At 44.4% G+C, this 72,089-nt stretch overlaps 1 protein-coding gene and 2 non-coding genes across 4 annotated transcripts; 1 reads left to right on the top strand and 2 right to left on the bottom strand.

Annotated features, from left to right (window-relative positions):
- Positions 1–30,973: 30,973 nt before the first annotated feature.
- On the top strand, positions 30,974–53,624 carry oprm1 (opioid receptor, mu 1). Of its 2 annotated transcripts, XM_059985515.1 has the most exons (4): positions 31,319–31,440; positions 36,677–36,741; positions 40,613–40,965; positions 42,982–53,624. In XM_059985515.1, the coding sequence occupies exons 3-4, from the start codon at positions 40,623–40,625 to the stop codon at positions 43,506–43,508; spliced, it is 870 nt and encodes a 289-aa protein (XP_059841498.1). In that variant the 5' UTR covers positions 31,319–31,440; positions 36,677–36,741; positions 40,613–40,622; the 3' UTR covers positions 43,509–53,624. The 2 variants fall into 2 exon arrangements, with proteins under 2 accessions (XP_059841497.1, XP_059841498.1); XM_059985514.1 differs by lacking the exon at positions 36,677–36,741 and having other exon boundaries at positions 30,974–31,440.
- Positions 53,625–60,307: 6,683 nt separating this feature from the next.
- Positions 60,308–60,526, bottom strand: LOC132403333 (small nucleolar RNA U3). Its single transcript, XR_009515240.1, has one exon. It is a non-coding gene; the product is annotated as a small nucleolar RNA U3 (small nucleolar RNA).
- Positions 60,527–70,967: 10,441 nt separating this feature from the next.
- On the bottom strand, positions 70,968–71,186 carry LOC132403330 (small nucleolar RNA U3). Its single transcript, XR_009515237.1, has one exon. It is a non-coding gene; the product is annotated as a small nucleolar RNA U3 (small nucleolar RNA).
- Between the last annotated feature and the right edge of the window lie 903 nt (positions 71,187–72,089).

Genomic DNA, 72,089 nt, shown 5'->3' with positions numbered 1-72,089 from the left:
TTATTACCACAGGCCACTGTGGAGGCCGGGTTGTTGGGTGTATTTAAGGCAGAGCTTGATTGGTTCTTGATTGGACACAGCACCAAAAATGGTTACAGGGAGAAGCTGGGGAGTGGGGCTGAGGAGGGGGAGAAAGGATCAGACATGATTGAATGACAGAGCAGGCTCGATGGGCCAAATGGCCTAACTCTGCTGCTATGTCTTATGATGTTATGGTCTTATAAAGGGTTCAAATTTACACACAATACTCCGAGTGAGGTCTCACCAGTGCTTTATTCAGTTTCAATATTACATCCTTGCTTGTATTTTCTACTCCTTTTGAAATGTATGTTAACATTGCATTTGCCTTCCTCAACCTGCAAAGTAACCTTTAGGGAATCTTGCACGAGGACTCCCAAGTTCCTCTGCATCTCAGTTTTTTTGTGTTTTCTCTCCATTTAGAAAATAGTCAACCCTTTCATTTCCTCTACCAAAGTGCACAACCATACACTTCCCGCCACTGTATTCCCTGCCATTTCATTGCCCATTCTCCTAATCTGTCTAATTCCTTCTGTAGCTTCTCTACTTCCTCAAAACTACCTGACCCTCCACCTATCTTCATACCATTTGCAAACTTTGCAGCAAAGTAATCAATTCCATCATCTAAATCATTAACATATAATCTGAGTGAATCCCTCACTGTAGAACTCACTAGTTTCTGGCAGCCAGACAGAAAAGGCTCTCTTTCTTCCCACTATTTGCCTCCTGCCAACCAGCCACTGCTTTATCCATGCTAGTATCTTTCCTGTAATACCATGGTCTCGTAGCTTGTAAAGCAGCCTCACGTTTGGAACCTTGTCAAAGGCCTTCTGAAAATCCAAGTACATAACACCAAGTGATCCCACTCAGTCTATCATGCTTGTTACTTCTGCAAAGAATTCCAGTAAATTTTTGAAGCAAGATTTTCCCTTGAGGAAACCATGCTGAACATTGCATATTTTATCAATTATTTACAAGTACCCTGAGACCTCATCCTTAATAATTGACTCCAACATCTTCCCAAACACTGAGGTCAGACTAATTGGCCTATAGTTTCCTTTCTTCTGCCTCTCTTGAAGAGTGGAGTGTCATTTGCAATTTTCCAGTCTTCCAGAATGATCCCAGAACATGGTGATTGTTGAAAGATCATTACTAATGCCTCTCTGATCTCTTCAGCTACCTCCTTCAGAACCCTGGGGTGTATACCATCTGGTCCGGGTGATTTATCTACTGTCATATCTTTCATTTTCCCAATAAGCTTCTCCCTAGTGATGGTAACTTCACACATTTCTGACCCCTGACACTTGGAACTCCTGCTATACTGTTAGTGTCTTCCCCGGTGAAGATTGATGTAAAATATTTATTCAGATTGTCCACTATTTCATTGTCCCCTATTACGACCTCTCCAGCATCATTTTCCAGTGGTCTGATATCCACTCTCATCTCTCTTTTTCACATTATGTATCTGAAGAATCTTTTGGTATCCTCTTTAATATTGTTGGCTAGCTTACTTTTGTATTCCATCTTTACCTTCTTAATGACTTTTTTAGTTGCCTTCTGAGGGTTTTTAAAAGCTTCCCAATCCTCTCACTTCCCACTAATTTTTGCTCTATTATATTCCCTCTCTTTGGATTTTTAGTTGGCTTTGACTTCTCTTATTAGCCATAGTTGTGTCATTTTTCCTTTAGAATCCTTCTTACTCTTTGGGATGTATTTATCCTTTCCCTTCCAAATTACTTCCAGAAATTCCAGTCGTTGTTGTTCTGCAGTCATCCCTGTCAGTGTTCTTTTCCAATCAATTCTAGCCAGCTCCTCTCTCATGCCTCTGCAATTCCCTTCACCCCACTGTAACCTAATACATCTGACTTCAGCTTCTCACTCTCAGATTTCAGAATCAGAATCAGGTTTATTATCACCGGCATGTGACATCAAATTTGTTAACTTAGCAGCAGCAGTTCAATGCAACACAACACAGAATAGAGAAAATAAATAAATAAATACATACATACGTACATACATACATACATAAGTCAATTACAGTATATGTATATTGAATAGATTTTTTAAAATGTTCAAAAAACAGAAATAGTATATATTAAAAAGTGAGGTAGTTTCCAAGGGTTTAGGAATCAGATGGCAGAGGGGAAGAAGAAGAAGAAGAAGAAGAAGAAGAAGAAGAAGAAGAAGAAGAAGAAGAAGAAGAAGAAGAAGAAGAAGAAGAAGAAGAAGAAGAAGAAGAAGAAGAAGAGCAAAAAGAAGAGGAAGAAGAAGAAGAAGAGGAAGAGGAAGAAGAAGAAGAAGAAGAAGAAGAAGAAGAAGAAGAAGAAGAAGAGCAAAAAGAAGAGGAAGAAGAAGAAGAGGAAAAAGAAGAGGAAGAGGAAGAAGAAGAGGAAGAAGAAGAAGAGGAAAAAGAAGAGGAAGAAGAAGAAGAAGAAGAAGAAGAAGAAGAAGAAGAAGAAGAAGAAGAAGAAGAAGAAGAAGAAGCTGAGTGTGTGTGCGTGTGTGCCTTCAGGCTTCTGTACCTCCTATCTGATGGTAACAGTGAGAAAAGGGCATACCCTGGGTGCTGGAGGTCCTTAATAATGGGTGTTGCCTCTCTGAGACACCGCTCCTTGAAGATGTCCCGGGTACTTTGTAGGCTAGTACCCAAGATGTAGCTGACTAGATTTACAACCTTCTGCAACTTCTTTCAGTCCTGTGCAGCAGCCACCCCCTCCCCGGCCCCCACGGTGATGCAGCCTGTCAGAATGCTTTCCATGGTACATCTATAGAAATTTTTGAGTATATTTGTTGACATGCCAAATCTCTTCAAACTCCCGATGAAGTATAGTCACTGTCTTGCCTTCTTTATAATTACATCGATATGTTGAGACCAGGTTAGATCCTCAGAGCTCTTGACAACCAGGAACTTGAAACTGCTCACTCTTTCCACTTCTGATCCCCCTATAAGGATTGGTATGTGTTCCTTCATCTTACCCTTACTGAAGTCCACAATCAGCTCTTTCATCTTACTGATGTTGAGTGCCAGGTTGTTGCTGCAGCACCACTCCACTAGTTGGCATATCTCACTCCAGTATGCCCTCTCATCACCACCTGAGATTCTACCAACAATGGTTGTATCGTCAGCAAATTTGTAGATGGTATTTGAGCCATGCCTAGCCACACAGTCATGTGTATACAGACAGTAGAGCAGTGGGCTAAGCACACACCCCTGAGGTGCGCCAGTGTTGATCATCAACGAGGAGGATATGTTATCACTAATTCGCACAGATTGTGGTCTTCTGGTTAGGATGTCGAGGATCCAAATGCAGATGGAGGTTGTGAGGCCCAGGATGAATTTGATCATATTATGATTACTTTCCCCTAAGGGTTCTTTTACCTTAAGCTCTCTAATCAATTCCAGTTCACTGCACAACACCTAATCCAGAATAGCTGATCCCCTAGTGGGCTCAACTACAAGTTGCTCTAAAAAGCCGTCTCATAGGCACTCTAGAAACTCCCCCCCTCCTGAAATCCGGCACCAACCTGATTTTCCAAATCTACCTGCATATTGAAGTCTCCCATAATTATTGTAACATTGCCCTTTTGACAAGCATTTTCTATCTTCCTGTTGTAATTTGTAAGCTACATCCTTACTGCTGTTTGGGGGTCTGTAGACAACTTCCATCAGGGTATTTTTACTCTTTCAGTTCTTTAGTTCTATACACAGTGATTCAACACTTTCCAACCCTATGTTACCTCTTTCTAATAATTTGATTTCATTTTTTTACCAACAGAGCAACACCACCTCCTTTTGATACAGTGTGTATCCTTGGACATTAAGCTCCCAGATGTAATCCTCTTTTAGCCATGATGCCTACAACATCCTATCTGCCAATCTGAAACTGTGCTACAAGTATACTGTGTCCTGAATACTGTGCACTTTCAGATACAACGCCTTCAGTCCAGTACTCGCCCTTCTTGATTATATTGCACCATACTCAACCTTTTGATTCCTAACTTTGTCTGAGGTCTGACCAACATCTGCCTTCACAGCCTCTCCACTAACTGCTCTGGCACTCTAGTTCCTACCCCCACTCCCACAACTCTGCTTTAAACCCCACCGTGTAGCATTAACAAACCTTCCTGCTGGGATATTAGTCCCTCTCCAGTTCAGGTGCAAACTGTCCCTTCTGTACAGGTCCCACCTTCCCTGGAAGAGAGACCAATGATAAACATCCTTCCTGTCGTGAGGTGACCAGAACCGAACACAGTACTTCAAGTGGGGTCTGACCAAGGTCTTGTATAGCTAAAACATTACCTCACAGCTCTTGAACTCAATCCCATGGTTGATAAAGACCAACATATGCCTTCTTAACAACACTGTCAACCTGCACAGCAGCTTTGAGTGTCCTATGGACACAGATCCAAATTTCTCTCAGATCCTCCACATTGCCAAGTGCCTTACCATTAAAACTATATTCTGTCTTTAAATTTGACTTACCAAAATAAACCACCTCACGTTTATCTGGGTTGAACTCCATCTGCCTCTTCTCAACCCAGTTCTGCATCCTATTGATGTCCCTCTGTAACTTCTGACAACCCACCAGACGATCCACAATAATCACAAACTTCATCCAGGTCATTTATAAAAATCACAAAGAGGAGGGGTCCCAGAACAGATCCCTGCAGAACACCAGCGGTCACTGACCTCAATGCAGAATACAAACCATCTACAACCACCCTTTGCTTTCTGTGGGCAAGCCAATTCAGGAACAACAAAGCAAGGTCTCCTAGGATCCCATGCCTCCTTACTTTCTGAATGAGCCTTGCATAAGGAACCTTATTAAAATCCATATACACAACATCAACTCTCTGCCTTCATCAATGTATCTACTTACATCCTCAAAGAATTCAATCAGGTTCGTAAGGCATGACCTGCCCTTGACAAAGCCATGCTGACTATCCCTAATCAGATTATGTCTCCAAATGCTCATAGATCCTGCCTCTGAGGATCTTCTCCAACAACTTGCCCACCACTGAAGTAAGACTCACTGGTCTATAATTTCCCAGGTAATTTCTACTCCCTTTCTTGAACAAAGGAAACACATTTGCAACCCTCCAATCCTCTGGTACTTCTCTTGTCCCTATTGATGATGCAAAGATCATTACCAAAGGCTCATCAATCTCTTCCCTCGCTTCCCACAGTATTTGCGGTATATCTTGTCTGGTCCTGGCAACTTACCGAACTTAATGCTTTTCAAAAGCTCCAGCACATCCTCTTTCTTATTGTCTATTGTCCTAATCCTCTTGTCCTAGACTCCCCCACCACGGGAAACATCCTTTCCACATCTACTCTATCTAGGCCTTTCAAGGTTTCAATGAGATCCCCTCCTCATCCTTCTAAATTCCAATAGGTCCAGACCCAGAGCAAAGTCAAACGTTCCTCGTATGAAATCCCTTTCATTCCCGGAATCATCCTTGTGAACCTCTTCTGAACCCTTTCCAAAGCCAACACATCTTTTCTTAGATGAGTGGCCCAAATATGTTCACAATACACAAGCTGAAGTCTCAGCAGTGCCTTATAAAGCCTCAGTATCACATCCCTACTCTTGTATTCTAGACCTCTTGAAATGAATGCTCACATTGCATTTGCCTTCCTCACCACCGACTCAACCTGCAAGTTAGCCTTTAAGGTGTTCTGCATAAGGACTCCCAAGTTCCTCTGCATCTCAGATTTTTGGGTTTTCTCCACATTTAGAAAATAGTCTGCACATTTATTTCTACTACCAAACTCCATGAACATGCATTTTCCAAAATTGTATTTCATTTGCCACTTACTTGCCCATTCTCCTAATCTTTCTATGCCTTTCTGCAGTCTACCAAACAAGAAACACCTCAACACTACCTGCCCCTCCACTAGGCAACAAAGCTATCTACTCCATCATCTAAATCATTTATATACAGCATAAAAATAAGTGGTCCCAACACCGACTCCTGTGGAACACCACTAGACCCTGGCAACCAACCAGAAAAGGATCCTCTTATTCCCACTCACTGCCTCCTACCAATCAGCCAACACTCTAACCATCCCCGTGATTCCCATGTAATACCATGGGCTCTTAACTTGGTAAGCAGCCTCACGTGTGGCACCTTGTCAAGGGCCTTATGAAAGTCCAAATATACGACATCCAGTTCATCTGCTCTTTCAGCTTTTTGAGCACCTTCTCTCATTTAATAGTAACTGCACTCACTTCTTTTCCCTCACACCCTTCAACATCAGGCACACTGCTAGCATCTTCCACAGTGAAGACTGATGCAAACTACTCATTTTGTTCATCTGCCACCCCTTTGACCCCATTATTATTCCACTAGCCTCATTTTCTAGTGGCCCTATATCCACTCTCATCTCTCTTTTATCTTTTACATACTTGAAAAAGCTTTTGCAATCCACTTTGATTTTGTTTGCTCGCTTGCTTTTATATCTCAACTTCTCCCTCTAATGATTTTTTCATTGCTCTCTGTAGGATTTCAAAAGCTTCCCAATCTTCTGCCTTCCCACTAATTTTTGCTTTGTTGTATGCCCACACTTTTGATTTTACCTGAGCTTTGACTTCCCTCGTCAGCGAAGGTTGTACTATTTTCCCATTTGAGTATTTCTTCATTTTTGGAATATATCTATCCTGCACCTTTCTCATTTTTCCAAGAAACTCGTGCCATTGCTGCTCTACTATCATTCCTACCAGCATCACCTCCCAATTTACTTTGGCCAACTCCTCTCTCATACCACTGTAATTTCCCTCACTCCACTGAAATACTGCTATGTCAGACTTTACTTTCTCCTTATCAAATGTCAAATTGAACATCATATTGTGATCTCTTCCTCCGAAGGGTTCTTTCACCTTAAGCTCTCTAATCACTTCCGGTATAGATGATCCCTTAAGCTCAACAACAAACTGCTCTAAAAAGCCATCTTGTACGCATTCAACAAACTCACTCTCTTGAGACCAATTTCCAAAGTGATTTTCCGAATCGACCTGTATGTTGAAATCTCCCATGACTACCACAACATTGCCCTTTTGACATGCCTTTTCTACTTCCTGTTGTAATCTGTGGTCCACCTCCCAGCCATGGTTGGGAGGCCTATATATTAATGCAATCGGAGTCCTTTTACCCTTGGAGTTTCTTAACTGAACCCACAAGGACTGAACATCTTCTGATCCTATGTCACATCTTTCTACTAATTTGCTGCCATTCATTACCAGCGGAGCCATGCCATCCCCTCTGCCTACCTTCCTATCCCTCCGATACAACGTGTAACCTTGGATATTCAGCTCCCAATTACAACCACCCTTCAGCCACGATTCAGTGATGGCCACAACATCACACTTGACAATCTGTAACAGAATAACAAGATCATCCACCTTATTTCTTATACTCCATGCATTGAGATACAACTCTTCAAATACTGTATTTGCTACCCTTTTTGATTCTACATCCCTAATGCATTGATACTCACCCTGCTGGCTGCAATTTTGTCCTATCATCTGCCTCCCTTTCCTAACAGTCTGACTGCAGGCTATCTTTGCTTTTTTACCATTCGTCCTACCCTAAGTCCCTTCACGCCAGTTCCAACCCCACAGATAAATTCATTTAAACTCTCCCAAAACAGCTCTAACAAACCTGCCCACGAGAATATTGGACCTTCTTGGGTTCAGATGCAACCTGTCACTTTTGTACAAGTCATACCCCACCCCCCCCCCCAGAAGAGATCCCAATGATTAAAGAAACTGGAAGCACTGCTTCTTGCACCAGCTTCTCAGCCACACATTAATCTGCCAAAACATCCTGTTTCTACCCTCACTGGCTTGAGGGCCTGCTTCTCGGCTTTCTACCTAGCTCTCTAAATTCTCACTTCAGCTCCTCTTTGCTTTTCCTTCTTAAGTCACTGGTACCAATATGTACCAAGACATCTGGTTGCTGTCCCTCCCTCTCCAGACTGTTGTGGACATGATCCGAGATGTCCCTGACCCTGGCACCTGGGAGATGACATACCATTCAGTTCATGTCCACAGAATCTCCTGTCTGTTCCCCTGACTATTGAGCCCTTATCACTACCGTTCCCTTCTTCCTCCTCTTTCCCTCCTACATTATGGACCTATGCTCAGTGTCAGTAACCAAGTCTCAGTGGCATTCCCCAGGAAGGTCATCATCTTAAAAAGCATGTGCTGAAACTGGAGAGTGTTCAAAGGAAGTTCACAAAAATGATTCCAGGATTGAATGGCTTGTCGTGTGAAGAGCATTTGATGGCTCTGGGCCCGTATTCACTAGAATTCAGAAGAATGAGGGGTGACCTCATTGACGCCTCATTCATTCCTTACTCTTTGAGAAGGACCTGCCACTTCTCAAGCCCATGCCTGGCCCATAAACACCACACCGCAACCACACACCTTCAGGATTTCAGCTCACACCACAAAAATACCAACTCGTACAAGCATTTCAAAAGCTCAGCTCTGAAAGAGAAATTACGGGTTATTCATAGCAGTGATAGTATACCAGAAAAAGGGTGATTAAATAAATAGTTGGTAGTTTCATTCGTTTTGTTTGCTCCCACCAAGCTGTCATTGTGCTTCACCAGCACCTTCTTCATCTGGACTCTATACATCAGAACCAGGTTTAATATCCCCAGCAAACATTGTGAAATCTGTTAACTTGGGCCCGAGCCCAAGAGCGTACATCTGCTTTCTAGACAAGGATTCCAGGTGTGACTTACAGAAGGTCAAAAAGAGAATGAACAAACAATTCTGATTGAAGTTAGAGATGGAATCAGATACACATCAGGTCAGTCAAGGTTTGCAGGCCAATACGTCCTTCAAGGCGAAATGTAACGTAACGTGAACATAAATGTCATGGCTGTGATGCTTCACTCCTAGACGTTCTCAACCCCCTTTATGTCAGTATTGGGACCACTACTTTTCACATTGTTTGTCAGTGATTTGGATAATGGAATTAGTATCTTTGTGGCAAAGTTTGCGGATGATATGAAGAATGGGCAAAAAAGTGACAGATGGAATACAGTGTTGGGAAATGTATGATCGTGCATTTTGGTAAAAGGAACAACAGTGTGGACCATTATCTAAATGGGTAGAAGGTTCAAACATCAGGGATGCAGAGAGGCTTAGGAGTCCTTGTCCAAGTCTCCCAGACAGGTTGAGTCTGTAGTAACGAAGACAAATTCAATGTTGGCATTTATTTCAAGGGGAAGAGAATATAAAAGCGAGGAGATAATGTTGAGCCTTTATAAGACACTAGTCAGGCTGCACTTGGAGTATTGTCAACGATTTTGGGCCCCATGTCTCAGAAAGGATGTGTTGTCATTGGAGAGAGTCCAGAGGAGGTTCACAAGGATGATTCCAGGAATGAAGGGCTTAACATATGAGGAATGCAGTGGGTGGGGGGGGGGGGGGTCTCATTGAAACCTGCAGAATGTTGAAAGGATGAGAAAAGGTAGATGTGGAGAGGATGTTTCTTATGGTGGAGATACCCAGAACTAAAGTGCACTGCCTCAAATTTGAGGGATGACCTTTAGAACAGGGGTAAGGAGGATTTCTTTAGCCAGAGAGTAGTAAATCTGTAGAATGCTCTGACACAGACTGCAGTGGAGACCAGGTAGGTGGGTATATTTGAGACAGAAATTGATAGTGTCCTGATCGGTTAGCAGGGCATCAAAGGATATGCTAAGAAGGCAGGTGTATAGCATTGAGTGGGATCTGGGATCCGCCGTGATGGAATGGTGGAACAGACTCGATGGGCTGAATGGCCTAATTCTGTTCCTATGCCTTATGGTCTTATGCTTGCTTTGAAAGGGAGAATAAAACTATGGCTATCAGGATCCCTGCAGTACCCAGTGACCCTGTGATCTCTGTCTCAGAGATCAACGTCAGAACACCTTTCGAGACTGCATGGTGGCCACTGATGGAGGAACAGCTCTCTACTGTGGCTCCTAATTTACTTACTTTTCTCTCCAACCTTTTGAAATACTATTGTTAGGCGGGATATTATTTTAATATGGCCACTAAAGCAGCTTTGGAAGCTATTATGAGTTCAATTCAAAAGCTTACGAGGAGTTTCAACAGTTTAGAAAAGAAATCAGCACTGAAGTTAAACAAATAGGTACAAAATTAGAAGATATTCAAGCAATTCTGACCAAACATGATAAGAAGGTAAAGGAACATGAAGATGTTATTACTTTACTGGATGGGAGAATGGATGATATGCAAAGGCCAAATGAAAAACAATTTAATGATGAGACAAAATGATGAGACAGAAGATTATTGATTTGGAAAACAGAAGTAGGAGGAACAACTCACAAATCTTGGGACTTAAAGAACAAATGGAAGGAGATAATCCTAAAGAATTCTTTGCAAATCTTCTGATGGAACTATTCCCTGATATTATAAAGTCTCTGCCTTTAATTGATCATGCTCACAGGTCACCTATCCATGGATTGGCTTCAAAATCTAAACCAAGATCAGTCATTATATGCTTCCATGAATTTCAAATAAAGGATCATTTGATTCGAGCTGCCCATGGAAAAGGTATGATTGACTATCAAGATCAAAAGATACGTATTGTTCAAGACATTTCATCAGAAGTTATGGCAGAATGTGCTAAGTTCAAAAAAGTTATGACAGAGTTATACAGTCAAAATTTTAAACCCTCTCTTCATTCTCTGGCTCAACTGAGGATTACATTGGAAGACGGATCATTTAAATGGTTTCATATGAAGGAACATGTGCAAGAATTTTTAGACTGACCAACATGTTATTGTGTTTGTTACATTGATAGCTAGGAGGGCCATTTTGTTGAAGTGGAAGGATATGTCGGCTCCCACTCTGTCACAATGGTTCTCTCAAGTGATGTTATGTCTTAGTTTGGAGAAAATTAGAAGTCGAACCTTCAAACCTATGTTTGATTTTGAGAAAAGATAGGGTTCATTTGCTCGTTACTACCATTTGAGATAATTGATGGATTTTCTCCCTGGTCTAATTGTAAATTTTGGTATAATTTTTTTTGCTGGCGGTTTGATGTTTATCTTTAGAAGCTTTTTGTGTGACACACGGCTCTGGGGTTGAACACCTAATGGGTTCTTTTTTTTCTCACATTTTTCTTGCTTTAGTAGGGAATTTTTCTTTTCTTTTTTTGTGTCACCATATTTTTCAATCCTTAATATTGTTTTCTTTTTCTCTTTTGAGACATTGTAGTGTTACTTACTTTGATGTACTCCTGTATTCTGGATAATAATAATAACAATAATAATAATAAAAAGATTTGAAAAGAAAGAAAGAATTTTTAGACTTTAAAAAAATGAATGACTATATATATCGAATGGACAAAAAATCTTGCAAAAGCAGAAATACCACATTTTTAAAAATGGCTGTTTAATATTTTTAGTATGAATAATTGTTATTTCTGTTTGATAAACCTGTCTAAGCTTGTTTGTCACTGTATTTTATTTAGTCTTGGTTGGAATACTAAATAACCTTGAATTATTGGAGCGGTTCCAACAGGCTTTCGAAGGGAGTGTGTTTAGGGGAAGTAGATATCAGTTGCTCTATGACCCAGTTTCTCTCTTTGGGTGGGGGAGGACGGATGAGGAGTCTTTTTTTCTTGAAGCTTATTTGGGAATCTAGCCAATTCTGTTGCTTAGTTAATATATTTCAAGGTTTATTATTTGGGTTTGATATACATTTTTCTGATTGCTATTTCAATCTTTCTTATAAAAGGGCCTTAAAATGGATCAAAGTATTAACTTACTTAGTTTTAAGATAAAAGGACTAAAACACCCCATGAAAAGAAATAAGATTTTTGCATATTTTAAAAAACTTAAGGTACCCATTGCTTTCCGTCAAGAAACACAGGTACGTAAGTGTGACAATTCACACTTTTTTTATTGATGGAGAAGATCTCATTTTCATTCTTCACTTCAGGCCAAAGCAAGAGGGGTTTCGATCCTCATAGATAATAAAGTTCCCTTTGTTCAATATAAAGTAACTTCTGATACTAATGGGTGTTTTGTTATAGTATCAGGGAAGCTAAATAACAAAGTAATGGTATTTGCCAATGTATATGCTTCGAATATAGATGACCCAGGTTTCTCTGAGTGTTTTTTTTTCATTTTTGCCAGATCTAAGTCTGTACTTATTGGTGATGGGTGGAGACTTCAATTGTTGCTTAGATCCAGTTTTAGATCGCTCACCTTTTAAACCAATGATTCCAAATAAATCAGCTGTGTTTATTAAATCTTTTTTAATGAAATGTGGCATTGTTGACATCTGGTGTTTTTTTCATCCAGTAGATAAGCAATATTCGTTTTTTTTTCTCATGTTCATCATACATATTCCAGGATTGATTATTTTTGTACTGATAGTCAAATGATTCCATTAGTTCAATCTTGTGAATATAAAGAGATTGCTGTTTCAGATCACACTTCTGTGTTTCTATCTTTAAATCTTCCTGGTCTTCTTCAAACGAATAGATTTTGGCAATTTAATCTAACTTTGTTATCTGATAAAGATATTTCAAAGTTTATGGAGAGACAAATTACCTTTTTTCTTGAAGAAAATACATTAGAAGAGATTCTAGTCTTATCAGATGGGATGACTTTAAGGCATATATTAGAGGACAAATTATTTCTTATACTGCAAGTATTAAGAGGAAAGTTAATAATGAGAGAAGTGATTTAGGTAATCAGCTGAAACAGTTAGACCAAGAGTATGCCTTGGCTCCAGAACCTGCTTTATATAAAAGACGTCTTGAAACTAAAACTAAATATGATCTCCTTTTAACTTATCCAATTGAAACCCAACTCCTAAAAGATAAAAGTCAATTTTATATTCATGGAGATAAAACAGGTAAGCTATTGGCTGATCAGATTAAAACCTTTAGAGCTAAACACCAGATTAAAGAAATATGCAAAGCTAATGGTGATAGGACAGCTGATTATTTTGAAATAAATGATACTTCCAGAGAATTTTACTCTATAGTTCTGAATCTTCTAAGGATGACACTGTAATGAACAATATTTTAGATCAACTAAATAGTCCTATAATTTCTGACAACAACAGAAAATTGTTGGAACAGCCTATTCCGTTTGAGGAAATTGTTGAGGAAAGTTCCGAGTCCAGATGGATTTTCTGGAGAATTTTACAAGACTGTTTCCTCACTGCTTATACCTCATTTATATTCAGTTTTTTCAGATTCATTTAAGTCGGGCAGACTTCCTCAATCTTTTTATGAGGCCTCCATTTTGCTCATTCTTAAAAAGAATAAGGATCCAACTGAATGCTCTTCTTATAGACCAATTTCTTTACTTAATGTTGATGCTAAGATCTTATCTAAAGTTTTGGTCCATAGGATTGAAAATATTTTACTATCTGTCATTTCTGATAACCAAACCAGATTTATCAAAAATCCATAGTCTCACTTTAATATTCGCTGGATAGTAAATGTTATTCATTCTTCTTCTAACATGGTATTGGAATGTGTGGTATCCCTAGATGCTGAAAAAACTGTCAACAGATTTGAATGGAATTATTTATTTAAAACTTTAGAAAAATTTAATTTTGGACCTGTTTTCACTCAGTGGATTAAATTACATAATTTAGCCCCTTCTGCTAGGGTTATCACTAATTTTCATAACTCCAAACCTTCATAACTTCAACGTGGCACTAGACAAGGTTGTCCATTGAGCCTTTTGCTTTTTGATCTGGCCTTAGAACCTTTAGCCATTGCTGTTCGAGAATCTAATGATATCACCGGTATTTTAAGGAGAGACACTATTCATAAAGTCTTGTTCATTGTATGCTGATGATTTGTTGCTATTTATTTCTAACGTTGAGACCTCATTACCCCTTGTGCTTTCTTTACTCTCCTGTTTTAGCCAGATTTCAGGTTATAAACTAAACCTACATAAAAGTGAACTTTTCCCTTTGAACAATTTGATACCAATAAATTCTAACTTTCCTTTGAAAATTGTAAGAAACCAATTTACCTATTTAGGAGTAACAATCACTAAAAATTATAAGTGTCTATTTAAAGAAAAAATTTCTTACTCTATTGAATCATGTAAAAAGAATACTATCAAATTGGTCGCCTCTTTCATTATTGTTAATTGGTCAAATTAACTCTATCAAAATGAATATATTACCTAAATTTATACATCTTTTTCAGGCATTGCTGGTTTTCATTCCTAAATCCTTTTTTGATTCTCTTGACTCTATTATATCTTCTTAAATATGGAAGAATAAGCATTCTAGATTAAATAGAATTCATCTTCAGAAAGATAAAAAGAATGGAGGATTAGTCTTACCAAACTTTAGATTTTATTATTGGGCAGTTAATATAAGAAATCTTACATTTTGGTTATATTATGTAAATCATAAGGATTGCCCGATGTGGGTTTTTTTTAGAAGCTAATTCTGTTAATAAAGTCTCTATTATTTTCTTTTCTTGGATCCTCACTTCCTTTGTCTCTAAGTAAGTTAACTGATAATCTGGTAGTTAAACACACTATGAGAGTTTGGATACAATTCCAAAAATATTTTGGCTTATTGAGATTTTCTCTTTCGAGTCCCATTTTTTCTAATTATTTTTTAAACCCTCTATGATTGATGCGGCTTTTAAAGAATGGGATAGATTAGGTATTAAATGCTTTAGGACTTGTTTGTAGAGGGAAGTCTTTTTTTGTTTGAACAATTGTCAACTAAATATAGTATACCCAAAATGCATTTTTTTTCAATATCTACAAATAAGAGATTTTTTATGGTCTCAAATAAGTACATTTCCTAAAAGCCCTGATAAGAATCTACTAGATGTAATCCTTAATCTGAAACCTTTTTATAATGGACCTATATCTAATATTTATAATATGCTGTTGGGAATGAGAAGTGTCCCTTTAGATAAAATTAAAAATCTTTGGGAACAAGATTTACAGACTTCAATTTCTGAGGAAACTTGGAATCAAATTTTTAAATTGATTAACACTTCATCATTATGTGCCCGTCACTTTCTCCTTCAATTTAAAGTGGTCCATAGGGCCCATATGACCAAGGATAAGTTGTCTCGTTTTTATTTAGATATATCTCTGTATTGCGATAACTGTAATAATGGAGAAGCTTCATTCATTCATATGTTTTGGACACATCCGAGTCTTGGAAAATATTGGAAAGAAGTATTTCAAACCTTTTCAATACTTTTTAAAGTAAATTTCAAGTCTAAGCCTTTGACTGCTTTATTTGGTATCGTTGGAGGAAAGGAATGGATTATGGGCTGGGTGCGGGTCAGTGGGATTAGGTGAGAGTAAGCATTTGGCACGGACTAAAAGGGCCGAGATGGCCTGTTTCCATGCTGTAATTGTTATATGGTTATATGATATTATTTTGGAGCCATCTGATTTGCACATTTTGGCTTTTATGTCTCTTATGGCCAGAAGGACACTTTTGCTTAAGTGGAAAGAATTGGTCCCTCCTAATCACGCCCAATGGATATGTGATGTGATGTCATGTTTAAATTTAGAGAAGGTTCGATATTCAATCTTTGAATCTTATCAAGACTTTCAAACATTGTGGGGACCTTTCCTGAATTATTTTCAAAACCTTTGATTTGCTGTTTAAGCACAAATGATGACTAATAATCTTTTTTCTTTTTTTTCTACTAATCAGCTTCGGTCTTGGTAGTGGGTTAGATTTTTTAATATAATAAAATTATTATTTTTCAATGTTATGAACTAATTAGATGAATATAGGGTAAGGAGTCTTCATGTGCAATTTAGTTTAATGTATTGATGTATATACATTTTTTCCTGTACTCTGTATTCTTATATATATAAATTAATAAAAATATTGGAAAGAACACCTTTCAAGATGGCAAACCCTTGCAAGGCATCAGGCCCTGAAGATGTGCCTGCTAGGACACTAAAAATCTATGTCAACTAACTGGTGGGGGTGTTCAAGGATGACAATCACACCAGTGCCCAAGCAGAGTGTGGTGAGCTGCCTCAACAACTATTGCCCAGGTGCACTCACATCTAAGGTGATTAAGTGCTTTGAAAGGTTGATCATGGCCAGAATCAACTCCTACCTAAGCAAGGACCTGGACCCGCTACAATTTGCCTTTCACCACAAAAGGTTCATGGCAGATGCAATCACAATGCCTCTCTACTGGTCAATTTTTCTGGCAGCTCATTAGAATCGACAGAGGAGGCTCCACAACAGTAAGAACAAGCCATTTCAAAATTAGCATCCATGGTCTTTTTTCCTTTTTTGGGCAGACCAATCCAATCACAATTCATTAGCAAGGGCAAATAAAAATAAGGTGGATCGGTCATTGTTGGAGTGGACCAGTGTTAGAGTTGGAGTGGGAAGGCCTTTGGTTCAACAGGCTTGGGTGAGGTAAGTTTCAGGTAAGCTAGAGCATGGTGAGTGGAATTAACATGGCTCCAGGGGCAGTGTTGTGCTCTTTGTGTGAGATGCAAGACTTCTGGGAACCCTTCAGACTCCCAGATAACCACACCTGCACCAGGTGCACCGAGCAGCAGCTCCTCAGAGAATGTGTTAAAGAAATGGTGCTACAACTCAATGACCTTCGGCTCATACGAAAGATCGGAGTTACAGGAAAATTGTCAGCCTTGAATTGCATGAGGCAGGTAACTGGGCGACTTTCAGGAGAGGGAAAGGAAATGGGCAGACAGTGCAGAGTAACCCTGTGGCCATTCCCCTCAATAATATGTATACCACTTTAGATACTGTTGAGAGGGATGACCTACCAGGGGGAGCCACGGCGACCAGGTCTCTGGCACTGAGTCTGTACTGTGGCTGAGGGGAAAGGTGAGAGGATGACTGCAGTGATGATAGAGACACCCAGGTGATAGGTTTCCTCCCAGGTGTCAGAGTTAGGGACATCTCAGATTGGGTCCACAGCATTCTAAAGGGGGGGGGGGGGTGAGCAGCCAGAACTCTTGGTACATATTGACACCAATGACATAGGCAGGAAAAGGGAGGAGGTCTTGAAAAGAGAATATAGGGAGTTAGGTAGAAAGCTGAAAAGCGGGATCACCTGGGCAGTAATGTCTGGATTGCTACCTGTGCCACATGCCAGTGAAGGTAAGAATAGAATGATTTGGCAGGTGAATGTGTGGCTGAGGAACTGGTGCAGGGGTCAGGAGTTCAGTTTCATGTAATATTGGGATCTCTGCTGGGGAAGGTATGACCTGTGCAAAAGGGATGGGTTACACCTGAACCCAAAAGGGACCAATATCCTTGGGCACAGGTTTGCTGGAGCTGTTGGGGAGGGTTTAAACTAATTTGGTTGGGGGTGGGAATTGGAGTGATAGGGCTGTGGATGGGGCAGTTGGTATACAAGCAGAGGCCGTGTGTAGTGAGATTGTGAGGAGGGTCAAGCATGTGATAGGGCAAAATTGCAGTCAATTGAATGGGTTGCAGTGTAACATGGGAAGAAAATTGAAAATGGGGACAAATACGGGACTGTAGGTGTTAAATTTGAATGACCTTGTAGCACAGTTAGGGATTGGCAGGTATGACATCATGGGCATCACTGAGTCCTGACTGAAAGAAGATTATAGTTTGGAGCTTAACATTCAAGGATACACGTTGCATTGAAAGGACAGGCAGGTAGGCAGTCATGTGGAACTGTGGTTAAAAAATCAAATCAAATCCTCAGAAAGAGATCAAATAGGATTGGAAGATGTCAAATTAAAATGCAGAATTAGATGTGGAGTTAAAAACTGCCAAGGTAAAAGCCTTGATGGGAATTATATATAGACCTTCAAACAGAGCTGTAGCAACCTTTTGACTGTTGAAAGGCCTAGACAGAGTAGATGTGGAAAGAATGTTTCCCATGATGGGAGAGGCTAGGAGAAGAGGGTACAACCTCAGGATAGAGGGGAGCCCTTTCAAAACAGAGATACGGAGAAATTTCTTTAGCCAAAGGGTGGTGAATTTGTAGAATTTGATGCCACATGCAGCTGTGGATGCCAAGTCATCGGGTATATTTAAGGCAGAGATTGATAGGTTCTTGATTGGACATGGCATCAAAGGTTACGGGAAAAGGCCAGGAACTGAGGTTGAGGAGGAGATAGAAAAAAAAAGGATCAGCCATGATTGAATGGTGGAGCAGACTCGATGAGCCAGATCACCTAATTCTGCTCCGATGTCTTGTGGTCTTATTGTAGCCAGGATGTGGGAATCAAATTACAATGGCGTATAGAAATTTAGATGTCAAAACTGCAATGTTACGACAGTCATGGGAGATTTCTGTATGTAAGTATTATGGGAAAATCAGTTTGGTACTGGATCCCAAGAGAGAGAGTTTGCAGAATGCCTTCAAGATGGCTTTTGAGAGCAGCTTGTGTTTGAGCCCATTAGGGGGATGTCTATTCTGGATTGGGTGTTGTGCAATGAACCAGTTTTGATTAAAGAGGTTAAGGTAAAGGAATCCTTAATATGCAGTGATCATAATATGGTAGAATTGACTGCCAAATGAGGGAGGGAGAAGTCAAATGTATCAGTATTACAGAGGGTTAAGGGAAATTACAGAGGCATGAGAGAGGAGCTGGCCAAAGTTGACTGCAAGGGGACAATGGCAGAACAGCAATGTCTGGAGTTTCTGCAAACAATTCAGAAGGCACAGGAGAAGTATTCTAAAGGCAGGATGTCACCACTATGGCTGACAAGGGAAGTGAAAGCCACCATAAAAGCCAAAGAGAGGGTATATAATGCAACTAAAAATTACTGGGAAGTTAAAGGATTGGGAAGCATATAAAAACCAACAGAAGACAACTAAAAGTCATTAAGTAAGAAAAGATGGATTACAAAGGTAAGCTAGACAATAATATTAAAGATCATAAAAAAAGTTTCTCCAGATATATAAAGTGTAAAAGAGAGATAAGAATAGATATAGATATTGGACTGCTGGAGAATGACACTGGAGAGGTATAAATGGGGACAAGGAAATGGTGGAAGAACTGAATAAGCATTTTGCATCAGTCTCCATTGTAGAAAACACCAGCAGTATGGTGGAAGTGCCAGGAGTCAGGGGTCATGAAGTGTGTGAAGTTACCAATACCAGGGAGAAGGTTCTTGGTAAACTGGAAGTTCTGAAGGTTGATAAGTCACCTGTATCAGATGGTGTACACCCCAGGGTTCTGAAGGAGGTGGCTGAAGAGATTGTGGAGGCATTAGTAATGATCTTTCAAGAATCACTAGATTCTGCAATGGTTCCAGAAGAATGGAAAATTGCAAATGTCACTCCACTCTTCAAGAAAGAAGAGAGGAGGAAAAAGGAAACTACAGGCCATTTAGCCTGACCTCAGTGGTTGGGAAGCTGGTTAAGGATATGCATTTACGTTTCTTGGAGGCACATGTTAAAATTGGACAAAGCCAGCATGGTTTCCTTAAGGGAAAACCTTGCTTGATAAATCTGTTGGAAACCTTTGAAGAAATAACAAGCAGGATAGACAAAGGAGAATCAGTTGATGTTATCTGTTTGAATTGTAATGCTTAGGGCTTTCGGCTTGTATTTAGGGGAAAACCCGTCCACCCGCCAAACTGGTGTCCTTCCTCTTCAGTTCTGCTCCCAACAAAACCCACACACTCTCGCCAGGTTCCCACACATACAGATAGAACGACATTGTTCCATTGGTTAGTTCCTCCGTTATCAATAGTTATAACCCAAACATTTCAACTAAACAGAGCATTACCTCATCAGTTACCCACAAAGAAGCCATTTCATTATAATGCTACAGAGAAACCATTTTATATATGCAGTTAACAGTTAACATACAGTTAATAATCTGAGAACCCTGCAGAATTTTCAGAAGGCCTTTGACAAAGTGCCACACTTGAGGCTGCTTAACAAGCCATCAGCCCATGGTATTACAGGAAAGATGGATAAAGCAGTGGCTGATTGGCAAGAGGCAGAGAGTGGGAATAAAGAGAGCCTTTTCTGGTTGGCTGACGGTGACTTGTGGTGTTCGACAGGGGTCTGTGTTGGGACTATGGTAATGATTTAGATGATGGAATTGATGCTTTTGATGCAAAGTATGCAGATAATATGAAAGGTGGAGGGACAGGTAGATTTAAGGAAGTAGAGAGGCTACAAAAGGACTTAGACAGATTAGGAGAATGGGCAAAGAAGTGGCCTCCCTCGGAGAGGATGCGGTGTTCGAGTTGCCTCCCTCTGAGAGGATGCGGTGTTCGAGTTGCCTCCCTCTGAGAGGATGCGGTGTTCGAGTTGCCTCCCTCGGAGAGGATGTGGTGTTCGAGTTGACTCCCTCGGAGAGGATGTGGTCTTCGAGTTGCCTCCGTCGGAGAGGATGCGGTGTTCGAGTTGCCTCCCTCGGAGAGGATGCTGTGTTCGAGTTGCCTCCCTCGGAGAGGATGCGGTGTTCCCCTCACTGTGACACCGTCACACCCCACACCACTCACTGTAACACTGACACACCCCACACTGTAACACCGACACACCCCACACCCCTCACTGTAATACCGACATACCCCAAACCCCTCACTATGACACTGTCACACCCCACACTCCTCACTGTAACACTGACACACCCCACACTCCTCACTGTAACATTGACACACCCCACACTCCTCACTGTAACACTGACACACCCCACACTCCTCACTGTAACATTGACACACCCCACACTCCTCACTGTAACATTGACACACCCCACACCCCTCACTGTAACATTGACACATCCCACACACCTCACTGTAACACTGTCACACCCCACACTCCTCACTGTAACACTGACACACCCCACACCCCTCACTGTAACACTGACACACCCCACACTCCTCACTGTAACACTGACACACCCCACACTCCTCACTGTAACATTGACACACCCCACACTCCTCACTGTAACACTGACACACCCCACACTCCTCACTGTAACACTGACACACCCCACACTCCTCACTGTAACACTGTACAGTGTCGAGAAGCATATCGTCATGCATTTTAGGAGAAGAAATGAAAGTGTTGATTATTTTCTAAATGGAGACACAAAGAAAACCAAAACATCTGAGTGGTAAGGGACTTGGGGTCATTGTGCAGGGTTCCCTAAAGATTAATTTGCAGGTTGAATCCGTAGTGAGGAAGGCAAATGCAATGTTACCATTCATTTCAAAAGGACTATGTAACACCCTGGGAAAGGTTTCACTGCCAATGTAATGGTTTGTCTGAGGCAGCAGTGCGTGGGTTATGGCTGGAGATAACAGAAGCTTTGGAATGTGCTCATCCAATGAAGGGAGTGTTTTTCTCTTGTTGTGTGTGAGGTGATCTGGGTCTTCTGTTCGGCGAGAGATGAAGAGAGAGCACGGCTGAAAGGAGAAGTCGTAGCCAGCAGGACGGAGTGGACTTGGAGTGGGGCCGGAGGTCGACGAAGCCCGGGGAAATCGATGGAGGATCGGTGAAGGGAAACCGTGTACTCCAACTTGGGCACATTAGACCATTTCATTAAAATGGGCCCTTTATCTGTTTTCTTTACTAACACTTTAGTCAAATTAAAAATTATAAAGCTAAATCATTTAATTCCATATGGAGTACTGCCCGGTATTTCATTGTACTGACTTGTAATGGGGGAACTGATCTCATCCACACAAGCAAGATGTTTTGCACCTCAGATTGCACTTGTTTGGTGGGGCTGGAGACTGTCTTCCTGGACTAACGCCGCCAGCCGAACCTGAGGGTTACAGCTGGAATAGAAAAGCAAGCACGTAATGCTGGGACTTCATAAAGCACTGGTGAGCCCTCGCTTGGATTAGTGTGAGCAGTTTTAGGCCCCTTATCTTGGAAAGGATGTGCTAAATTTGGAGAGATTTCAAAGGAGGTTGACGAAAATGATTCCAGGATTGAATGGATTGTCATATGAAGAGTATTTGATGGCTCTGGGCCTGGGGTATTCACTAGAATTCAGAAGAATGAGGGGTGACCTCATTGAAGCCTATCAAATGGTGAAAGGCATTGATAGAGTGGATGTAGAGAGGATGTTTATTATGGTGGGAGAGTCTAAGACCAAAGGGCATAGACTCAGAATAGAGGGGCATCCTTTTAGAACGGAGATGAGGTGGAATTTCTCTTTCCAGAGAGTGGTGAATCTGTGGAATTTGTTGCCACAGGCAGCTGTGGGGACCAAGATTTTATTTAAGGCAGAGGTTGAAAGATTCTTGATTGGTCAGGGCATAAAGGGATACCAGAGGAAAGACTGGAGATTGGGACTGAGAGAAGAAATGGATCAGCCATGATGGAATGGTGGAGCAGACTCGATAGGCCAAATGGCCTAATTCTGCTGTTATATCTTATGGTCTTAACGCATGACCTCTAGTTGTAGTCCCACACAACCTCGGTAGAAAAGCCCTGCTTGCATTTACCGATCTATCCCCCTCATAATTCTGTAAACCTTTATCAAATCTCCTCTCAATCCTTTATGTTCTAAGGAATATACTCCTAACCTATTCAGTCTTTCCTTATAACTCAGGTCCTCCAGACCCAGCAACATCCTTGTAAATTTTTTCTGTGCTCTTTCAACCTTATTTCCATCTTTCCTGTAGGTAGGTGACCGAAACTGCACACAATACTCCAAATTAGGCCTCCCCAGTATCTCATACAACCTCAACATAACATCCCATTTTCTGCACTCAAAATGAAGGCCAATGTGCCAAAAGATTTTTTTATGATCCTATTTACCAGTGATGCCACTTTCAACAAATTATGGACCTAAATTCCCAGATCCCTTTGTTCTCAGTGCCCAACTATCTGCTATGTAAGACCTACCCTGGTTGGTCCTACCAAAGTGCAAAATCTCAGACTTGACTGCATTAGATTCCATCTGCCATTTTTCAGCCCATTTTTCCAGCTGATGCAGATCCCTCTGCAAGCCATGATAATCTTCCTCACTGTCCACTACACCCCCAATCTTGGTGTCATCCACAAACCTGCTGCTCTAGTTGATCACCTTATCATCCAGATCATTGTTATAGATGACAGACAACAAAGGTTCCAGCACTTATCCCTGCGCACACCACTGGTCACAGGCCTCCAATCAGAGAGGCAACCATCTACTACCACTCTCCGGCTTCTCCCACAAAGTCAATATTGAATCCTATTTATTACCTCATCTAGAATGCCGAGCAACTAAAACTTCTTGATCAGCCTTCCATGTGGATCCTTGTCAAATGCCTTATTAAAGTCCATGTAGACAACATCTATTGCCTTGTCTTCATCCACTTCCTGGTAACTTCTTCAAAAAACTCTAGAAGATTGGTTAGACATGCCCTACCACACACGAAGCCACACTGACTATCCTTAATCAGTCCATGTATATCCAAATACTTATATATATGGTCCCTCGAAATACCTTCCAACAGCTTGCCCACAACTGATGTCAGATTTAGCAGATTTAGATTCAAGTATCTTTGCTAGGGCACCGGCAATTTCTGCACTTGCCTCCCAAAAAGTCTGAGGGAACACCATGTCAGGCCCTGGGGATTTATCCACCCTGATTTGCCTCAGGGTAGCAAAGACCTCCTCCTCTGTAATCTGTACATGAAGTTGATGCTGCTTTGCCTCACTGCTATAGATTCTCTATCCATCTCCCAGGTAAATACGGATGAAAAGAAAGCATTTAAGATCTCCTCCATCTGTTTTGGCTCCACACATGGATTACCATTCTGGTCTTCCAGAAGACAATTTTGCTCTTTGCAATCATTTTGTTCTTAACATACCTGTAAAATCCTTTAGGATTCTCCTTAACCTTGTCTGCTAGAGCATTTTCCTGCTTTCTTTTAGTCCTTCTGATTTCTTTCTTACATTTCTTGTACTCTGTAAGCACCTCAGTTGTTTCTACTTGCCTATACCTGCTATGCAACTCCTTTTTTCTCTTAACCAAGGACTCAATATCTCTTGAAATCCAAGGTCCCCTACACTTGTTAGCTTCACCTTCTATTCTGACAGGCAGTCTTATGACCTTAAAAAGTACAATAGCAGTACCTAAGTTAGGCTGCTATTGACTACAATTCAGCATTCAACACAATCATACCGTCATTTCCTATCAAACAGCTACAAAACCTGAGCCTCTGTGTCTCCCTCTGCAACTGGATCCTTGACTTCCTCACGGGGAGACCACACATAGATTGAAATAGCATCTCCTCCTCGCTGACAATCCACTGGCCCGCTCAGGATGTGCGTTCAGCTCACTGCTCTACTCTCTCCACACCCACAACTGTGTGGCTAGGCACAACTCAAATGGCATCTAGAACTTTGCTGATAACATGACTACTCAGATGGCAGAATCTCAGAAGGTGACGAGGAGGCGTACAGGGGTGAGATAGATCAGCTGGTTGAGTGGTGTCTCAACAAAACCTTGCACTGGACATCAATAAGAGCAATTAATTGTGAACTTCTGGAAGGGTAAGTCAAGAGAACACACAACAGTCCTCATCAAGGGATCAGAAGTGCAAAGGATGAGCAGTTTCATGTTCTTGGGTGTTAATATCTCTGAAGATTTATCCTGGTATCCGTGCCTTATTCTGATTGTCGAAAGTACTTCCGTCGTGATTGGTTAGTTTAGAAACTGCAGCTGTTTTTCCCATTGGATAACTGCCTGGTGTTCAATTTCAAATATCCTGGGTATATAGAGAGTGTATGTTGGAGGTTCTCTCTCTCTCTCCTTTTGATTAAGAAAAGCAGTGCACATGACCATTGGGAAGGTATCCTCTGTGTGTGCTTTTAACTAAGTATATCTGTTGAATATTAAGCATTGTAGTGTTTGTAACTTTGGGAACATGAATGCTTGGTTGAAATTTTACTGTTTGTAAATAAATGATTAATGTGTAACGTGTGTAGGCCTCCGTTAGTCTCGATAGACCATGGATTTGCACCTTGGAAAGTTTCCAGGGCGCAAGCCTGGGCAAGGTTTTTTTAATGGAAGACCAGCAGTTGCCCAAACTGCAAGTCTCCCCTCCCCTCACCACCAATGTTGTCCAAGGGAAGAGCATTAGGACCCATACAGGTTGGCACCGGTGTCGTCACAGAGCAATGTGTGGTTAAGTGCCTTGCTTAAGGACACACACACAAGCCTCAGCCAAGGCTCGAACTAGTGACCTTCAGATAACTAAATGAATGCCTTAACCACTTGGCCACATGCCAACACAAATGATTAATATGCCTATTTGCAATCAGTGTTTTCTGTCTCACTTTCCAGAACCATGAACCAGATTCAACATTATACCCAGGCACAACAGATTGATGCAATTACAAAGAAGGCACAACAGAGTTTGAGGAAAATTGGTTTGTCTTAAACATCACTATTGCATCTCCTTCCACCACTTCTCTGAACACTCACTTGCCTCCTTTAAAATTCCTCCCCTCGCATGTCCTCTAAAAGTTAAAAGAAAAAGAATCCTATTACCTCATCTATCTGTCTCCATTAATATTTTTAAACTACTTCTAACATTTAACAATTTTGTTTCATTATCATGATATTTTATCCATGTGTTCACCTCTCCAGTTGATCATATTTCAAGGTTCAAGATGGTTTATTGTCATTTTCTGTACATAAGTGTAAAGGAATAATTGTTATTTCTGATTGAAGCAGCTCAGAAAGAACATGATAAGATAAAGAACATAGTAATAAAAAACACAATAAATATAAATACATAAGATAGCTTATATACATAGACTGATTGCATGTCCATAAAGTGATGCTAGGCACAAGAGTGTCTGTACATAAGATGACTGACATGTAATGATAAAGTAGTGGTTGTGGGTGGTGTGGAGAGATGGGTTAGAAGGTGCAACTTTTGATCAGCCATACTGCTTGGGGAAAGTAACTGGTTTTGGTTCTGGTAGTATTGGTGTGGAAGCTTAATGGGAGTGGAACAAACAGTCCATGAGGATGGTAGGTGTGATCCTTCATGATGTTTCTGGCACCTTTCTTTATATATCTCCTTGATGGTGGGTAGGCTGAATCCAGTGTTGCATTGGCCAGTTTTGACTACCCATAATTAATGTGTTAAGTTTGCTCTGTATAGAATATTATTATCAGGAGAGTCACCTATCACTTTCCAACTGTATTCAGTCCAGTGTGCATAGCACCCCACCAGACAGAGACTCAGTGAGAATTCATGCCAAGCTCCCATCAGCTGCATTCTGGATTGATCCTGGTAGATCAACACCAAAGGTAACTATAACTAGCCCACTGCTGAGTTCTTTGCAGAATGAATCATAGAATCATACTGTACAAAACTACAGCACAGAAACAGGTCCTTAAGCCCATCTAGTTTGTGCTGAACTGTTATTCTGCCTAGTCCCATCAACCTGTTATCCAGGTACTTATCCAAACTTCTCTGAAATGTTTTAATCAAACCCTCATCTACCACTTCAGCTGGCAGCTCATTCCACATTCTCACCACCTTCTAAGAGAAGAAGTTCTCCCTTAAGTTCTCCTTAAATATCTCACCTTTCACCTCTAACCTATGACATCTAGTTCTAGTCTCACCCAAGCTCAGTGTAAAAATCCAGTTTACATCCAGCCTATAACCATCATAATTTTGTATACCTCTATCAAATCTCTCCTCATTCTCCTGCACTCCAGGGAATAAAGTCCTAGCTCATTCAACCTTTCCCTGTAATCCAGGTCCTCAACTCCTGGCAACATCCTTGTAAATTTTCTTTGTACTCTTTCAATCTTATTGACATCTTTCCTGCCAGTAGGAGACCAAAGCTTCACACACCAATGTCTTTTACAACTTTGACATAACATCTCAAACTCCTGCACTCAAAACTCTGATTTAAGGCCAAAATGCCAAAATATCTCTTTAGGACCCTATCCATCTGTGATGTCACTTTCAGGGAATTGTGGATCTGCATTCCCAGATGCCTCTGTTCTTCTGCACTCTGTCCCATGAAACCATCCACAGACAACTTCCACTGTTCAGTGTGAATCTCCAGAAAGAGAATGTCATGCACATTGGGAGAGTCTAGAGGTTACTTCATTAGTGCAGGAGGTTATAGGTTTAAGGAGAAAGGTGAAATATTTAATGAACCCAAGGAGCAACACAGGGTGCTGTGAATATGGAACAACCTACCAGAAGAAGTGGTGGGTGGCGCTTCAACTGCAACATTCAAGTGTAGTTCGGATTACTACATGAATGGGAGGGGTATAGATAGCTACAGTTCGCGTATGGGTCGATGGGACTATGCAGACCAGGCAGTCGTAGACTACATGGTTTAAACTTTTGCAGGAAAGCATACCTTTGAAGAAACTTTGTAGCTGAGCAGCAAACCATAAACGCAAGAGATTCAGCAGATGTTGGAAAGCTTGTTCAACACACACAAATCTCTGGATGAACACAACAGACCAGAGGGCAATTGCGCGGGAGGGGTGGAGGGCGGAAACAAACAGAGGAAGTTTCTGGCCAAGACCCTTGTGAAACATCGACTGTTTCTTGCTCTCCATTCGACTGGAGTTCCTCCAGCATTTTTGTGCATGTGTGTGTTGCTCCAGATTTGCATCTGCAGAATCTCTTGTGTTTATGAGTAGAAGGCTTTTTCTCTGCGCTGTGGTGCTGTCTGACTCTATGCATCTAGCACAGTCAGGATCGCAGGCGCCAGGAACTCAACATTGTTCTTCTGCGTGGGACCCTCAAGGGTGAAGGTGAACAGCCGGAAGTGGTAGTGCATGTTGGCACAAATGACATCTGGAAGAAGCGGAAGGACATTCTGCAGCGGGACTTCAGAGAACTCGGAAGAAGGCTGAAAAGCAGGACTTCCAGGGTGGTTATCTCTGGTTTGCTTCCAGTTCCTCGTGCTGGAGAGGGCAGGAACAGGGATATAATGGATCTGAATGTGTGGCTGAGGAACTGGTGCAGGAAGCAAGGATTTACATTCTTGGACCACTGGAATCTGTTTTGGGGTAGGGATGAATTGTACAAAAGGGACGGGTTGCACCTTAATAGGTGGGGGACCAGCATTCTGGCAGACAGGTTTGCCACTGCAACACGGATGTGTTTAAACTAAGTAGTGGGGGGGAGGGGATGAACGGGAAATATAAGGATGGAGTTAAAGGGAAAGTGAAAATAAGAAAAGTTTAAAAGGACAACAGGATCAATGGAGTAGAAGGCTCAAGAAGAGATCATACAGTATGGCCAAGTGAAAATAGGAATTGATATGAAAGGAGAGGGGAGTACCGAATTAAAAGTATTATATATGAATGCACGAAGTATAAGGAATAAAGTAGATGAGCTTGAGACTCAGTTGGAAATTGGCAAGTACGATATTGTGGGAGTAACTGAGACATGGCTTCAAGCAGACAGGGCCTGGGAAATGAATATTCAAGGATATACATCTTATCGAAAGGACAGACTGACTGGCAGAGGGGGTGGGATGGCTCTGTTGGTGAGGAATGATATACAGTCCCTTGCAAGGGGGGACATAGAATCAGGGGATGTAGAGTCAGTATGGATAGAACTGAGAAATTCTAAGGGTAGAAAGACCCTAATGGGAGTTATCTACAGGCCCCCAAACAGCAGTCTGGATGTAGGGTGTAAGTTGAATGAAGAGTTAAAATTGGCATGTCGCAAAGGTAATGATACAGTAGTCATGGGGGATTTCAACATGCAGGTAGACTGGGAGAATCAGGATGGTACTGGACCCCAAGAAAGGGAGTTTGTGGAGTGCCTCTGAGATGGATTCTTAGAACAGCTTGTACTGGAGCCTACCAGGGAGAAGGTAATTCTAGATTTAGTGTTGTGCAATGAACCGGATTTAATCAGGGACCTCGGGGTAAAGGAACCATTAGGAGGTAGTGACCATAATATGATATGTTTTAACCTACAATTTGAGAAGGAGGAGGGAAAATCGGATGTGTCAATATTACAGTTGAACAAAGGGAACTATGGAGCTATGAGGGAGGAGCTGGCCAAAGTTCAATGGAACAATACCCTAGCAGGGAAGACAGTAGAACAAAAATGGCAGGTATTTCTGGGAATAATGCAGAAGGTGCAGGATCGGTTCATTCCAAAGAGGAAGAAAGATCCTAAGGGGAGTAAGGGGCAGCCATGGCTGACGAGGGAAGTAAAGGGCGGTATAAAAATAAAAGAGAAGAAGTATAACAGTTCCTGCTGATTGGAGGGTGGCTAATGTTGTCCCACTTTTCAAGAAAGGAGGGAGAGAGAAAATAGGGAATTATGGACCATTAGCCTGACGTCAGTGGTGGGAAAGATGCTGGAGTCAATTATAAAAGAGGAAATTACGACACATTTGGATAGCAGTAGAAGGATCAGTGCGAGTCAGCATGGATTTATGAAGGGAAAGTCATGCTTGACTAATCTTCTGGAGTTTTTTGAGGATGTAACTATGAAAATGGACAAGGGAGAGCCAGTGGATGTAGTGTACCTGGACTTTCAGAAAGCCTTTGATAAAGTCCCACATAGGAGATTAGCGGGCAAAATTAGGGCACATGGAATTGGGGGCAGAGTACTGACATGGATTGAAAATTGGCTGGCTGACAGGAAACAAAGAGTAGTGATTAACAGGTCCCTTTCAGAATGGCAGGCTGTGACAAGAGGGGTACCACAAGGTTTGGTGCTGGGACTGCAGTTGTTTACAATATACATTGATGATTTAGATGAAGGGATTAAAAATAACATTAGCAAATTTGCTGATGACACAAAGCTGGGTGGCAGTGTGAAATGTCAGGAGGCTGTTATGAGAATGCAGGGTGATTTGGACAGGCTAGGTGAGTGGGCAATTGTATGGCAGATGCAGTTTAATGTGGATAAGGTTATCCACTTTGGTGGCAAGAACAGGAAGGCAGATTACTATCTACATGGAGTCAAGTTAGGAAAAGGGGAAGTACAACAAGATCTAGGTGTTCTTGTACATCAGTCAATGAAAGCAAGCATGCAGGTACAGCAGGCAGTGAAGAAAACTAATGGCATGCTGGCCTTTATAACAAGAGGAATGGAGTATAGGAGTAAAGAGGTCCTTCTGCAGCTGTACAGGGCCCTGGTGAGACCCCACCTGCAGTATTGTGTGCAGTTTTGGTCTCCAAATTTGAGGAGGGACATTCTTGCTATTGAGGGAGTGCAGTGTAGGTTCACAAGGTTAATTCCCAGAATGGCGGGACTGTCATATGTTGAAAGATTGGAGCAACTGGGCTTGTATACACTGGAATTTAGAAGGATGAGAGGGGATCTGATTGAAACATATAAGATTATTAAGGGATTAGGCACGCTGGAGGCAGGAAGCATGTTCCCGCTGATGCCACAGTTTAAGAATAAGGGGTAGGTCATTTAGAACAGAGATGCAGAAAAACTTTTTCACCCAGAGAATGGTGGTTATGTGGAACGCTCTGCCCCAGAAGGCAGTGGAGGCCATGTCTCTGGCTGCATTCAAGAGAGAGTTAGATAGAGCTCTTATAGATAGTGGGGTCAAGGGATATGGGGAGAGGGCAGGAACGGGGTACGGATTGTGTATGATCAGCCATGATCACAGTGAATGGCGGTGCTGGCTAGAGGGCCGAATGGCCTACTCCTGCACCTACTGTCTATTGTCTATTGTCCATTGACCCATTGGGCAAGGGGTGATTACATTGAAGGACAAGGCAGGGCTGTGCCATCAGCCCGATATTCAGAGCAACAACCCAGTGCACCTGTCCGGTGCCGCGAGTGAGGGCTCTCCGCTCGCATTCCCTTTCAGCACCCTGGTCAGCTCCCGTCTCTTTCCGTTCTCCCCGATTCCTGGTAGTGTGGGGGTTGGGTTGAGATGTGGGGGTGGGAGAGATTTGGCGAGGGCAAGAAGGAGGGGCATCTGACGTCACGCCATCCAATAAATGCGAGAAACGGGGCGGTGAGCACGGACAGTGCGCTTGGAGAGAGGCGGGCGGAGCGCGAAGGTGTCGAGTCTGCCCGGTTCCTCGCCCGCGTTCTCCACGAACCCCTCGCCCAGCCCGGGGAGGTGGAAGAGGAGACTGCGGATTCCCCCTTCCCCCACAGGTACACACAAACATAGAGACCTCGCACGCACCTGAGGTCGCCTTTGCTTGGACCCTCTGCCCTGAGGGTAATGGTTCTGGACCTTTGCAATGGACATCCTTCTGCAGTCCTGCCCGACTCCGGCCGCCAATGGCTCCCACTGGTGCCAGGGTCGCGGGTCCGCCGATAACCTCAGCCTGACCGACACCTCCGCCCTATGCCCCGAGGGTACCCTGCTCCGGTGTAACCGTACGGAGGGCAACCCGCTGGGCAAGAGCTCCTCTTCGGTCATCAGTTCCATCATCATCACGGCCCTCTATTCCGTCGTGTGTGTGTTGGGTTTGGTCGGCAACGTCCTCGTCATGTTTGTCATCATCAGGTAAGACACCGGACCCAACTGCCTTCCAAACGCAGTCACCCGCGGCACCCCAACCAACTGCCCCCAACACAAAACTTCACTGTGCCTCTCCACGTTCCCGTTCGCCGTCTTTTCCGCCCGGTTCTCGTGCTTTGATCGGTGCGGTTGTTTCGGGTGAGAGAGATCGCAACAGCAGAAAGATCATAGCAGGATTTGCATAGTTCCCAGCGGCTCTTACCGGGGGTCTCACACCGAGATGTCCGACGCGGGTTCGGAAGCTCTCGGGTTGGAATTTGCTCGCCTGCTGCATCGATAGGGCGGTCATGTGCGCCATCTATCGGTCGAATGCGGGACTGCGCTTCCCCGAGGAAAATTGGTGAGGTGGTTTAATATTGTATCATGTACACTGGAAAACTTTTTTTACTTGATATACATACAAATCACTTCATGACAATAGTGTACTGAGGCAGTACAAGGGAAAATGAATAGAATGCAGAAAAGGTATTACAACTGGAAGGGAAAGGAATGCACAGCCAGAGCAGACTCTACCTGTGGCTGTTACCCACAATAATAAGTAGACAACTTTAGACATCACTGAGCAGGACGAACTACGGGGGTGGGGGGGGGGGGTACAGTGCTGTTACTCAGAAGAGCAGAGAGGTGAAGAGCACTGCAGTGTTGATGGGAGATTCCTTGGAGGAACAGAGACAAAGTTCTGTGGGTGCAATTGAGACATCTGGATGGTATGTTGCCTCCCTGGTGCCAGAATCTGGGCTGTCTCGGATCAGGTCAAAGGTACGGGTGAGCAGCCAGAGGTCTTGGTGCATATTGGCACCAATGACATAGGTAGACAATGTGACAAGGTCCTGAAGAGAGATTTTAGGAATAATCTCTGGATTGCTGCCTGTGCCACATGCTGGTGAGGGTAAGAGTAGACTGGTTTGACTCAGTGAATGCATGAGACAGTGGTTCAGATTTATCGATCACTGGGATCTCTTATAGAGAAGGTATGACTTGTACAGTGAGGAATGTGTTGCACCTGCCTTTGAGGGGGACTAAGATCTGTGTGGGCAGGTTGGCTAGAATTGTTCGAGTGGGTTTAAACTAATTTGGCAGAGGAATGGGATCTGGAGTGGTAGTGCTGAAGATGAGGCAGTTGGTTTACAAACAGAGACAATATGTAGTAAGATTCCTAGAAAGGAAAAGCTGATGATGGGGCAAAACTGCAGTCAACAAGATGAGTTTCAACATAAAAGATTTAGAAAATCAAAAAAGGTGAATACAGGACTGAAGGTGTTATATTTAAATGCACACAGTTTATGGAATAAGGTAGATGAACCTGTAACACAGTTACAGATTGGCAGGTTTGATGTTGTAGGCATCACTGAATCATAGCTGAAGGAAGATTATAGCTGGGAGCTTAAGGTCCAAGGATACAGATTGTACCGAAAGAAGAGGCAGGAAGGCAGAGGAGGTGACATTGCTCTGTTCGTGGAAAATCAGGTCAAATCATTAGAAAGAGGTGACATAATGTTGGAAGCTGTTGAATCATTCTGGATAGAGCTAAGGAACTGCAAAACTGCAAGGGTAAGAAGACACTGATGGGAGTTATATACAGATTCCCAAGCAGTGGTAGGGATGTGGTCTACAAATTACAGTGGGAGGTAGAAAATGCATGCCAAACAGACAATGTTACAGTAGTCATGGGGGACTACAATATGCAGGTAGATCAGGAAAATCAAGTTGGTGCTGGATTCCAAGAATGCCTACAAGAAGTCTTTTTAGAGCAGCTTGTCGTTGAGTCTACTAGGGGATCAGCTATTCTAGACTGGGCATTGTGCAGTGAACTGGAATTGATTAGAGAGCTTAAGGTAAAAGAACCCTTAGGGGAAAGTGATCATAATGTGATCAAATTCACCCTGAAATTTGAGAAGGGGAAGCTGAAGTCAGATGTATCAGTATTACGGTGGAGTAAAGGGAATTACAGAAGCATGAGAGAGGAATTGGCTAGAATTAATTGGAAAGCAACACTGTCAGGGATGATGACAGAATGGCAGGCATTTCAGGAAGCAATTTGGAAGGCACAGGACATATATTCAGGAAGTAATTTGGAAAGGTGAAGTAGTATTCTAAAGTCAAAATGACACAAGCATGGCTAACAAGACAAGTCAAAGCCATCATAAAATTCAAATTGAGGGCATGTAAGAGCAAAAATTAGTGGGAACTTAGAGGATTCAGAAGCTTTCAAATATAAACAGAAAGAGGGCTAAAAAAGTAATTTAAGAAGGTAAAGATGGAATGCCAAAGTAAGCTAGCCAATAATATTAAAAAGGATATCAAAACTTTCTTCAGATACATAAAGTGTAAAAGAGAGGTGAGAGTGGATATCAGACTGCTGGAAAACTATGCTGGAGTAGTTGTAATGGGGAACAAGAAAATGGTGAAAGAACTGAATAAGTATTTGGCATTGATCTTAACAGTGGAAGACTCGGGCAGTACGGTGGAAGTTCCAGGTGTCAGGGGTCATGAGGTGTGTCAAGTTACCATTGCTTGGGAGGAGGTTCTTGGGAAGCTGAAAGGTCTGAAGGTAGATAAGTCACCTGGAGCAGATGGTGTACACCTCAGGGCTCTGAAAGAGGTGGCTGAATGGATTGTGGAGGCATTTGTAATGATCCTTCAAGAATCACTAGATTCTGGAATGGTTCCAGAAGACTGGAAAATTGCAAATGTCATTCCATTCTTCAAAAAGGACCTCAGTGGTTGGGAAGAAGTTGGAGTTGATTAATAAAGATGAGGTTTCAGGGTACTTGGAGGCACATGATAAATAAATTGCAGTCAGCATAGTTTCTTCAAGGGAAGATCTTGCCTGACCAACCTGCTGAATTCTTTGAGGAAATAACAAGCTAGATAGACAAAGGAGAATCAGTTGATGTGTATTTAGATTTTCAGAAGGTCTTTGACCAGGTGCCACACATGAGGCTGTTTGACAAGCTATAAGCCCATAGTATTACAGGGAAGATTCTAGCATGGATAAAGCTGTGGTTGATTGGCAGGAGGCAAAGAGTGGGAATAAAGGGAGCCTTTTCTGGTTGGCTGCCAGTAACTAGTGGTGTTCCACAGGGGTCTGTGTTGGGACTGATTCTTTTAACATAATATGTTAATGATTTGGATGATGGAATTGATGCCTTTGTTGCAACGTTTGCAGACAATCTAAAGATAGGTAGAGGGGCAGGTAGTTTTGAGGAAGTAGAGAGGCTACAGAAGGACTAAGACAGATTAGGAAAATGGGCAAAGAAGTAGCAGACAGAATACAGCTTTGGGAAGTGTATGGTCATGCACTTTGGTAGAGGAAATAAAAGAGTAGAGTATTTTCTAAATGGAGAGAAAACTCAAAAGTTTGAGTTGCCAGGGGAACTTGGAGTCCTTCTGCAGGACACCCAAAAGGTTGACTTGCAGGTTGAGTCTGTGGTGAGGAAGGCAAATGCTGAGTTAGCATTCATTTCAAGAGGACTAGAATATAAAAGCAAGGATGTGATGCTGAGGTCAGACTGGGTTTGGAGCATTTTGAGACGTCTTGTGCCCTATCTCCAAAAAAAAAAGGTTGTGCTGACATCAGGGATGATCCAGAGGAGGTTCATGTGAACAGTCCCGGGAATGAAAGGGTTAACACATGAGGAACATTTAATGGTTCTGGGCCTGTGCTTGCTAGTATTTAGAAGAATGAGGAGGTGTCTTATTGAAACCAATTGAAAGGCCTGAACAGAGTAGACGTGGAGAGGATGATTTCAGTAGTGGGAGAGTCTAGGACCAGAGGGCACAGCCTCAGAATACAAGGGCATCCTTTTAGAACAGAGATGAGAAAGAATTTCTTTAACCAGATGGTAGAGAATCTGTTTAAGTCATTGCCACGACAGGTGTGGAGTCCAGGTGATGGGGTATATTTAAAATGCAGGTTCTTGATGAGTAAGGACATCAAAGGTTCCAGGGAGAAGGCAGGAGAACGCGGTTGAGAGGGATAATAAATCACCCATGATGGAACAGCAGAGCAGACTTGATGGGCTGAATGGCCTAAGTTAGCTCTTGTACCTTATGGTCTTATAGCCCTGTAGTTACGGAGGAAATGCAGTGCAGGTGGCCAGTAAAGTGCAAGATAATAATCAGATAGGTTGTAAGGTCAAGAATCTGTATTATTGAAGGGAAGATTAAATTGCCTTACACCAACAGGGTAGAAACTGTCCTCGAACCTGCTTTCAGGTTTTTGTATGTTCTGCCGATAGGAGTGGGGAGAATGGAGAATATCCAGGAGGGCAGGGTCTTTGGATGCTTAACTGAGGCAGTAGACAGAGTTCACGGAGGGGAGGGCCCGTTCCTCTGATGTGCTGAGCTGTGTCCATAACTCTGCAGCTTTTACCGGTCACGTGCAGAGCAGTGAGGTGACTCCAGATTCCCGAGGAGGCTACCTCACTATCTCCTCTCTTCTTGCACTACTCATTTCTGTTTGTAATATTTCTCATTGTAATTCTCTCATGTATTGTACTCTGCTGCTGCTGCAAAACAATAAAATCCACGACAGTACGTTAGTGATAATAAACCTGAAGCTGTCTCCTTTGTCTGGGAGCCCTGATCCTGAGCATAACGCTGCATTCATTGCCGTTAACTCGTGCTCCGGTCTCTTTCCCTCTCATCTTCTTCCATGGCTCCTAGCTTCTGCCAACCTTTCAAGTTCAAGTTCAAGTATATTGTCATTCTGTCTTCCAGATGAACACAGCTAAACAATGTCCCTCAGGGACAAAGGTGCAGAACAGAGTACATGTATCACATACAGCACAGATACTAGAATATTCTGTAGATGTACAAGCTGACATAAAGTGCGTAGATGACGTATGATTAAATCTGTTACTGGTGCTGTCATATATAATGTGTACTGGCTGGTAGCACTTTGCTCAGTTCTCACAGCCTGGTGGATGAAGCTGTTACCCACCCTACAAAGAGTCAGAAACAGGCCCTTCACCCCATCGTGTCCAAGTTGACCTACTGTCTGCCCTCTTTCTCTGAATTCACTTTCACTGCATCAGGAGAAAGCTATGGAGACACAAGAGCACTACGGATGTTGGGCCTGATGCAGGATTTCGACACGAAATGTCAACAGTTCCATTCCTTTCCCCACCCACAGACACTACTCGACCCAGTAAGTTGTCCCAGAAGACAGTGTGTTGCTTATTTAACTCTCATGGACAGTTTGTCCTTCTCCCAACAGGGAGGAGACTGTGCAGCATCCACAGCAGGAATACCAGACTCAAAAACAGCCACTTTTCCCAAGAGGTAAGGCTGATCAACACCTCCACCAATTAACCCAAACCTCCACATCCCTCACAACCACTACTTTATCTTTTCCTGCTGGAGTCACTCTATGTACAGATACTCCTGTGCCTGGCATTATTTTATAGCTGAACATTTAATATATGTATATAGGCTGTCTTATGTATTTATAATAATTGTGTTTTCTAACTTATTGTGTTTTTTGTGCTGCATCAGATCCGGAGAACAATTATTCCATTCTCCTCTACACCTGTGTACTGGAAATGACACTGAACAATCTTGAATCTTGTCTGTTTAAATGCATCATAAATGTGATGACTGTATCTGATTCCACAACCTCCTCCGGCACGGAGTTACAGATATCACCCACTCTCTGTGTAATAAAACTTTCCCCCTCAGGTCCCATTAAAACTCCTACCTCTGACATTCAACCTCTGCCCTCTTGTTATTGATACTCCAGGGAAAACAAGCCCGGCTTAGCCAGTCTCTCTCGCTTCACAGCTGAAGTCCTCCAATCCAAGTGTGGCATGCTGGTGCAGCAATTAGTCAAGTTTATTGTCATTTAACTATCTATACATATTGTCATTTAACCACATAATGTATATAGAAAGGAGACGTTTCTTCGAGCTAGGGTATGCACAGTAGTACATAACACACGATAACTCATGAAGGTAAGGATAAAATCTACAGGTGAACTAGCACAATGTTTGACAGCGTTAGTGATCAGCAATTGGGATTCTCTCAGTGATTGTGTGGGTTTACTGCGGGTGCTCTGGATTCCCACATTCAAGGATATAGGGGTCAGGATCAGTTAGTTGTGGGCTTGTTATGTTGGCACCAGAAGTGTTAGGACTCTGGTCTACGACGACCAATTAATCTCCCTACCGGCACATCTTTGGACTGTGGGAGGAAACCGGAGCACCCAGGGGAAACTCACGCATTCACAGGGAGAGCATACAAACTCCTTGTCGGCAGCGGCGGGAATTGAACCTGGGTCGCTGGTGATGTGACGCGTTGCGCTAACCACTATGCCTCAGCTTGTGAATGCTGCTTATCTGATGCTATGCATCTGAGATGCTGGGGCTAGTAAGTACTTCATTGCACCTGTGCAAGGTACTTGTGCAAATGACAATAAATTAGACATTGGAGTCTATTGATTAAATTAACCTTCCAAACCCCTGGCTTCTCTCTCAAGGTTCAGTGGAGAGGGAGTGACTGACCCGTCTCACCCAAACTAACCTGTCCCTCCCAGGCACAGTAGAAAAATAGGATGGCACAATGGTGTTAGCATGGTACATTACAACGCCAGCAATCAGCGATTGGGGTTCAAATCCCCCACCATCCATAAAGAGTTTGTATGTTCTCCCTGTGACTGCAAGGCTTTCCTCCAGGTGCTCTGGGTCCCACCCACATTCCAAAGATGTACAGGTTAGAGTTGGAGAGTTCTGGACGTGCTACGTTGGCATCAGAAGCATGGCAACACCGACGGGCATCCTCAGCACATCCTAGGACTGAATTCGCCGTGGCTGCAAATGACACACTTCTCTTTGTTTCGATATTTCAATGTAGGTGTGACAAATAAAGCTAATCTAGACCTCATGGCAAAAGCATCTCCATAACACCACAATACAGAGGAGCAGAATTGGGCCATTTGGCTCATCACCTCCGCCCACTAAATCCAAGTTGGCTGCTAGTCAGGCAAGCTCTTCATTCGTTCCCCTTCCTCTGCTTATCCTTGCAGTCTGGGCTGTTTGATCACGGCTGATTTATTTTCATTTTAACCCCATTCTCCTACCTTCTCCCCGTAACTTTTGCAGGGACTAATCAAGAACTATTCAAGATTAGTTGCCCTGACTAATCAGGAACCTCCACTTTAAATATACCCAATGACCTGGCCTGCACAGCTATCTGTGGTAATGAATTCCTCAGATTCACCACCATCCGGTTGAAAGAATCCCTTCTCACCTCTGTTCTAAAATGATGTCCCCTACTGTGAGGAAGTGTCCTCTGGTCCTATGGTCACTACAGGAAACATCCTCTCCACGTCCACTCTATCTTGGCCTTTCAGTCCTCAATAGCTTTAAATATTAGCTTTATTCACAACATCTACATTGGTACACACAGTGAAATGCATCATTTGCATCAACTCAGATCAGCAAAGAATGAGCTGGGAAGCCGATAAGTGTCACTACACTTCCGGGTGCAAACAAGACATGCCCACTGCAAGCTAACCCTAATCGTCCATCTTTGGAACGTGGGAGGAAACTGGAAATCCCAAAGGGAAATGCATACACGGTCACGAGGAGAACGTACAAACTCCTTACAGACAGCCGTGGGAATCGAACCCCACACACGAGAAATTCTTCAGATGCTGGAAATCTAAAGCAACACACACAAAATGCTGGAGGAACTCAGGAGCTGAGGCAGCAGCTATGGAAATGAATAAACAGTCGACATTTTGGCCCATGGCCCTTCGTCAGAGCTGGAAAGGAAGGGAAGGGGGAAGACACCAGAATAAAAAGGTAGGGGGAGGGGAAGGAGGCTAGCCAGCAGGTGAAAGGTGAAACCAAGTGGGTGGGAAAGGTAAAGGGTGGGAGAGGAAGGAATCCAATTGGGGAGGAGGGTGGACTATGGGAGAAAGGGAAGGAAGAGGGGATCCAGGGGAGGTGATCCCTGGAATTAAACCCTGATCTTACTGCACCGATATACTAACCGCTACACTGCCATGTTGTTCCTGATTCTCCAGCTCTGAGGAAGAGACTGAAGTAATTTACCTTCCCTATGCCCCTTGTGACTTTATACACTGCTAAAGATTGCTCTTCATTGTCTTGCGTTCCAGGGAATAAAGTTCCAACCCGCTCAACCTCTCTCCAGAGCTCAGTCCCACGGATCCCGGCAACATCCCCGTGAATGAGAATGAGAATCAGGTTTAATATCACTGGTATATGGTGGTTTAATTTGTTGTTTTGCAGCAGCAGTAGAGTCAATACATAATATTAAAAAACTGTAAATTACAATAACTGTATCAATATATAGACACACAGACAGACAGATTGATACAGATATAAAGTGATACAAAAAGAGAGCAAAAAAGGACAAAAATACTGAGGTGTTCATGGGTTAAATGTTCATTCAGAAATCTGATGGCAGAGGGGAAGAAGCTATTCCAGAAGTGCTGAATGTGTGTCTTCAGGCTCCTGTACCTCCTCCCTGATGGTAGCAATGAGAAGAGGGCATGTCCTGGGTGAGGGGCTCCTTAGGATGGATGCAGTCTTTCTGAGGCATCACTTTTTGAAGGTGTACTGACTGTTGGGGAGGCTAGTGCCCATGAAGGAGCTGGCTGAGTTTACAACCTTCTGCAGCTTTTTCCAATCCTGTGTAATGCTCCCCTCCACCAAGTCAGGTGACGAATCAACCAGTTAGAATGCTCTCCATGATGCATCTGCAGAGATCTCCCAGCGTCCTTGGTGACATACCAAATCCCCTCAAACTCTTAATGAAGTACAGCCACTGTTGTGCTGCCTTTGTAAATGCATCAATATGTTGGACCCAGGATAGATTCTGAGAAATGTTGACAACCAAGAACTTGAAACTACTCACCTTTTCCACATACTGGTCCCTCGATGAGGACTGGCGTTGATGGTCCCCTTCCACAATCAATTCTTCACACTCTTTACAGCTTAATGCTCTTACTATAAATCACCAGGTTCACAGACTAGCACTAACATTTGGGTTTTGTTTGAGTTTATGCTGACATGCCATCAATTTGGTAGGTTCAGTGCCCCTGCCCCATTCTTCTAAATTCTAGTGAGTACAGACTCTGAGCTATCAACTTCACAATGACTGATCTGTTCCTGCCCCTGTTGATCTCCAGGTACACCAAGATGAAAACAGCCACCAACATCTACATCTTCAACCTGGCCTTGGCAGACGCCTTGGCCACCAGCACACTGCCCTTCCAGAACATCAACTACCTAATGGGGTCCTGGCCTTTCGGCCAGCTGCTGTGTAAGCTTGTGATGTCCATCGATTACTACAACATGTTCACCAGCATCTTCACCCTGACCACCATGAGCATGGACCGCTACATCGCCGTCTGCCACCCAGTCAAAGCCTTGGACTTCCGCACGCCGCACAATGCCAAGATCATCAACGTCTGCATCTGGATCCTCTCATCTGCCATTGGACTGCCTGTGATGATAATGGCCAACACGATGGTCACCAAAGGTGAGTGACTCTTCTGACCCAACTTGAGATTATTGAGATGATGTTATAGAACACCAAACATAGAATGGAGAACATAGAAATGTACAGGCCCTTCAGGGTGGGCAAATATTTTTTACCTATTCTAAGATCAATCTAATCTTTACTTACCACATAACCCTCCACTTTTTATCACCCATGTGACTATCAAAGTGTCCCTTAAATGTCCCGAGTGTATCTGCCTCTACTACCATCCCGGGCAGTGTGTTCCAGACACATACCGGTCTCTGTGTTGTCCCCCTATCTTTTCCTCCAGTCACCTTAAAACTATACCCCCTTGTATTAGTCATTTCCATGCCAGGAAAATGTCTTTGTCTATGCCCCTGATCATCTCTATCAAGTCACGTCTCATCCTCCCTCACTCCAAGGAGAAAAGCCCTCGCTGATTCAACCTGTGTTCATAAAACACGCTCTCTTATTCAGGCAGCATCCTGGTAAATCTCCTCGGCATCCTCACTAAAGCTTCCACATCCTTCCTATAATGAGGCGAACAGAACCGAACACAATATTCCAAGTGTGGTTTTATGCAACATGACCTCATGGCTGTTGAACACGTTTCCCCGGCTGAGTGAAGGCCAACCACACCTTTTGCCTTCAACCACCCTATCAACATGCACGGCAACTTTGAAGGATCCATGACGTGAGCCCCAAGATCCGCCTGTTCCTCCACACTGCTAAGAATCAACCCTGTACTCCGCCTTTGAGTTCCATCTTCCAAACTGAACTATTTCACACTTTCCTGGAGTGAATACCATCTGCCGACCTCTACGTTCTATGTTCTAAATAAGATGTTATGTTGTGGGCTGAATGGCCTGCAGAGTTCATTGTTATTAGAATAAAGTGTAAAACCTATGAAAAGAGTGCCGTGCAGGTAAACTGTGAAGAGTAAGATCATAATGAGGTAGACTGTCAGGCCACGAGTCCATCTTATGATATGAGTGGTCTGTTCAAAAGTCTGATAACAACGGGGTAGACGCTGTCCTTGAGCCTATGGTATATGCTTTCAGGCTTTTGTATCTTCTACCCAATGGGAGAGGAGAGACGAGAGAATGTCTGGGATGGGTGGGGTCTTTGTGCCATCTGCTTTACTGAGGTAGCAAGAAACAAGGTCTATGGAGGGGAGGTTAGTTTCTGTGGTGTGCTGAGCTGTGTCCACAACTCTGTAGTTCCTTGTTGAAAGAAATAGTTTCTTTCACAATTACTGTGAATTAATTGGTTAATTCACATTAACCAATGAATGTGAACTGGTTAACTGAACCTTTAACTGGAATGCATTGTGAGGGGTGGTGATAGAGTTGGATACATCAGGGATATTTAAAAGACTCTTGGATAGATACATGGATAGAAGAGAAAATGGAGGATTATGAGTTGTGTGGGTGAGGGTGGCCAGTTAACAGCCAAGCACAATTCTATTAGTTATTGAGATACAGCACAGATAGGCATTCCAGCCCTTTGAGCCATGCCGCCCAGTGACTCTCAATATAACCCTAACCTAATCACAGGGCAATTCATAATGATCAATTAACCTACCAATTGGTACGTCTTTGGAAACCGGAGCACCCAGAGGACATCCGCGCAGTCACAGGGAGAACCTACAAACTCCTGACAGGCGGTGGTGGGAATTGAACCCAGCTCACCTGTACTGTAATGCGTGACTGTCACCCCAATGGTGGGTCTGAAGTCACACATTGGAATTGGTTTATTATTGTCACATATGCCGAGATTCCGTGAAAAATATGTCTTACTGTTTGTACAAATCAGGCCATTACACAGTGCACTGAGGTAGAACAAGGTAAAGCACTAACAGAATAGAGTGTAATGCAGGTAAACGATAAAGTGCAAACTCGTAATGAGGTAGATTGTAAGATCAAGAGTCCATTGCTTCATGGGTGTACATAACAATGATCCAGATCTGATCAGAACCCTCTCTCTCTTGTTTTGATCCCATATCCGGCTCTTCCCTTCCCCTTCCCACTGTAGGGGAGCTGGAGTGCACACTGAAATTCCCGCATCCGTACTGGTACTGGGACAACCTCCTGAAGATCTGTGTCTTCATCTTCGCCTTCGTCATGCCGGTGCTGATCATCACCGTTTGCTACGGCTTGATGGTGATCCGTCTGAAGAGCGTGCGGATACTTTCGGGCTCCAGGGGGAAGGACCGGAACCTGCGCCGCATCACCAGGATGGTCCTGGTGGTAGTGGTGGTGTTCATCATCTGCTGGACGCCCATCCACATCTACGTCATCCTCCGGGCGCTGGTGAGGATCCCCTCCACCGTCCTCGACATGGTGGCCTGGCACTTCTGCATCGCCCTGGGCTACACCAACAGCTGCCTCAACCCCGTGCTCTACGCCTACCTTGACGAGAACTTCAAGCGGTGCTTCCGTGAGTTCTGCCTGCCGTCGTCCTCCTCGCTTCCCTGCCAGAGCTCCAACCAGCCCAGGAGCCAGGCTCGGGAGCACCCCTCCACCGCCCACACCGCCGACAGGACTGACCAGCGGCTATGACTAGGGGCGGGGCCCCGACCCGGGGACGAGCTCGGCTCCGAGCTCACTCAGGTCACCACTGGGCTGTGACCGTTCCCTCGCGGGCTCAGGGGCTGGCCCACACCGGAACTCGCACCCCTCCCCCACCAGATAACACGCCTTCAATGTCGTCCGCACAGCATGTTTCCCTATGTACCTCGAGGTGTTCATGAGGACACATCTACAAGTCTCTCAGCTTGGAAACAGGCTGTTCGGCCCATCTGGTCCATTCTGACCAAGATGCTGCATCCAGGACAGTTCCTCTGCCTGCATTGTGTCCCGCGAAATCTTGCCTGTCCAAGTACCTTTTACACATTGTTAATGTAGACTCTTCTTTATTTATCTGGAGTACATGGAGACATGCAGTAAAATGCATCGTCTGCATTGACAGCCGACACAACCTGGAGGGCAGCCCCCAAGTGTCTCCACAAAATCCGGCGCCAACATGGCTGCCCACAATCCATGGGTCCCTCTAGCATTTTCTTTGAACAGGAAGACAAACCTCTTTCCTCCAACTCTGGCACATCCACACTTCCCCAATCCTGGGACAGGCCATCTTCAGCCTTCATCTTATAGCGCAGTTGAACTTGTGCTCACAGACGTTACCAGGGGACTCGTAGAGATTCACAGTCTCTAACCGGTGGACCTTGACTTCCTGACTTCTGATTTGATCCACGGGCCTCGATCCTCAATTGAAAGAAACCGAAAAAAATTACAAGGACATTGCCACAACTTGAGGGCCTCCGTTACAGGGAAAGGTTGAATAGGTCAAGATTTTATTCCCCTGAAGTTCAGGAGAATGAGGGGAGATCTGATGGAGGTGTACAAAATTATGAGGGGTATAGATAGGGTAAATTCAAGGAGGCTTTTTCCACTGAGGTTGGGTGAGACTGGAACTAGAGGTCATAAGGATGAAAGGTGACATGTTTCAGGGAAACATGAGGGGCAGCTTCTTTACCCAGAGGGTGATGAAAGTTCGGAATGAACTGCCAGCGGAAGTGGTTGATGGGGATTTGATTGCAACGTTTAAGAGAAGCTTGGGTAAACACTTGGATGAGAGGGGTGTGGAGGGCTATGGTATGGGTGCAGGTCAATGGACCAAGGCAGAGTAACAGTCTGGCATAGAGATGGGCTGAAGGGCCTGTTCTGTGCTGTAGTGCTCTATGACTCTATGACCAAACTTGTCAATGGGAAACTTAAGAAAAGAATGGATCTCCATTTAAATCCTAAACATCCACAGAAATGCCACACAACGTGCTGGATAGGGTCATCAAGCTTTAGTGCAGCCCTCCAAGGGGCAGAATTGTTTTTTATTGCCACTTGTCTGAAATAGAGTCAAATGCTTTTGCTTGCATGCTGTCCACACAGATCATTCCATGTGTAAGGACGTTGAGGTAGTACAAAAACTCAGAGATTGCTTCATGTCATTTCCTGCACACGTGTAAGGAGAACAAAATATTTGTTACTCCAGATCGGATGCAGCACAATAGTCGATAGCTTTCAACAGCAAAGTCAAAGCTGTCCTTGAGCCTGACGATACATAACTTCTGCTCAGTGGCAGAGGGGTGGATGGGAGCTTTGATTATGCTGGCTGCTTTATTGAGGCAGCCAGAAAGATTTCATTGGAGGGGAGGCTGGTTTCTGTGATGTGCTGAGCTGTGCTCACAACTCTCTGCAGTTTTTTGAGGCTTAGTACAAAGCAGTTGCCATCCCAAGCCATGATGCATCAGATAGGAAACTTTCTATTGTGCGTTGCATTCGTAAAATTTTCCTTTGTCTTGTGAGTAGGTGGAGTTGATGGTGAGTGTCATTGTGCATCCCATCTATAGCTTGAGTAGAATATGTTTAATGTACGAGGAGCATTTGGTGGCCCTGGAGCTGAACTCACTGGAGTTTAGAAGAATGAGTGGGAATCTCATTGCAACCTATTGAATATTGAAAGGCCTAGACATAGTGGATATGGATAGGATATTTCCAATTGTGGGAGAGTCTAGGACCGGGGATACAGCCTCAGAATAGAATGTTTTCCCTTTAGAACAGAGATGAGGAGGAATTTCTTTAGCCAGAGGGTGGTGAATCTGTAGAATTCATTGCCACAGACAATGGTGGAGGCCAAGTCATTGGGTATAATTAAAGTAGAGGTTGATAAGTTCTTGATTAGTCAAAAGTTACAGAAAGAAGGCAGAAAAATGGGGTTGGGGAAAATAAATCAACTATGATTGAATGGCAGAGCAAAATCGATGGACTGAATGGCCTCATTCTGTTCCAATATCTTTTAGCAGCTCAGTAGCATAGAGCAGCCATCTCACAGATCTAACGCTAAGCCTCTAGAAGGCAATGGTCTAGCTGCACTTGAAGTATAGTGAACAGTTTTGGGCTCCTTATCTGAGAAAGGATGTGCTGACATTGGAGAGGGTCCAGAGGAAATGATCTCAGAAAAGAAAGGGTTAACATATGAGGAGCATTTGATGGCTGTACTCATAGGGGTTAGAAGAATGAGGGGAGAGAGTCTCATTGAACCCTACTGAATATTGAAAGGCCAGGTTAGAGTGGATGTGGAGAAGATGTTTTCTGTTGTGGGGTAGTCTAGGACCAAAGGGCACAGTATCAGAATAGATAGTTGTCCATTTAGAACAGAGATGAATTTATTTAGCCAGAAGGTGGTGAATCTGTGGAATTCATTGCCACAGATTTCTGTGGAGGACAAGTTATTGAGTATATTTAAACCAGAGGCTGATTCATTCTTAATTAGTCAGGTTTCAAAGATTATGGGGAGAAGACAGGAACCGGAATAAGAATGGGGTCAAAACCGTGATGAGTCTAGATGAAGGATCTCAGTTTGAAGTGTCAACTGTTTATTCCTCTCCATAGATGCTGCCTGACTTGCTGAGCTCCTCCAGCATTTTGTGCATGTTGCTCAGATAATTATTCCCCTGACCAGCACTAGTAAAAGAAAATTCAACTCTCAGCCCTGGCATTCAATGACTTTACCATCACTGAATACCCCATTGTCAATCTCCCGCAGCTGGACTGGTCATAACAGTGTGGCTACAGGAAGGTCAGAGAGCAGCAGTCCCGTGGCAAGTAACCCCCTGAAACCTGTCCACCAACTACAAGGCTCTGGTGAGGAGTGTGATGGGACACTCTGCGACTGCCTTGAGCTTCAACAATGCTCATGAAACTCAACACCAGACAGGATATGGCAACCCACTTGATAGGCACCCCATCCACAACTACCCTGTCTCTCTATCGCAGACACACAGTCGCCGATATCGGTAGCAACTACAGCAACTCGGACAGCACTTTCCAAACCCAGCTGGAAGGACGAGGGCACCAAGAGCCTGGGGAACACCACCCCTGGAAGTTGCCCTGCACCCTGACTTGGAAATTCTTAACGATTTGAAAAAGCTAAGTACATTTATTATCAAAGTATGCAGGTAGCATATAACCCTGCGACTCATCACCATGTCAAATCCAGGAACTCCCTCCCTAACAGCCTCCACCCCTCAAGGGGTGACACCATTACAGCTCTGTGGGGGAGGAGGGTGGATTTTGGAGTTCAATTCCGGCACCCTCTGTAAGTAAATTTCCACTTTCTTGTCCATAGGCACCTGGGTTTCCTCTTCCTCTGGTTGCTCCGGTTTCCAAAGTGGCCCAGAAGGTTAAAGCAGCCATCTCACAGATGTAACGTTGAGGCTTCAGAAGCCACTGATCAGACTGCACTTGCAGAATTGTGAGCAATTACGGCCCCTTATCCAAGAGAGAATGTTCTAGCATTTGAGACAGTCCAGAGGAGATTCACAAGAATGATCACAGGAAAGAAAGTTTAACATATGAGGAGAATTTGGTGGTTCTGGGCCTGTGGTCACTGCAGTTCAGAGAATGAGGGAGGATCTCATTGAAACCTATTGAATATTGGAAGGCCTGGATAGAGTGGATGTGGAGAGGATGTTTCCTGTAGTGAGGGAGTCTAGGATGTTTCCTGTAGTGGGGGAGTCTAGGACCAGAGGACACAGATAGAATGGATGTGGAGAGGATGTTTCCTATAGTGGGGGAGTCTAGGACCAGAGGACACAGATAGAGTGGATGTGGAGAGGATGTTTCCTATAGTGGGGGAGTCTAGGACCAGAGGGCACAGATAGAGTGGATGTGGAGAGGATGTTTCCTATAGTGGGGGAGTCTAGGACCAGAGGACACAGATAGAGTGGATGTGGAGAGGATGTTTCCTATAGTGGGGGAGTCTAGGACCAGAGGACACAGATAGAGTGGATGTGGAGAGGATGTTTCCTATAGTGGGGGGGTCTAGGACCAGAGGACACAGATAGAGTGGATGTGGAGAGGATGTTTCCTAGAGTGGGAGAGTCTAGGACCAGAGGACACAGATAGAGTGGATGTGGAGAGGATGTTTCCTAGAGTGGGAGAGTCTAGGACCAGAGGACACAGATAGAGTGGATGTGGAGAGGATGTTTCCTAGAGTGGGAGAGTCTAGGACCAGAGGACACAGATAGAGTGGATGTGGAGAGGATGTTTCCTAGAGTTGGAGAGTCTAGGACCAGAGGACACAGATAGAGTGGATGTGGAGAGGATGTTTCCTATAGTGGGGGAGTCTATGACCAGAGGACACAGATAGAGTGGATGTGGAGAGGATGTTTCCTGTAGTGGGAGAGTCTATGACCAGAGGACACAGATAGAGTGGATGTGGAGAGGATGTTTCCTGTAGTGGGGGAGTCTAGGATCAGAGGACACAGATAGAGTGGATGTGACCAGAGGACACAGATAGAGTGGATGTGGAGAGGATGTTTCGTGTAGTGGGGGAGCCTATGACCAGAGGGCCAGAAGGATTGTTCCACGCTGTACTTCTGTATAAATTTTAAAAAGGACTGCAGTGGTTGAAGAAGGCACCTCTCCCTCACCTTCTCAAGGGTGACTGGGGATGGACAATCAAACATTGGCTCAGCCTGCAAAGTCTATGTCCCTTGAATGAAGAGAAAGAACAAAATCTTCTGGAAATGGAGTCACAGAGGCATGCTGCAGCCTACCAACCCTGCATCCGTTAACAACGGTCTTAATCTTCCCTAAAATGAAACACCGGTACAAGATTATTCGGGATTCAAGATTGTTTAATGTTATTTCCAGTACACAAGTGTAAAGCAGAACAAAATAATTATTACTCCGGATCCAATGCAGCACAAAAGATAAAGAACATGACAATAAAAAACACAATAAATATAAATACATAAGTTAGCTTATACACAGAGATTGACTGTATGTCAATAGAGTGACACTAGGCACGGGAGTGTCTGTACATAAGGTGACTGACAGGAAATGATGAAGTGGTAGTGGTTGGGGTGTGGAGGGGTTGGTTAGTGGGTGGAGGTGTTGATCAGCCTTACTGCTTGGGGAAAGTAACTGGTTTTGAGTCTGGTGGTCCTGGTGTGGTTGCAGTGAGGTCTCCTCCCTGAATGAGAGTGGAACATGGGTTAAACCAGCAGAAAATACCTTGTAGAAACTAAAGATGCTGGAATTTGGAGAAACACACAAAAAGCCATTAAAACTCAACAGGTTAGGCAGTGTCCTGGGAGGGAAGTAAACAGAAAAATGGACAGTTTGGGCAAGGTAAAAGGCCTCTACCAGAAATGTCAACTGCCAAATTTCCTCCACATACACTGCCTGACACACTGACTTCCTCCAGCTTTTTTTCTGGGCAAGTAGTTTGCACTTCTCTTTGATATTATTTCATCTTTGGTGTGGTACAGGGAACCATTTTGTCTGTTATTGGGGTCGTTACTTTCCCTATCGTAATCTGACCACATGGGAAGAAATGGGATCCAAATCAATTCATTGGCTTGGCACTGGGTTTGAATTGTTGCTGTTAATTTCGCCCCCATTGCAACCACTTCCCAAAGAAGCTCACACACAAAATGCTGGAGGAACTCAGCAGGTCAGGCAGCATCTGTAAATAGTCGAGATGCCAAAATAGGAGGGGGAAGTGCCCTCTTACCTTTTCTCCTCACCTACCCTCACCTCCTCCTGGTGCCCCTCTTCCTTGTTTTTCTCCCATGGTCTACTCTCATCTGCTAACAGATTTCTTCTTCTCTAGCCCTTTACCTTTTCCATCCATCACCTCTCAGCTTTTCATTTCATTCCCCCTCTCCCCACCCCTCTGATCTTACCTATCACCTTCTAACTTGTACTCCTTCCCCATTCCCCCCCCCCCACCTTCTTATTCTGGCACTTTCCCCCTTCCTTTCCAGTCCTGATGAAGGGTCTCAGCCCGAAACACTGATTGTTTATGCATTTCCATCGATGCTGCCTGACCTGCTGAGTTCCTCCTACATTTTGTGTGTGTTGCTCGGGATTTCCAGCATCTGCAGAATCTCCTGTGGTTATTAACTTTCACAGACGCTGCCTGTCCTGCTGAGTCCCTCCAGCATTTTGTGTGTGTGTTACCCAAGTTTATTATCACTGAGTTATAGGATATGAAACTTGTTTGTTTTGTGTCAGCAGTACGGTGTAAAGACTTAGCATTGCTATAAATAAACAGTGTGAAAGGATGGAAGAATGAGAGAGTGTTCATGGTTTCGTGGACTGTTCAGAAATCTGATGGTGGAGGGGAAGAAACTGTTCCTAAATCAGTGTCTTTGAGCTCCTGTACCTCCTCCATAACAGTAGCAATGAGAGGAGAGCACGTCCAGATGGTGAGGTTCTGTCATAATGGAGCTGCCTTCTTGAGGTACTGCCTCTTGAAGATGTCCTCGATGGTGGGGAGTGTTGTGCCCATGATGGAACTGGCTGAGTCCACAACCCTCTGCAGCCTCTTGTGATCCTGTGCATTGGTGTCTCCTTGCCAGGCAGTGATGCAACCACTCAGAAGCCTCTCAGCCCTATAGCTACAGAAATTTATACCAGTCTTTGGCGACGTTCCAAATTTCCTCAAACTCCTATTGCGGCAGAGCCTCTGATGTGCTTTCTTTGTGATTACGTCAATGTGCTGGGCCCAGGAAAGATCCTCCAAGATGTCCAAACAAATGGAGTTGTGGGAAGGTGCTCTGAGGTCAAAGGTCATCCTCCAAAATTTGAACTTCCAGCACCAATAAATGTGTCTTTTGATGAGAACAGACAAGGCCACATAGAACACAGAACACATTTGAAAGACTCTTATACAGGCACATGGGTGATAGAAAAATGGAGGGCTATGTAGGAGGGAAGAGTTAGGTTGCGTTTAGAGTAGGTTAAAGGGTCAGCACAACATCATGGGCCAAAACTTGAAGTAAGAAGAAAAACAGTCAACAGATCAAGCAGCATCTCTGGAGTCAGAAGCAGTCAAGGTTTTGGTATCTTACAAAGGGTCACAGACCCTAAAACATTCACTGTTTCCTTCTTCGCAGATGCTGCCTGACTTGCTGAGTTTTTCCAGCAGTTTTTGATAAACACAAGAGATTCTGCAGATGGTTGAAATATTGAGCAACACACACAGAATGCTGGAGGGTCTTGGCAGGTAAGGCATCATCCGTGAGAGGAAGAAACAGTCGATGTTTTGGGCCAAAATCCTTCATTAGGTTTAGGCAGGAAGGGAGAAGAAGCCAGAATGAAAAGATGGGGAGAAGGGATGAAGGACAAGTGAACTCTTCCCTTCCAAGTCCCATAAAAGTTTTAGATGCGGACCACACACCTTTAGAAAATATAAATAGTTCAATTGCTTATTAGTATCCCATGGACCAATGTACCACCAACAATTTTGATTTTCATGCCATCCACACAGATCATTTCATCATATCAGTATATTGAGGTTGTCATCATCGTGTGCCTTGTTGTGTTGACATGGGTGATCATGGTCTTTCCGTGACCATGATTGTTCTTGGCAAATATTTCGACCGAAGTGGTTTGCCATTGCCTTCTTCTGGGCAGTATCTTTACAAGACGGGTGACCCCAGCCATCATCAATACTCTTCAGGGTTTGTCTGCCTGGCGTCAGTGGTCACATAACCAGGAATTGTGATATGTACTGGCTGCTCATACAACTATCTTCCACCTACTCCCATGGTTTCATGTGACCCTAATCGGGGGTTAAGCAGGTACTACACCTTGCTCAAGGGTGACCTCCTTTGCTAGAGATTTATCTCCGCCCCACCACCAGAATGCAGAATAAAATGTTACAGTACAGAGAAAGTGCAGTGCAGGCAGACAATAAGGTGCAAGATCATGACAAGGTAGATTGTGAGGTCAACAGTCCACCTTGTCGGACTAGGGAACCATTCAACAGTGGGGTAGAAGCTGTCCTTGACTCTGCTGGTACATGCTTTCAGGCTTTCATATCTCCTTTCCATTGGGGGGGGAGAGAATGTCCGGGGTAGGTGGGCTCTGATTTTGCTGGCTGCTTTACTGAGGCAGTGAGAAATGTAGATATAGAACTCAGAACAGTGAAGCACAGTACAGGCCCTTCAGCCCACAAAGCTGTGCCAACCTTTTAACGGAATCCAAGAAGACAATATCACTGTGTCAATTTTAACACGGCATTGTCTTATGTGAGACCTCACAGCTGAGAGTAGCCGGGCTCGCAGGTTCAGTCGCTGCAGAAAGCTGTACCACAAAGCAGGCAGCACTCTTGCAGCCACTGGTGAACGTTGCCACTGTTGAATGGATGCTGGAGTTTGGAGGGTGAGGTCAGACTTGAGTGAATATAATCCTGAGGCGAGTGCAGGGAGAACGATTCTTCATGGTAGAGAATCCAAAGCTAGTGGTCACCGAGTCACAATAAGAAGTTGTTCATCTGAGGTGGAAGCAATGTGGTTCCCTCTCCTTTTGTCTCCGTGCAGATCATAAATCTTTGAAACTCCAGAACATATAACATTACAGTGCAATACAGACCCTTCAGCCCTTGACATTGTGGTGAGCTTTCAAACACTCCAATATCTATCTAACCCTTTTCTCCCACATAAACCTCTATTTTTCTTAGATAGGCACACAAATGATAGAAAAATAGGAGGATTGATCTTATTGTAGGTTAAAGGGTCAGCACAATATTGTGGGCTGAAGGGCCTGTAATGTGCTCTACAGTTTTATGTCTATGGACAAGAGGCCAGTCAGAGCATGGGGTTTAGGTCTATGGTCTGATCTCACCAGTCGCATTCCCACCACCTCATTTCTCACCCCACAACCCCACCATCTCCCCACAGATTCTACCACATGCCCATAGACCAGGGACAATTCACAGCCAACGTTTAACCCACCGAGTCCGCATGGCTGTGGGGTGCAGGAGGAAACCAATGCTCCCCAGAGAGGTGGGGGGAGGCAGAACGTGCAAACTCCGCACAGACAGTGCCCAAGTTCGGGACTGAACCCAAGTCTCTGGAACTGAGAGTTAGCGACTCCACTGGCTGTGATGTTGTGGCCCAAAGCACAGTGGAAGGAGAGATGTCCCAGATTCTTCAGGCAACGGGGAAGGGTTGCTGGGTAGGCGAGAATGAAGGGTTGACATTAATTCCAAACACCACAATCTGACTGATGGGACATCAGCCCAGACATCTCTGAGACTCAGTACACAGAGGACAACTTGCAATGGCTGACAGATATACCATGAAGAACATTCTGACTGTGCGTACCACCATCGCCTGGTGTCAAGGGGCCAATAGACAGGAACACGAGATTGCAAAGGGTTTTAAACTCAGCCAACTCCACTATGGGCACAACCCATGTCCTTCATAAGTCAATGTGCTCCATACAGGAGATGGGATACTAAGTTGAAGTTGTACAAGACATTGGGGAGGCCTAATTTGGAGTGCTGTGTGCAGTTTTGATCACCTACCTACAGGAAAGATGTAAATAAGGTTGAAAGAGTGCAGAAAAAATGTACAAGGATGTTGCTGGGTCTGGCGGACTTGACTTATAAGGAAAGATAAAATAGTTTAAGACTTTATTCCTTAGAACATAGAAGATTGAAAGGAAATTTGATAGAGGTATACAAAATTATGAGAGGTATAGATAGGGTAAATGTAAGCAGGCATTTTCCACTCAGCTTGGGTGGGACTACAACCAGAGGGCAGGGGTTAAGATAAGAGATAAGATAAAACTTTATTTATCCCAAGGGAAATTATTGTTGCAAGGTTGCTCAATCATAAATATATACTTTAAAATACAAAATGTAAGCATTGAGTTACGAAAAAGAATACAAAATGTTCATTAAAAAGTAATAGTGCAAATACAGATGTACAGTGAAACTGTACACTTGAGGAGATGCCGTAGAGTCTCATAGCCACAGGGAGAAAGGATCTCCTGTGGTTTTCAGTGGAGTACCTCGGTGGAATCAGTCTGTCACTAAAGGTGGTCCTCGGTTCATCCTGTATGTCATGGAGGGGGTGAGAGGGATTGTCCATAATGCTCCGTAGTTTCTGCAGCATCCTCCCCTCAGACACGACCACCAGGGAATCCAGTTCCACCCCTAGAACAGAACCAGCCTTCCTGACGAGTTTATCGATCTTCTTGGCATCAGCTGATCTCCCCCTGCTGCCCCGGCAGACTGCAGCGTATAATAGAATGCCAGCCACCACCGAGTCGTAGAGTATCTGCGGCAGAGTACTGCAGATGTTGAATGACAGGAGCCTCTCCAGGAAGTACAGTCGGCTCTGTCCCTTCTTGTATAGAGCCCCTGGATTTTTAGTCCAGTCCAGTTTATTATCCACATGAGTTCCCAGGTATTTGTAGTCCAGGGTGATTTCCACATCCGTTCCCTTGATGGAGATGGGAATGCAGGGTGTTTTCACCTTCCTGAAGTCCACCACCAACTCCTTTGTCTTAGTGATGCCGAGCTGCAGGTGATTCGGCCCACACCCCTCAACAAAGTTGTCCACCACTCTTCTGTACTCAGCTTCTTGACCCCGGCTGATACAGCCCACAACTCCCAAAGGGTGAAAAGTTTAAGAGGAACATGAGATGAAACATCTTCACTCAGAGGGCCATAAGATTGTGGAACGAGCTGCCAGTACAAGTGGTGCATGTGAGTTTGATTTCAGCGTTTCAGAGAAGTTTGGATAGGTACATGGATGATGGGTTATGGAGGGCCATGGTTTTGGTGCAAGTCAATGGGAGAAGACAGCTTAAATGGTTTTTGCATGGACTAGATGGACCAAGGGGCCTGTCCTGAGCTGTAATGTCTCTCTAACTCTCCCCACCATCAAGGACATCCTCAAGAGGTGATGCCTCAAGAAGGAAATTCACCATCTAGGACACGTGGTCTTGTTGCTACCATTGGGGAGGAGGTACAGAAGCCTGAAGACCCACACTCAATGATTCAGGAACTGCTTTTTCCCTTCTCGTCCATGAACCCACCAGGAACACTAATTTGTCACTGTTTTTGTTTCCACTGTTTATTCATTTTGTAACTTACAGTAATTCTATGTCCTTGCACTGTTCTGCTATCACAAAGCACATTATAGGAAGGATGTGGAATCTTTAGAGAGGGTGCACAGGAAATTTACCAGGATGCTCACACATTTAATATCATAACCACAAACATCTTAAGACAGTGAGAATAAGTAGGACCCTCAATAAAAGAGAAAGCCATAGGTCCACACCTTTCTGCAGCCTGTAATCACAATCATACAGAGCTATTCGGCCCACCGAGAGGGTACTGTCCATCAAACTGATACCATCTCAATCACCCCACATCCCATCTTCTTTGCCCACCCCACCAGATTCCACCACCTACTGACACAACAGGGGAAATTATGGTGGCACCTTAGAGTAGCGGTTAGCGCAACTCTATTATAGCACCAGTGACACGGGTTCAATTCCCACTGGTGTCTGTGAGGAGTATGTACATTCTCTCCATGTCTGAGTTAGTTTCCTCCAGGTTCTCTGGTTTCCTCCCACATTTCAAAGGTGGACAGGTTAGTAGGTTAATCGGCCACATGGGTGTAACTGAGTAGCCCAGGCTTGTTGGGTCAGAAGGTTTGTCACCTTGCTTGTCAATTTGCAGTGTCCAGTTAATGCAGCAACCCACATGTCTTTGGAATGTGAGGGGAACCTGGAACACCCAGGGAAACTCACACAGAATCGAGCAGGCTCCACACGGACAGCGCTCAAGGTCGGGATTGAACCCACATCCCTGGTACAGATCCAGCTGTGATCGGGAATGGCAAATAAACGCCGGCCTTGCCAGGAGTACAAGATGATAAGAGGCAGAGATAGATGTGGACAGCCAGAGACTTTTCCCCAGTGCAAAAATAGCTAATACCAGGGGGCATAATTTTAAGATGATTGGAGGAAAGTATAGGAGGGAATTTAGAGGTAGACTCTTACACAGAGAGTGGTGAGTGCATGGAACGTACTGCCGGGGTGAAGTTAGAGGCAGATATATTAGGGAATTTTCAGAGACTCTTAGGCAGATGAATGATGGAAGAATAGAGGGAGGGAAGGGTTAGATTGATCCTAGCGTAGGTTAACTGTGGTGCACATCATGGGCTGAAGAACCCGTACTGTGCTGGAACTGTCTGTGTTCAGTGTTCGATGTTCTATCTGCTGCGCAAAGTGACGTTTCCACATCTGTTTTAACTCCTCGCTGGTGTGCATTGTGATTTACAGCAGGGTGAATGAAAACCAGATTCAACAGTTTGATAAAGTAACCATTGTCCTTTTTCACAGCTCAGTGTATGTGTTGATATCTTTGCTTTCTTCGCAGCAATATTAAAGTGGGTTTGATCTGTTGAAGGGGAATCTGTCAATTACACTACACTGACCAGTCGATTGCTTCTAATTTATTTATTTGCATTTATTCAACCATGTGTCTAACTAAGAGTCCCAATTTTTGGTCCCAACCTATAGATTTGTTGCTACTGTACATTTTTCATTGGGGTTGACCACCGATATCATGTCTACGTGATACACAAGCCAGGGCAGTACGCAATGGAGAGCAAGTCATTGTCCATGCAGCTGGTGAGTCCACAGGAACGGCAGTGCGGCACCAGTAGCATCACGGGAGTTGCCAGTCAGTGTTGAACTCAATGCAGGACTGCCTTAGGGAGTCCAGCTCCGGATTTTTCCCTCGGGATTTACTCTTGAAACCCTACCGATGAGTGGGTAGAGCTGCAAGGTAGCAGTGGTTTGAGATCAGAGTTTTCCTTCTGCCGGGTGAGCTGCCAACCACGGCTGATGAGCTTCATCTGCCTGAAGCGACTGGCTTTAAGATGCCAGTGACCCATCTTTGCCTCTTCTTGTCAGTAGAAATGGTTCTGCTGGGCTTGGTAGCTAAATCACACGTGACGGCCAGGAGCTAGGCTTGGTGATCAAAGGCTATCTAAGGCACACACCATTAGGAGCATTTAATAGGTAATGGGATCCTGTCCTCTTTACCACCACTGGCTATAACAGCCTTAAGGAACCAAGGTTTTCATTGCAGCTGTACATACAGGTACTTGTGCACATGACAATGAACTTGCCTTTAACCTTGACCAACCCTGTAGGTTGTAAGTCCTCCAGTGGACTTTGCAGTCCTGTTAGATATTCCATTACCCTTCCACACAATGACCGTACCTTGGTCCCTTAGAGGAAGAGTCATCGAGTCATAAAGCACCACAGATCAGAAGCAGGCCCTTTGCCCCATTTAGTCTATATCAAGCTGTTATTCTGCCCAGTCCCATCAACCTGCACCTGGACCATACCCCTCCACACCCTTCTTGTCCCACCCAACCTCAGTGGACAGAAGCCAGCTTGCATTTACCCATCTGTACCCTCAATTTTGTATGCCTCTATCAAATCTCCACTCGTTCCCCTGTGTTTCTGGCAATAAAGGCCTAACCTACATATTCAGCTTCTCCCTGTAACCCAGAGATACTGGTAATATCACTATTGGGGAATTAGGGAGTGACAGAGACTTTGAAGAAATACTTGGCATGGCGCCTGCCGTGAAACCAGTGCTGTGAAATAAGGATTGGGAAGGCCGTGTAAAATGATGTATAACTTGTATCGATGTCTTTCTCATGGCATAGCAGCAGCGTGGTTAGACTAACACTCTACAGGACCAGGCTTTGGAAATTTGGAGTTTAATTCCCGTCGCTGTCTGTCCGGAGTTTGCATGCTCTCCCCTTGACCGTGAGGATTTCTTCCCACATTCCAAAGACATACGGACAGGGACATGGGCATGCTATGTTGGCATCAGATGCGTGCCAACACCTGCGGGCACATCCTTGGACTGTGTTCATTGTTGTCACAAGCGACACATTTCACTGTATGTTTCAATGTTTCGATGTACATGTGACAAATAGACTTTGTTTATGAAGAGGTTATGTCCACATTAGTGGATTGAGGCACGCTACTACAGCTCAGAGCATCAGAGTTCAATTCTGGCACCTTCTGCAAGGAATTTGTACATTCTCCCCTTGACTGAGTGGGTTTTCCCCGGATGCTCCGGTTTCCTCCCACAGTCAAAGACATCCCAGTTAGTAGGTTAATTGGTCATTTTAAATTGTCCCGTGCTTAGCCGAGGGTAAAATCAGTGGCTTGCTAGGCGGTACAGCTTGAAGGAGCTGTTCTGTGCTGACTCTCTAAATGAATAAAATTGCCTTCTGAAGAGTACTATTAAAGGGTGACATCATCACCTTTTAATAAAGGGCTGGATAAATGGCAAGTGGGAGGGTGGCGGCTGATATAGGACCTGTGTCTTTTTCACATTCAAAAGAACACCAGGGCCCTGTATGCCTTGGCAAATGCATGGGGGATATTTTACAAATCTTCTCCACAGAAGTTGACGCAGCATTCTCTCCTCAAAAGCAAACATTGACTCAGACCTTTGTCTGAGGAGTGCTGGTGGTGCTGATGAACTATTAAACAAAATAGTCTGTGAAAACTGTAATCTGCAAGTCTATACAGAACATTTGGTCAACAGAGCTGTCATTGTCCTACGTCTAAATCATGGACAACTGAAAGCCCTGGAACAATACGATCAAACATCCTTATGAAAGATTTTGACGATTCATGGGAAGGACTGACACACCAGCACCAAACACAGTAACATAGAACAGTACAGCACAGTACAGGCCATTCGGCCCACAACGTTGTGCCTGCCTCCCATATAACCCTCCACTTTAAATTCCTCCATATACCTGTCTAGTAGTCTCTTAAATTTCACTAATATATCTGCCCCCACTCCTGTCTCAGGCAGTGCATTCCACACACCAACCACTCTCTGAGTGAATAACCTTCCTCTAATATCCCTCTTGAACTTCCCACCCCTTACCTTAAAGCCATGTCTTCTTATATTGAGCAGTGGTGCCCTGGGGAAGAGGCGCTGGCTGTCCACTCTATCTATTCCTCTTAATATCTTGTATACCTCTATCATGTCTCCTCTCATCCTCCTCTCCAAAGAGTAAAGCCCTAGCTCCTTTAATCTCTGATCATAATGCATACTCTCTAAACCAGGCAGCATCCTGGTAAATCACTTCTGTCACCTTTTCAATGATTCCACATCCTTCCTATAGTGAGGCGACCAGAACTGGACAAAGTTCTCCAAGTGTGGCCTAACCAGAGTTTTATAGAGCTGCATCATTACATCGCGACCCTTAAACTCTATCCCTCGACATATGAAAGCTAACACCCCATAAGCTTTCTTAACTGCCCTATCTACCTGTGAGGCAACTTTCAGGGATCTATGGACATGTACCCCCAGATCCCTCTGCTCCTCCACACTACCAAGGATCCTGCCATTTACTTTGTACTCTGCCTTGGAGTTTGTCCTTCCAAAATGTACCACCTCACACTTCTCTGGGTTGAACTCCATCAGCCACTTCTCAGCCCACTTCTGCATCCTATCAATGTCTCTCTGCAAACTTCGACAATCCTCAACCACCACCAACCTTTCTGTTGTCTGCAAACTTGCCAACCCACCCTTCTACCCCCACATCCAGGTTGTTAATAAAAATCACATAGAGGTCCCAGAACCGATCCTTGTGGGACACCACTAGTAACTCCGCGCACTGGAGGGAGCCAACATGAACATCATCACCATGGCAGAGCAACGCCAACTCCAATAGATAGGTCACGTCATCTGGATGCCAAACTCCAAACAAATCCTTCACTCCCAGTTGAAGGAAGGTCAACAAGTCCTTTGTGGGCAAAGGAAACACTTCAATGATAACATCAAAATCACCCTGAAGAAATTCAACACTGCATCTAAAATGTGTGAGGAATTGACAGTACACTCAATAGATACACCTCGAGGAAATCTGTTTAAGATGGAGCTCTGATACACGAGAACAACCTCCGCTATATCACACAAAACGAGTGGCAGGTGTAAAGGAGAGAGTGAACAACCCAAAGACTCAACCACTGACCAGAGTCACCACTTACCCTCACTGCACCGTCCCAGATCTGTCTCTACAGTTGCCCGAGGTCCCAGGCCTCGGAGAAAATCACGCTCGACTCCACACACAGTCGGATGCAGTCAAACACAAAGGTGGGCATCAGGTTGAGGGTGACAGTGGGTTTGTCTTGCCTCGCTTCTCCGCGGATTTGTGCATTGTAACCCATCTTGAACACCCAGATGAACCTGAAGACTGCTCGGGTGGTTCCCAAACGGGAGGACCGGGGACTGGTCCACAACGGTGCCAAATACAGCAGACCCGGAGAGCAGCTCAGGAAATTTGGTCTGTCACCAACAAGATTCTCCAATTTGTACAAATGTACTGACTGGGGAGAGTATTCTGGTACGAGCCGGGGAAGAACAATTCACCAACCCAAGGCATCAACAACACCATGTTTAATTTACTCTGTCTTTGATGTTAATAAGCACAACCACTCAGACAGCGTTTCCTCCCTCCGCAGCTCCCCGCAATGGGGAGAAGGGAACGGTCATCAATGCCGGAAAGCCGTTGTAGGAAACAACGCTGACCGACCGCTTCGCGCTCAGGAGGAAACACCACGACTCTTCCTCGTGGTTGCAGAGACCAAACTTTTTAGTGCTCGATTTCTCAGTCACAGACTATAGAAATGATCCTTAAAAGTATAGTCTTAATTACCAACCGCCGCCGCGCTGCTCTCCACCCACAAACAAACACTTTAACCTCACGGCGAGCGGTCACTTCGTTCCCTCGGCTATTCACAGGGGTCAAGGACGGGGTGGAATATAATCACTACCGATCTCTCCCCATCCATTCTGAACTTCATAGTGCGCCACAACCTGTAATTACTCTTCCTACTGCGACTGAAACAAGGAATGAATTTTGCATAGATTAGCATCCGGGCTCCACCCACTGCCTGTTCTGAGAGCTGAAATTCTTCCGGTGGATTTCCGGCCCGAGAATGAGAAGCAGATTCACGTTTAATATCACTGACACGTGTTGCAACACGTGTTGCTTTCTGGTAACAATACATTCAAATCACAATAAGCATCTGTAATAAATAGATAGCTAGATAGCAAACAAGAGAAAATCTGCAGTGGCTGGAAATTGAATTGCATTGAATGATTTTACTGTCGTCATACATCGGTACAATGAAACCCTGTTTGGCTTCCTCTCAGGCAATCAAACAAAGCGGTAGATAAAAACAAGGTAGTAATACAAAAACAGTATTAAGTAGATAAGTAGCAGAAAATAAGTAGGAGCAGGAGTAGGCCATTCGGTCCTTCGTCAGCACCACCATTCAGTGTGATCATGGCTGATCAAACACAACCAGTACCCCATTCCTGCCCTCTCCGCATATCCCTTGACCCCGCTATCTATAAGAGCTCTATCTAATTCTCTCTTGAATGCATCCAGAGACTTGGCCTCCACTGCCTTCTGGGGCAGAGCGTTCCACATATCCACCACTCTCTGGGTGAAAAGGTTTTTCCGCATCTCTGTTCTAAATGGCCTACCCCTTATTCTTAAACTGTGGCCTCTAGTTCTGGACTCATCCATCAGTGGGAACATGCTTCCTGCCTCCAGCGTGTCCAATCCCTTAATAATCTTATATGTTTCAATCAGATCCCCTCTCATCCTTCTAAATTCCAGTGTATACAAGCCCAGTCGCTCCAATCTTTCAACATATGACAGTCCCGCCATTCCGGGAATTAACCTTGTGAACCTACTCTGCACTCCCTCAATAGCAAGAATGTCCTTCCTCAAATTTGGAGACCAAGACTGCACACAATACTCCAGGTGGGGTCTCACCAGGGCCCTATACAGCTGCAGAAGGACCTCTTTACTTCTATACTCAATTCCTCTTGTTATAAAGGCCAGCATGCCATTAGCTTTCTTCACTGCCTGCTGTACCTGCATGCTTGTTTTCATTGACTGATGTATAAGAACACCTAGATCTCATTGTACTTCCCCTTTTCCTAACCTGACTCCATTTAGATAGTAATCTGCCTTCCTGTTCTTTCCACCAAAGTGCATAACCTCACACTTATCCACATTAAACTGCATCTGCCATACATATGCCCACTCACCTAGCCTGTCCAAGTCACCCTGCATTCTCATAACAGCCTCCTGACATTTCACACTGCCACCCAGCTTTGTGTCATCAGCAAATTTGCTAATGTTACTTTTAATCCCTTCATCTAAATCATTAATGTATATTGTAAACAGCTGCGGTCCCAGCACCGAACCTTGTGGTACCCCTCTGGTCACAGCCTGCCATTCCGAAAGGGACCCGTTAATCACTACTCTTTGTTTCCTGTCAGCCAGCCAATTTTCAATCCATGTCAGTACTCTGCCCCCAATACCATGTGCCCTAATTTTGCCCGCTAATCTCCTATGTGGGACTTTATCAAAGGCTTTCTGAAAGTCCAGGTACACTACATCCACTGGCTCTCCCTTGTCCATTTTCATAGTTACATCCTCAAAAAACTCCAGAAGATTAGTCAAGTATAACTTTCCCTTCATAAATCCATGCTGACTTGGACTGATCCTTCTACTGCTATCCAAATGTGTCGTAATTTCCTCTTTTATAATTGACTCCTGCATCTTTCCCACCACTGACGTCAGGCTAACCGGTCTATAATTCCCTGTTTTCTCTCTCCCTCCTTTCTTGAAAAGTGGGACAACATTAGCTACCCTCCAATCAACAGGAACTGTTCCTGAATCTATAAAACATATGAAAATGATTACCAATGCATCCACAATTTCTAGAGCCACCTCCTTAAGTACCCTGGGATGCAGACCATCAGGTCCCGGGAACTTATCAGCCTTCAGACTCAACAGTCTATCCAACACCGTTTCTTGGCTAATATAAATTTCCTTCAGTTCATCCATTACCCTAGTTCCTTTGGCCACTATTACATCTGGGAGATTGTTTGTGTCTTCCCTAGTGAAGATAGATCCAAAGTACCTGTTCAACTCATCTGCCATTTCCTTGTTCCCCATAATAAATTCACCTGTTTCTGTCTTCAATGGCCCAATTTTGGCCTTAACTTTTTTTTGCTATTCACATACCTAAAGAAGCTTTTACTATCCTCCTTTATATTCTTGGCTAGTTTACCTTCGTACCTCATTTTTTCTTGGTGTATTGCCTTTTTTGCTATCTTCTGTTGCTCTTTAAAAGCTTCCCAGTCCTCTGGTTTCCTGCTCATCTTTGCTATGTTATACTTACCTTTTATTTTTATACTGTCCTTTACTACCCTCGTCAGCCATGGCCGCCCCTTACTCCCCTTAGGATCTTTCTTCCTCTTTGGAATGAACCAATCCTGCACCTTCTGCATTATTCCCAGAAATACCTGCCATTGTTGTTCCACTGTCTTCCCTGCTAGCGGATTGTTCCATTGTACTTTGGCCAGCTACTCCCTCATAGCTCCATAGTTCCCTTCGTTCAGTTGTAATACTGACACATCCGATTTTCCCTTCTCCTTCTCAAATTGTAGGTTAAAACATATCATATTATGGTCACTATCACCTAATGGCTCCTCTACCTCAAGGTCACTGATCAAATCCGGTTCATTGCACAATACTAAATCTAGAATTGCCTTCTCCCTGGTAGGCTCCAGTACAAACTGTTCTAAGAATCCATCTCAGATGCACCACAAACTCCCTTTCTTGGGGTCCCGTACCATCCTGATTCTCCCAGTCTACCTGCATGTTGAAATCCCCCATGACAACTGTATCATTACCTTTGCGACATGCCAATTTTAACTCTTCATTCAACTTACACCCTACATCCAGACTACTGTTTGTGGGCCTATAGTTAACTCCCATTAGGGTCTTTCTACCCTTAGAATTTCTCAGATCTATCCATACTGACTCTACATCCCCTGATTCTACATCCCCCCTCGCAAGGGACTGAATATCATTCCTCCCGAACAGAGCCACTTCATACCCTCTGCCCAGCAGTCTGTTCTTTCAAAAAGACATATATCCTTGAGTCTGCTGGAATAGATGGTTTCCAGTCCTGGGAGCTCCATCCTGACAATTTGCTGGGCCACCCTCACCACACGGTGCAGGTCCTGTCGCTCAGTGGCTGTGCAGCTGGCATACCACACGGTGGCGCTGTTGGTCAGGATGGTTTCAGTTGTGCTTCTGTAGAAGTTAAGCAACAGCTTTTGTGGGAGTTTGTCCTGTTTCAGCGTTCTGAGGAAGAGGAGTCTTTGTTGTGTCTTTTTTACAAGCAGCGAGGTGTTGGTGGTCCATGTCAGCGAGGTGTTGGTGGTCCATGTCAGCGAGGTGTTGGTGGTCCACGTCAGCGAGGTGTTGGTGGTCCACGTCAGCGAGGTGTTGGTGGTCCACGTCAGCGAGGTGTTGGTGGTCCATGTCAGCTGTTTTGACAACATAACTCCAAGGAACTTCAGGTGTTCCACACTTTTCACGACCTCTCCATGTATATGGGGGGGGGGGGGATACTCTGTCCTTTGATCTTCTGAAGTCAGTGATCATCTCTTTTGTTTTAGAAGTGTTACGGACCAATTTGTTGTCCTTACACCACTCCATCAGATGATCCACCTCGAGCCTGGAGGCTGTTTCATCCTCGTCCGAGATCAGGCCAACCACTGTGGTATCATCCAAAAATTTAATTATGGAGTTGGAGTTGTAGATGGGGGTGCAGTCACGTGTGAAGAGCGTGTAGAGCATAGGGCTCAGCACACAGCCCGGTGGGCTGCCTGTGTTTAAGATGTGGGTGGTGGAGGTGTGCTTACCAACTCTGACGGAAAAACTTTTTCACCCAGAGAGTGGTGGATATGTGGAATGCTCTGCCCCAGAAGGCAGTGGAGGCCAAGTCTCTGGATGCATTCAAGAGAGAGTTAGATAGAGCTCTTAAAGATAGCGGGGTCAAGAGATATGGGGAGAGGGCAGGAACGGGGTACTGATTGTGTATGATCAGCCATGATCACAGTGAATGGTGGTGCTGGCTAGAAGGGCCGAATGGCCTACTCCTGCACCTACTGTCTATTGTCTATTGACTTGCTGCGGTCAGTCTGTGAGAAAGTCCATGACCCATGAGCATAGGGAGGAACCAAAGCCAAGAGTGCTCAGTTTGCTGACCAGTTTATGGGGGATGACTGTGTTAAATGCAGAACTGAAGTCCACAAATAACATCCTCACATAGGTGCTTGGTTCTGCTTAGTGAGTCAGAGCAATATGGAGTCCACGGCTACACACACAAAATAAAACTCTGCAGGTCGGGCAACAACTGAGAGAATGAACAGACAGTTGTCGTTTCAGGCCAAGACCCTTCATCAGGACTGGAAAGGAAGGGCGGAGATGCCAGAATAGAAAGATGGGGGGAGGAGTAGGAGGTGAGCTGGAAGACAATAGGCGAATATGATAGGTAGGAAAGGTCAAGGGCAGGAGAGGAATCGGACAGGAGAGGAGAGTGGCCATAGGAGAAAGGGAAGAGGGTAGGAATCCAGGGGGGAGTGATAGGCTGGTGAAAAGAGGTAAGAGGCCAGGGTAGGGAACAGAAGAAGAGGGGAGGTGGAGGGACTTTTTCTTACTGGAAGGTGAAGTTGATATGAGTGCCATCAGGTCGGAGATGATCCGGTCAGACTATGAAGTGTTGTTCCTTGGGTCAGAGGTAGAAGCGAGCGGTGTGGGGTAAGGGGACTAGGAGACTGGTGCAGCGGATGGAAGTTCTCCAGAGATGATGAGACCAGTGATGGTGTGAGAGACAGTTTCCTGATAGTCTGGAATGGGGTCTTCTGTGGGTCTGATTATGGGGTTGTTGTAGACAGAGTGGAGGGCAGTGCATTCAGAGGAGGTAAGTTTTGACAAGGAGTGAGGAGTAAGCCCACTGATGTCTCATCTGTAATTCAAGATGAAAAGATCCAGAGTAGGCAGGGAACGGGAGTGAGATGTCCTAGAAGAAGAGGAGTGTTGCAGAAGGGAGAGGGGGTCATCGGCACAGGGTGTGGAATCCTTCTTGAAGATGTTACGTACCCCGTAACGGGATAAAAAGGACAGGCAGAAATGGACACACATGGACTCTGAGGCTTCCATTATAAACACTATTTTATTAGTAATTACGTGATAAAGTAATATAAAACAAGATAAGGCAATCAGGTTAGCAGAGTTTATGCATATATAAGTGAGTAAATAAAGTTCCCAAACTTCTCCCGGCTCAGGTGGTAAATGAGACAGTCACATACAGTCAAATGATACAGGTGGTATAGGTATGAAGTCAGTATGAAGTGGGAGAGGGAGAGGGAGAGGGAGAGGGAGAGGGAGAGGAGAGGAGAGGAGAGAGAGATGTTTTGTCTTCCCAGTGCTGATGCCATTGAACCTTCCCGTTGTCCTCCTGCTCTGAAGTCCTGTTAAAGTCACTGACTGTGACCACACAAAGAGGATGCCATTTTCTCACCCTAAAATTATCAACCCAGCGAGGGTTAAACACACCGATAGCTTTCCACCCATCACCCCTTTTCCACACTGTGAGCAAAACCCACCCTTGTCGAGTGTCTGTGTGTGCCTGGTGTGTCTGATTACAAAGCCAGTTGACCTTGTATATTTTCCACAAGTGCTGAACACCAGCTGTCCATCATATAGCTCTGCCCTGCCGTTTCCAAGGCAACTCATGGGCTTTCGTTGCTCTCTCTCATCTCTGAAATAGCACACACTCTCTGCTCTCGCTCTCTTTTTAAAGGAGCAGTCCATATTTAATAATCTCGTCACAAAGAAACGGGCTCGGAGACGGGGACGATGGAGGAAGAGCTCGACATCATGGCGGGCATGGAACTCACTGAGGTGTGGGTGAAGGGGACAAAGGTGAGGCCCTTACTGATGACAGAACATTCTGCCTCAGAGAGGGGACGGTCAGAGGGGATGGTGAAAACCCGACTGTTATGATCTGGTCTGGAGCCCGCATTCCGGGTCTTGATCCGGTCCGCAGACTCCGGGTCTTGTAGCCGTCCCTCCTTTCACCCTTAAGCCCAAATAGGATCAGCTTGGCTTAAGGAGGCGCTGCTGATGCCTATCGGCTGGCAGGTGTACATAAGGGGATACTTACTTACAGGTCCCTCAAGTCCCACACCACCAGGTTCTGGAGCAATTATTATCCGTCAACTATTAGGCTTCCAAACCGGTTTGGATAACTTCATTTTCCACCTCTCTGAACTGATTTCACAACCTACATTCCACTTCCAAGGACTTTACAACTCAGGTTCTCACTATTTCTTTATTCATGTATAGATTTTCATAAATTCTATTGTATTTCTTTATTTTCCTGTAAATCATTGCAAGGAAAGGACTCCCAATGTTTGCATCATACACCGGGGAGCTCTCCTCAGTTACCTGATGAGGTAACCATCGACTTTGGCCGGGGGCAGATGTCATCAGCTGGTGGCCAACCTCCATAGAGTGTTTCCACCCTTAACCACTATGCTCTCCAGTTGGCGGGTCAACAGTGGTGGCCAAGTCACTGCCCATCTGCTCCTGACTTCCAGCTCATCTCCTCTCGCCGGCTCCATATCCAGCGCGAGGCTCTTTCTGCTTCCTCCCTCATCCTGCGAGCTGCTTGGTTCTTGTTCTTTTCATCAAGACCCAGAGCAGACAGAAACCTCCATGCTGACCTTGCTGGGAACCCTCTACAGCCGATCTCCACGGGGAATAGAAATGTCTGCCATCCTTTGTCCCTGCAACCCTGGCCTTCACCTTGTGAGCCTCCTCGCATCCTTCCTCCCATGGTACTGTGAGCTCCACAAAGATAACTTTCTTGTCTTTGGTGGACCAGAGTACAATGTCTGGTCTAAATGTAGGTTTGCATCACCTCTGGGAACTGCATCTTCCTCCCCACGTCAATCCTCATCTCCCACAATTTGGCAGTTTGCAGCAGATTGGATTTCGGCCTCTTTGATCTGACTGGCGTGGCCCTCTCCATGATGAAAATGGCTGCCCTGTTTGCCTCTCTGCCAGCTGGTCTCTTTTTACACCTCTCCCACTCCAAGTGGCAGCAAGGGGCAGCAAGACCCTGTCGTGACACCACCTATACCATCCTGGTGTTAAAGCTGTTTTGCATCCAGACAGTGCATGTGGTAATATATGCTGACAGACATGTAGTTTGATAATAAATTGTTTTATTTTATTTAGAGACACAGCGCAGAATAGGCCCTTGCAGCCCATCGAGATGTATCGTCCAGCAACCTGCCTAATTAACCCTAGCCTAATCACGGCTCAATTTTCAATGACCGATTACTCTGATCAGTACATCTTTGGACTATGGGAAGAAACCCACTCGCACATGGGAAGAACGTAAAAATTTCTTACAGATGATGCTGGTGTTGAACTCAGACACCCCAAGCTGTAATGGCATCACCCTAACCGCTACGTCACCATGGCACCCATTTACTGTGAAGAAAGGAGATTAGTTGGGTATCGACTGAGATCCTCAGATCCTCTGTACGTAGAGGTGAGGTCCCACAGGACTGCAGTCCCATTGTTCCTCTCTTCATGAATCGTCTCTTTCTGGAGAAGACGCTACAGGATAAGGTCTATTCAGTTGGACCCTTTCCGGAGTGACACCATTGACTTTATGCAGGGCAGGAAATGGCCTACAGACTCAACTGAGTGATTTGAGGAGATGTTGAAAGTGACTGATGAAGACAGGGTGGTGGATGTTGTCCACATGGACGGTAATCAGATATTGGACAAGTTGCCTCGTGCCAGACTGAACAGGGCAGAAAGGTAGCCAAACGTTTTACAGTGTCGCTAATCTGGGTTCAATTCCTGCCGCTGTCCCTAAGGAGTTGGTATGATGTCCACAGGACCGCGTGTGCGTTTCCTCCAAATGCTCCAGTTTCCTCCCATGGTTCAGACTACCTGTCAGCAGGTTAATGGGTCATTGTAAATGGCACGGAGGTGAATCGGTGGTTTACTGAGCAGTGCGGTTCCATGCTGTGTCTCCAAATAAATCAAATCGCATTCTGAAGGGTACTGTACTATCAAAAGGCAACATTGTCTACTCTTATGGCAGGCTGGATAGTGGGGGGGGGGGGGGGAAAGGTTAGTGGCTGATACAGGAGATGTGTCTTTTTCATATTCACAACACCCAGAGCCCCATATGACTTGGCAAATACATTCAGTTACACTGGAGGTCTTCTCCCAAAAAGATGACAATATCACCCAAACTGGACGACGTTCCAGACAGTGATAGCACTATCCCCTCAAAGGCAATCACCTACTCAGGGATCAACCTCTGTCTGAGGAGTGTTGGTGGTGCTGATGAAATATTAAGCAAAATAATCTTTGAAAACCACGATCTGCAAGTCTATACAGAACATTTCGTCAATAGACCTACATTACTCTATTGATCTAGATCATGGACACCTGAAAGACCTAGAATAATACCATCAAAAAGTCTTATGAAAGATTTTGACAATTCCCGGGAAGGACAGACACACCAGCACCAAACACAGTAACTCCGCGCACTGGAGGAAGCCAACGTGAACATCATCTCCACCTGGCAGAGCAACACCAACTCCAATAGATAGGTCACGTCATCTGGATGCCAAACTCCAAACAAATCCTTCACTCCCAGTTGAAGGAAGGTCAACAAGTCCTTTGTGGGCAAAGGAAACACTTCAATGATAACATCAAAATCACCCTGAAGAAATTCAACACTGCATCTAAAATGTGTGAGGAATTGACAGTACACTCAATAGATACACCTCGAGGAAATCTGTTTAAGATGGAGCTCTGATACACGAGAACAACCTCCGCTATATCACACAAAACGAGTGGCAGGTGTAAAGGAGAGAGTGAACAACCCAAAGACTCAACCACTGACCAGAGTCACCACTTACCCTCACCCACACTGCACCGTCCCAGATCTGTCTCTACAGTTGCCCGAGGTCCCAGGCCTCGGAGAAAATCACGCTCGACTCCACACACAGTCGGATGCAGTCAAACACAAAGGTGGGCATCAGGTTGAGGGTGACAGTGGGTTTGTCTTGCCTCGCTTCTCCGCGGATTTGTGCATTGTAACCCATCTGAACCGCTCCATCTTGGACCCCCAGGTGAACCTGAAGACTGCTCGGGTGATTCCCAAACGAGAGGACCGGGGGCTGGTCCACAACGGTGCCAAATACAGCAGACCCGGAGAGCAGCTCACACCAGATGACCAGGTTCTTCCCGGTTATCGACGGGGGCGGGGGCCTCCCCACAGTCCCAAAGTCTGTTTTACCTTCCCTGTCCCAGTCCGCCCCGGCCAGTTCGTGATGCAGTTCGTGACCCCTCCGAACCAGATCGCCAGCACTTCACGGAATCGGACCTGATGGTGAAGTGAAACGGGATCGAATGGGCCGATTGTCGAAGAGCGTGTGTAATTAACCCTGGCCCCCGATGCCAAGTCAAACTGGTGGCAGATGCTGATGAATCTGCGAACTGACCTGGGATCCGGGCAGAAGATGCTGATGTCATCCATGTAGAGGCAGCGTCACCCCTCCTGTACCCTCGTCCTTCCTCGTGGCTTCGGGAGAGGGCTCTACAGGGCACAGACAGGGGCAGGACAGGACAGGGAGAGTGGGGAACCCTGCCTGACTCCAGACCTTATTTATGAGTAGTTTGTTTGTAAACATGGTAATGTTGCAGTGAAAATGAACTGCAATCTGATCAAATGTATTTATCAGGAGATGCAGGAAGTACCGAATGAAGTTGAAGCAGAACCTCACGGTGACAACAACGTAAACTTTCATTTTCCTGAGGAAGGGTCACGAAAGGTCGACTGTTTTGGACGTTGCGTGAGCTGATTTTGGTTTATCAGACGAAAGAACAGATTGTGTGCTTGGAAAAGAGTAAGACGAGGGAACAGACCAGTCATTATAATGGAGGTAGTGGGCAATTTCGAATTTCTGGGTGTTAGTATCTCGGAGGACCTAACTTGGTCCCAAAAGAAATCTAAACAACGGCTACATATCATGACGAATCTCGGGAAAGTTAGTCTGTCAGCGAGGCAGGGGGTGCGAAGCAGGATCGAAGAGAGCTGTAGAATTCACCAACCAAAGGAATCAAAAACCCCTCATCGGATTCTACTCTGTCTTTGAAATTATAAAGCACAACCACTCAGACAGCGTTTCCTCCCTCCGCAGCTCCCCGCAATGGGGAGAAGGGAACGGTCATCAATGCCGGAAAGCCGTTGTAGGAAACAACGCTGACCGACTGCTTCGCGCTCAGGAGGAAACACCACGACTCTTCCTCGTGGTTGCAGAGACCAAACTTTTTAGTGCTCGATTTCTCAGTCACAGACTATAGAAATGATCCTTAAAAGTATAGTCTTAATTACCAACCGCCGCCGCGCTGCTCTCCACCCACAAACAAACACTTTAACCTCACGGCGAGCGGTCACTTCGTTCCCTCGGCTATTCACAGGGGTCAAGGACGGGGTGGAATATAATCACTACCGATCTCTCCCCATCCATTCTGAACTTCATAGTGCGCCACAACCTGTAATTACTCTTCCTACTGCGACTGAAACAAGGAATGAATTTTGCATAGATTAGCATCCGGGCTCCACCCACTGCCTGTTCTGAGAGCTGAAATTCTTCCGGTGGATTTCCGGCCCGAGAATGAGAAGCAGATTCACGTTTAATATCACTGACACGTGTTGCAACACGTGTTGCTTTCTGGTAACAATACATTCAAATCACAATAAGCATCTGTAATAAATAGATAGCTAGATAGCAAACAAGAGAAAATCTGCAGTGGCTGGAAATTGAATTGCATTGAATGATTTTATTGTCGTCATACATAGGTACAATGAAACTCTGTTTGGCTTCCTTTCAGGCAATCAAACAAAGCGGTAGATAAAAACAAGACAGTAATACAAAAACAGTATTAAATAGATAAGTAGCAGAAAATAAATTGTTGCAGCTCCAGAGCATGGATTGAGAATAGGAGGTCAGTTATTTAAAACAGAGTTGAGGAAGAGCTTCTTCTCCCAGAGAGTTGTGGAGGTGTGGAATGCACTGCCTCGGAAGATGGTGGAGGCCAATTCTCTGGATGCTTTCAAGAAGGAGCTAGATAGATATCTGATGGATAGGGGAATCAAGGGATATGGGGACAAGGCAGGGACTGCGTATTGATAGTGAATGATCAGCCATGATCTCAGAATGGCGGTGCAGACTAGAGTGGCCGAATGGTCTACTTCTGCACCTATTGTCTATTGTATCACAGTAATACA

The sequence above is a fragment of the Hypanus sabinus genome, chromosome 12 (genome assembly GCF_030144855.1).
Source record: "Hypanus sabinus isolate sHypSab1 chromosome 12, sHypSab1.hap1, whole genome shotgun sequence".
NCBI lineage: Eukaryota > Metazoa > Chordata > Chondrichthyes > Myliobatiformes > Dasyatidae > Hypanus > Hypanus sabinus.
This window is presented reverse-complemented; position numbering and strand designations above follow the sequence as displayed.

What these genes read in the sequence shown, in the direction of transcription:
- oprm1 (XM_059985514.1), top strand. Translation starts at nt 31,172, where the DNA reads ATGGACATCCTTCTGCAGTCCTGCCCGACTCCGGCCGCCAATGGCTCC. An exon ending in GTCATGTTTGTCATCATCAG is followed by an intron (nt 31,441 to 40,612) that starts GTAAGACACCGG and finishes GTTGATCTCCAG; the next exon opens with GTACACCAAGATGAAAACAG. An exon ending in CAACACGATGGTCACCAAAG is followed by an intron (nt 40,966 to 42,981) that starts GTGAGTGACTCT and finishes TTCCCACTGTAG; the next exon opens with GGGAGCTGGAGTGCACACTG.